Source organism: Polypterus senegalus, chromosome 2 (genome assembly GCF_016835505.1).
Source record: "Polypterus senegalus isolate Bchr_013 chromosome 2, ASM1683550v1, whole genome shotgun sequence".
Lineage (NCBI taxonomy): Eukaryota > Metazoa > Chordata > Cladistia > Polypteriformes > Polypteridae > Polypterus > Polypterus senegalus.
The window spans coordinates 91,514,507-91,586,595 of record NC_053155.1 but is presented as its reverse complement, the minus strand read 5'-3'; positions in this window follow the sequence as shown (position 1 = coordinate 91,586,595).

Sequence of the window (72,089 nt, the reverse complement as noted above, 5' to 3'; positions counted from 1 at the left end):
ATTAATATGCCAGGAGAACCTTTCAAATTTTAAAAATTCAGCATTGAAAGACATTTCATTTTAAAACATTAATCATTCATTGAAAAGTATCCCGCTAGAGATGCTAGGAAATCAGCAATCACTAAACTGAAGAGTAAGGTAATGTTATCAAACTCGGTAAAATCTTTGGAGAGCACAGTTTCTGCCAGTTTTGTGGTGTCTTGGGAGATTATAAAACATGGAAAGCCCCTCACTAATACTGAATACATTAAGGAGTGTTTTATAATTAAAAAAATGAAGGACAGTCAGAGAGAAGAATGTGAAAGTGGCCAACAATATCAGTAGCATAAGCAAATAAAAAAGAAATACAGGAACTAACAAAGCAGAATGAACTTGGATGTGATGTGTGAGCCTCTTTACCTGATAGTAATGGTAACCTGAGGAGATATGTTTTTGGGACAACATATTTTTGTAAACAGATTTTTTCAAGCATGAACTATACTAAAAATAAACTCTGAAGCCGTCTGAACAATGAAAGTTTGCAGTCTTGCTTGACAATCAAAGTGTCTTAGTACAGACCAGACATCAAGAAGCTATCCAAAGATGTACAGACACAAAAATTACATTGAGCTATGATCAAGCAGGCATATTAAATTTATTTTATTGCCGCATATAATATATCGGCAGAGCATTAACATTATACATTTTTTTCAGATAAATACACAATTACATCAATGACAAAATTGCATTTGCAGCACAAACTTGATTAAAGACAGAACATTTTCTTATAGAGTTGATGGAAGACCAAATAATTTTATTTTTTAAATTTTTTTTGGGAGTGCATAAAAAATTTCAAAAAATGCTATTTAAACATTTACAATAGATTAGTACTATGAAAGTTGACTAAATATAGCAAATACTTTTGATGTAAAGTTCATCAAAGATGGCAAAGTTATACTAAAGTCAATGAAAAACTGAAACTAATGTGTTTATTTACAGTTTGTTTTTGGTGTCATATAAAAAATTCCTAAACTGCTAAACTGTTTGGAATAATTTTTGTTTCCAGTAAATGATGTAGCCATAAGAGCTTTCAGTTTCTTAATAGCATTCCAAAAGTGCCTATTCTTCTCATTTGGTTTGCTGGTTCCAGAGTTAAAATCTCTGCATGTCTCACTGATATTGCAACCTGGTTGAAGGAGCACCTTCTCTAGTTTAACCTGGCATAGACAGACCTTCTTGTTATCCCTGCTTGTCCGCCTATTCAGCCTCCCATCTTTGCTCAGCTTGTCACATTATTGTTAACTGTCCTTCACTGACCATGTGGCAATGGCCTCATGGTTTTGCAGGTTCACACTGTACATCATCAACAAGATCAGATTTTATCTGACAGAGTGTACAACACAACTCTTGCAGTGTCTGAAGTACTGCAGTTCTCTGCTGGTAGGAGTACTGCCATGTATCACCAAGCCATTGTAGATGATTCAAAATACAGCAGCATGTCTGGTGTATAACCAGCTATGGCAGCCTCATTTCACTCCTTTTTTCAGATCACTATATTTCTCCCTGTAGCAACATGTATTATGTTCATATATTTGATGCTTGTCTGCAGAGTAGTCAGTGGATCAGCATCTATATACTGTATAGCATAAAGACACTTGTGAGGTCCAAGACTTCTTTTCACCCACTCAGGTCTGCTGATGAATGGCGTCTGGTGATGCCACCTCTGCATAACATCAAATCTAAATCCAGCGTCTTTTATGTTTACGGTAACTCCTACCTGGTGAAACAAGCTGGCCACCTCCACAGCCTCTTCTTGTAAACAGGACACTGGAGTGTTGGGAGGTACAAGGTTTTGGCAGGACAATGGATACCCTTGATGAGGGTATAACAATCATCTAGAGTGTTATCACCCCTTATGGGGTACAAAAAATGGGGATATTTATGATTTAATACTAAAATGCCATAGGTGACAATTTTCTTTGATGCTGTCAATTTTAAAAAGTTTAAAAAATATACTCATACCAAATCAACATAAACATTTTTGAATTGCTGATTAGTGTAAAAAGCAAAATATTACATTAGGTTATTTTGAATTCAATTGGTCAATTTTTGATTATTTTTTAGAACCAGGATTTTGTTTTTCAGTGTTTTTTATTGAAGGGTGGCAAGACTGAATTCCTTTAGGTTGTTGGATTGGGGTCTAGAGCCACTCAGCTATTCTCAATGCAGCCTTTAGGGTAGCCATACTTGTTTTTTGTGTACAGTGTGCAAAGCTGTTTTAAAAACACTGAACATGGTGTCTCTGGTCCATTGTAGATTTTGAGAATAATCTGTATTAATTTACATTCAACTGTTTTTATTTCTTAATGGATTGCAATTTTAATATATTTTTTACATGCTTCATGCTGAGAGTAATTTTCTTCGCTTGTCTATTGTCTAATTGTATAAATAATTGCCACTGTAAATTGCACATACATTATGAGAGGTTTAGAAGTTAATCTGAAACGATGCCATGAAAAGAAAATAATTCAGATGATTAAGTTCCACAGAATCATCAAATGAAAATTGAACAGAATAGATAATGAAAAAGACCAGTAAACAACCGTGAATTTATGACTTGACCTATGGGATATCTGAATCTGCAAAAACATTAAAGGAATTTATACAGTTTCTACGAATATGTCTTCATTAAGATAAAAAAAAACACTATTAATTTGCATCCTATGACATTGAGCAGTATATTAAACATTGAGGAGTGTATTAATCCCTGCTGTTCCTAAATTAATTATGTGTACTAAGTTGTAAAGACACTGTCTGATTCATACGTCTTTTAGAAACTTATTTGAGTTAAAACATACAGTAGGCTAAATTGTGTTTTCAGACTGCAACAGGTTTTAAAACTATGGAGTCCTCCATGCTAGTACTGAATTATCCGCTTACATCTGTGGTTTATTTTATTATATTAGTCCAATAAAAACATAAAGATTTCTGAGTCAAAGCTATACTAAAACACACACAACAATCAGATATAGATGACCTTTAAATCTCATTTTCTCTACCCACTTGATGACAGGTTGTATTTCCAAGAGTGGACACATAAGTTACCCTGCAGCTGTGGTACATACCAATGAGACATACTAAACCTAACCCTAACCGTACCCTAACCCTGCGTCACTGCGGCAGAACTGAAATAATAATAATGGGAAAGGAAAGGAACCACTACACAGTGTAGCTGCCAAGTTTTCTGGTAAAATGCTTGCAGCACTTTTAGAGTGAAGGTATTAAATACCTCTTTACATTAAAGAAACAAAGACTCCATGCTCTGTTTTGAGTCACTGTTTTCTGAAACTGAATTCTTCTCTAAGCATTTCTTTTTCTATTTTAAGCCACTTTGCCACTCGGATTTTAATTTTTTTTGCTGGCTTTGTATTATGTGCCCACTATGCAAAAGATTTTAATACCCATTAAAATCCAGTTTAACTATGCTGAAATGAGATTTCTTTTTTACACCCGACCCACAGAAGTAAGAAAAACACACTTGCAAATGCAGAGAAACAAATCATCCTAAATTTCCAAGGTTCATCGAAATCTCCTGCACACAGCACTTGGTTTTTTCTGAAATTAACAATGTACTTCTATCCCTGGAGCTTTGGTTCATGCTGTATTGTCTATTTTATGGTGTTAAATCTAATTCAGCTGCAGCAATGCTCGAGGGGGCCTCCACGCTAATGGAAATAAATTAAACAGCAGAATGAATGTCATATAGTATGAAGCAATCCAATCCACAGTTGGAAAAGAGGGATGACAAAGCAGTGGCCAATTATACTGTCTAATTACATTCACTGTTATGAAACAGATCTTCTTTATTAAAGTTTTTATTTACCCTGAGACCCAAACCAGTCCACACAAATAATGTATATCAAATAGCACATTGACTGGCCCACTGTGAACTCCTTTCTTTGCCTGCCTTGCACTTTGATGTCCATCTAATGGTATATACAAGCAACACCATGAGGAATTATTGTTGCATTTCATTTTCATTGCAGATGGTTAGTTTGAATTGTCAGCTGTTCCAAAGTAAAACCATGCTATTTTCCCATTTCTTTTGAAATATCACTGACTCTAGCAACTGTTTTTATATGCATGTATTAATTTCATGCACTTTCTTATTAGCGGGACAAAATATATTTGTTCAGTAAGTCAAGCTGTCAAGCTTGTTGCTCTAGGAGTGGACTGAAAAGAGTAATGATGATCAATGAATACAGGAAAATGAAAAGCACTCTTCGGAAAGTCGTATTTGAATAACACATTGAGCAAGATTACAGGAATGAATGTTATCAATCAAAAATCATAGATGTACAAGTGCTTATCCAATAGTGAATTAACAATAGCAGCTTCTGATTTTCAATGGACCTTTTAAGAAAATAGGAGTGTTTAAGGCAAGAAAATCTTATTGCTTGCAATAAATTCTTATTTTCACGTTTGCTCTTTTACATCATTTACTGTAACTTGCCTGATGCTTTACACAGCACTGGCAGCTTTCTGTTGGTGACAAAGCCAGTGGGTAGGAAGAGTTAACATAATCTTCATAGTACATACAAATATTTTATTTTGTCAAACCTTTGGTCCTGCCAATGTCATCAACAATTCGATTCGGACCAAAAAAAATTTATTATTATAAATTATCATTAATGAATCTCTTTATTACAGTATAGGATCAAGAGCTTTCATGGCTGCATCAGGTGTAAGGCAGGAGCCAACAATATAGGCTACATTTTTTTAAATTGAGCTTATCAGTCAGCTTACCCTGAAGAATGTGATAAGAGCATAAGAAATGTTTTGTCATTTTCATCATTTTCAAACGCTTTTGAAAAATGTCTATTTCATATTTGAACAACCTGAATATACTACCAAGATATTAGAATCCTTCTTGGTACTTATCCTTCTTGGACCATATATGTCCAAACAAATTCCATTTGTGCCCCATATTCCTTTTGAAGATCTTAATATAAAGTTACAGCAGTCCTCTGGTTTTCTAATTCCCTTCATAATGTTTAATGCTACAATCATATCTCTTCTTAATAATTTTTAACTGAAATTGAAAACATTCAACCTCCTCACTCCTGCCTTATAGTTCATACTCTGCCCTCCTGGAATCAGTCTAGTATCTTGTCTGAATCCATATGGACTTAGGAAGAAAGCGGTCAGGAGCCTGATCTCTGGAGCGCTGAGCAGGCAGTTTATGTATGTAGCTCCTGCATGTTTAATGTCTGAATAATCTTTATTGACTAAGGTCTGTCTTTAACACAGTTATACCTTTCAGGCTTTTTAACTATTGTGGATTAAACATGAGAGAATCAGTAGATTTATACACTGTTTATTAAGCATAAGGCACCAGCTGTTCTCATGAGAGAAGCCCATGAAAACTTCTCACAGAACATTAAATAACAATAGTAGAATACAGCAAAAGATATATATATAAGGAAGGCTGTATACATGATAAGAAGGCTAAGATAATATACATATAAGATATAATGTACTTATATAAACACTAGGCTCACTCGCCTTTTAAGGCGACCGACTTTTAAGTTGACCACTTCTTAAGGCAATTCAATATGTAGATCAATTTGATATTTTATACAAACTCATTAATTTGGTTATATTGCATTTGAGCGGTATTACTTTAATACTCGTAGTTTCTGTTATTTTTGTGATAAAATTTTTACTTTTTTTCTATACTGAGGTCACCCTTTTGAACCACCCTGATATTTACTACGCGGTGAGGCATTTGTACTCCATCAACATTAATTATTTCCAGAGACATAATTTTCTCTATTTTTCCAGTGCATCACGCACAAAAGCAAGGGAACAATGGGAGCACCAGAACTCTGCTCACATCATGTCGCTTCGTACCACAAGCTGCAAGTAGTAAGTCTGTGATAAACGGAATACCGCTACGTTTTCCACTCACGGGACGGAAGGACAATCCCAACCGCTATTATATAGTAAGAAAGAAGAAGAAGATATCGCACAGTCTGGAGTAGAAAATCATCTTTTACCTGGAAAAACGAAACTACAAATCCCATCGTGCATTGCATTGCAAAATGGACGGGCGTGACAATCATCTTTTAACTGGAAAACGAAACTGAAACTCTGTGCTACTCGCACAGTCTGGAGTAGACAATCATCTTTTAACTGGAAAAACGAAACTACAAATCCCATCGGGCATTGCAAAATGGACGGGGCGTGTGTGAAACTCCGTGCCTGCGTAGCACTCACGGGACGGAAGGACAATCCTGACCGCTTTTATATAGAAGGATAAGTAATATATACTTAAATATAATTATATCTATATAAATGAAATATAAATAATATACATGCATAGATATATATAATATTAGTAAATAAGATACAGGTAAAAAATATTACTGTCTGATAAGCAAGTACAGACTAACCTTACAGAAAGAAAAAAGCAGGAACACTTAACTCTTAAATTGAAACCTATACCATATTACATCTCTTTCTATTTGCAGTTATATATAGATATTTTAAATGTGTATTATACAACACAAATAAAATAATACATTATTCGAAATTATAAACTGACACCAGTAAGTCCATCTTTATGTTAATGGTTTTTAAATTTTATTTCTCACAGAAAGCATATGGTGATGTTGAAACACGACATCTTGAAGCCCATACTATGAGTCTGGGTCCCCTACAGGGTTGTGTCCTATTGCCATTCCTTTATTTGTTTGCACATAAATAGCTGCATCTACCAATAAAATTCTGGGGTACTGCACAAGTTTGTTTATGATGCCTCTCATCAAAAACTATAAGTATCTGTTGAAAAGAAACTGGTCAGATGTGTTAGTAATTTGGAATTAATTGTTCAGAAAACAAAGAAACTAATGATAGTGTTTAAGTCAGGCAAAAAATTACAATAACCTTTATTCATCAATGGCCAGGTTACAGAGGTAAGAAAGAATTTCTAGCTTCTGAACACCACCATTATCCAGCAAGCTAACACTGGAGCTCAACATATCCTTTTATGATTCTTTTTGAGAGATTTAAAGAAGTCAGAGGAAGCAATGACAACTTTCTATGGTTTCATTATTGAAAGATTTTTGACTGTCTCCATCACAATTTTATATAGCAGCTTTACTCCTGAGGACAAGAAATAGTTAGAGAAAGTGTTAAGAAAAGCTTCTAAAATAACTGGTTACTCCTCTGCAAGCCTCAGGTATATAATAGAATGCTGAAAGGCATAATGCACAAGATATTATATACACATGCAGACCTGATAATGTATTAAAATACCAAAATAAATAGTCAAATAAATAGTCATTTGATGCTGACACATATCCAAGATTGTACCAGCCGGAAAGGCTGTATATACACAGTATGTTACCATTTCAGAAGAAAATATTCGTATATGATTTGAGTATGCATTTGCTGTCAAACCAATGTGTTTGTATTTGATCCAGTATGTACTGTACTCCAGCACTGCGTATAAAAAATACAATCTGGGTATGCATGGCATCGGAATAAAATATGGTTTAAGTACGCATGTGCTGCCGGCTCTGCTTCACATTTTGAATCATGTACATTCACAATGGTTTTACAATAGATGCATACTTAAATCGGATGATTTCATGGCATACTGACAGCTTTGCTGCTATATTAAACACTTGACATATTTTTGTGATTACCATCATTTGTTATAAGCGCATAACTGTTGATGAAACAATTGTAAAGACAAACATCAAAATATGCAGCCTTAAGTTACAGCAAGACAAAGTGGATACCAACTGCTTATTGGTGGTACACTTGTGTCAAATGTCAAAACTCCACCCATTATGCTATCTGGAAGCAGATAAGTGAACAGAAAATGTATACTTACGTCAAGAATGTATCCACAAAATAAATGTATTACTTCAGTTCAGTTTTGTTGGCACAAGTATGGCTTAGAAATGTGAAAATCACATTTTTTCTAAAATTGAAACCTTTATTATTTCAAATTGAACATATTTGCTAAGTTTTAAGGCTCTGTTTTGATATTTAAACTGGTGCACCAGTCATAAATACAAGAACAGACATAATATTTAAAACAATGTTTTAAAATACTTCACTTTAGTACACAGTTTCACTGGGAAAATTAGTATATACCATGACTAGCTGTACCCCGTGGCTGCGCCCACATAATAATGAAACAGGACAAACTTTAAAAATCAATAGATGTTGGCACTGTATCTGACTATGTTCAGCTCTGACGGAAGAGCGTTCCCCGCTGATATCTCTCTCAAAAACATCAAACGTTACTCCTTAATAATCTGTAGATGATAATGTCTGTTGAACAAACAGGTTTCGCTAGCTAAGTGGAGGAAACACGTTGCGAGACGTAGACAAACTCGAACAAAGGCTGGCGAGTGAATGAGAAAGGCCCCACACCTTTGCTCTCGGCCCGCAGCCACTCTCTTGGATTTGCATAAATACATCGGTACCGCAAGCGAACTATGGTACTTAGCACGATGAGAGAAGTCACAAAATCAACCGGAAAGTTCAAGCAAAGTATAGAAAACAACCAGATATAAATCCGTTAAGTAATTCTCTCGTGAAAAGCAGACAGACTTGGACCTTGAAATTTTTAAAACTGTTTCTTAGCAAGCACCTATAGGCAAAGGGTAACCTACATTCCAGATTTCAAGTCCTAAGTCCTCATGGTTTGGGAGATTTCGTGATGAGTGTGTCAGTGGTATTTGGCTTTTATATATATAGATTGTAAAGGAACAACTTTGGTTTGAAAAATACAAAAATACAAATTAATTGTGTGGACAGTGCAAAGAAAGGGTTATGGTTGTCCTCGTGTTTGTGTTGATTTTCACCAATTCAATGCAGCTTTGAGCTGTTATAGCAGTAAAAAGTGGAATTCAATTTGTTCCCAATATATTCTGCTAAAGGTATAGAATATGTAGGCATTATAAAGAAGGCTATGGTTAGAAGCTGCCCTGCAATGATCTTAAATGAAATGGCTTAGTATTAAGAGTTTTTTTAAGATTTTTGTTGAACAATAAAAACAGTTACAGCACACATTGTGTTATGCATCCTATGCATCCATTTTTATACTGCTTGGCCTCGGGAAGGCCACTAACACTTTAAGGCATTCAATAGTTTTGGTTTTTTAAAGTTGAAAATAGTATGTGATCAAATGAAAAAAAAACTATTTTGTAAAATAAAGTAACATGAAAGTTTTAAATACTATAATCATTATTGTTTTTAACTAAGTATATCATACTTTTAATAACTGTTGATTATGTTTTTTATACTTAAGAAAATGTTTGTTCTGTGGGTGGCAGATTGATGATAACTGCATGAATCTTAAAGCCCCAAATATTACAGAATTAGCAGGCAGCCCAGTTTGGCCTTTCCATCACTGCTCCCCCGCCACACCATGAGGAAGCTCAGCTGTCTTTTTTGCTCATCAGGGTGCCATACTTATTTCCTACATCACAGTGGGCATCCCACAGAACCAAACCACCTCATCATTTACTGAAGACCAGGAAGCAATGTGAAGACATTTTGATTATTATACCTGCGGTGTCACTGGACACCCACTGAAATATGGACTTTGAAGAAAATAAGAAATATTCTTTTTATTAATGAAGGTGAAAATAGTTTTAAGAAAAAATATACTTTTTTATTAGTATGAAAGAAAACTCATTATCAATATCTGTGCATAATTTTATAAAAGTGACCACAAAGTTTGTTACAGTGAAAAACTTTCAACGGCCTATAATGAACATTTTTAAAGAATTTTATTATGCCCTCAATGTAGTATCTATCTGTCCATCTGTTTATTTAGTCTGTTTTGACTGTGTCACATAAATTGTGCAATTATTTAACTCCCTTTTCTAGTCTTAAATTAGAATGGTACTGCTAATGAAAGGGAAAATTACAGTAGATATAAACATAGAATACTAGCCATGGAAAGGGTTGGCTTTTACCTTACACGTCTGAAGTTTTTTAAATGGAATGAGCATGTTTTGAATGTGGGAAGATGAGTGGCATCACATATTGGAATAAATAAATCAAAGAAAAAAGTAAATCCACAGAGAGATAGATACAAATGTTATTATAACTTCTGTTCTTTTATGGGCCAATTCATATTAGCAAATTTACACATTCCGCCAACTTAAGCTTGTTTCCAACTTTTAGTCCAACCAGGGTTCCAACCCACCATTTTTCAATACAGATATAATATATCTATATTGAATATATTCAATATAGATTACCCTCAAATTTCAATATACATTTTATGAAAGCAAGCCCTAGCAGGCACTTTCACACAATGCAGTGTCAGAGGTTGGGGTGTAGTACGTATGTGAAAATAGCTTTTAGTTATAGAAGCATAAAAGTCCCCATTTACTTGACAGGCTCTCTATTTCATGACTCAAATAAAGGAGCGGTGCAAAAATGTCATGTTGAAAGAAGGCTTTCTGAGTCTTACAAAATGGACTGTTGTCACTAGCCATCCATCAGTTCGCCATAATGGTTTCAGTACATTTTGTAGATAGTTAAGAAGTCCAACAAAGGATTGGGAGCCTTACTCTTAAAATAGACTCGTTGATAAATTTAAGGCACAATATACCAGGCAGCTTCTATAAAGGAACTCTTCACTAGTGGGCACACTTTAGACTTTGCACCTGACCTTAAAACTGATCACATTCAAAGGTTCATAAGACCAGCCCTTTCCAGTGATCTAGAACCTTATTTGTAGAAGCACGGAGACGTTTATCTAAAAATAGACAAGAAAGGGTAGAAAAGCAGTACAAACATATTAATTAAATAATATATGCAATGACAGTTATACTGGTCATGCATTTTGTTAACCTAGCATTGTCTAACATCAGGCAAGCAAATTTAAACTTGTAACCAAATCATTAATATACTGTTAGTGGGATGTGTTAACGGGGCTCATAAAAAGTATTCACTCCCCTTATAAATTTTAACATTTTATTGTTATACATCATTGAATTACACTGGATTTAATTTAGCTTTTTAACTAACCATCCACATAAACTGAGTAACTGTGCGAGGAGAAGTCAAGTGAAAGAGGCCTCCAAGAGACTATGATAACTGTGAAGGGGCTATGTCACAAGCTTGAATAGACTGTAAATACAACAAATGTTGCCAAAAGGTACATGGGAGTCTCCAACGTCAGTTGGAAAATGTTACCGTGGCCATCAGAATAAATGCCACTTTTGACATAAGCACAAATTTCCTATCATGAAACACAGTGGTGACAGCATCATGCTGTGGGGATGCTTCTCTGCTGCAGACCCTGGAAAACTTGTGAGGGTAGAGGGTAAAATGAATGCAGCGAAATAGAGGTAAATACTGAAGTCTGTAAGAAACCTGCATCTTGGGAGAAGTTTTGTTATCCAGCAAGACAAAGACCCCAGACTTAAAGCTAAAACTGCAAAGTAACAGCCTAAAAACAACAATGTTAATATCCTGTATTACGATGTCCATTTTAGGACATCCTCTTCCTTCTAACAAAACTCCATTCTTCCATCCTTCCTACTAACAAAATATTCCTCCTCCCTGAGAGGAAAACCCCATCACAGTAGGAATCCATTTGAGAACTTGCAGATAGACTTGGAAAAGGGTGTTCACTTACAGTCTCCATGCAACTGAACAGAGCTTGAGCAGTATTGTAAAAAAGAATGGGGAAAAAGATATGTAAAGCTGATAGAGAAAGACCTGTCCACACCGATTCAAGGCTAGAATTGTTGGCAAAGGTGTGTTTACTAAATACTGACTTGAAGGGGAGGAAATACCTATGCAATCAATTATTTTGTGTTTTATATTTGTAATTAATTTAGATCATTTCAGTTTTCTCTTTGAAATTTGACATTAAACTTCCTTTTTCTGTTGATCAATGGCAAAAAAAAACCTACATCCACTGTGATTCAACGTTGTGTACTAAGAAAATGTGAAAACTTTAAAGAGTATAGGCATTCCATATGCATTTTTTGGGACTTCCCCCAACGGGACAACACAACGAAGAGCAACCTGAAGCACAATTGCTGTGGGGGCAACCGCGGGCTCGCAACGCAGAAGCGGCTCGCAGTTAAATCAGATCCAAGTCAATTTCAGTTGTGGTATAAGCGCCTGTTGTCGATGGGTGATGCAAGCAACATTATTAATGCAGAGAACAGTATTACTTGGCCACTAACCTGGCCACAACCTTGCCTGATTACTGTATCTGTGTTTAGGAGAATGGTAGATACCGCCTCAATAAATAACCATGCTATTCATGTCTCAAGTGGAATAAAGTTGGTTTTGATAAAGTACTGAGACTCAGCCTTGTGTTTTGTGGTGCAAGACAGGGACTCACACGTCACAATATATACAGTTGTGCTTGAAATTTTGTGAACCCTTTAGAATTTTTTTTATATTTCTGCATAAATATCACCTAAAATATCATCAGATTTTAACTCAGGTCCTAAAAGTAGATAAAGAGAAACCAGTTAAACAAATGAGACAAAAAATGTTATACTTGGTCATTTATTTATTGAGGAAAATGATCGAATATTACATATTTGTGAGTGGCAAAAGTATGTGAATCTCTAGGATTAGCAGTATGTTTGAAGGTGAAATTCGAGTCAGGTGTTTTCAGTCAATGGGATGACAATCAGGTGTGAGTGGGCACCCTTTGTTATTTAAAGAACAGGTATCTATCAAAGTCTGCTCTTCACAACACATGTTTGTGGAAGTATATCATGACATGTACAAAGGAGATTTCTGAGGGCCTCAGAAAAAGAGTTGTTTATGCTCATCAGGCTGGAAAAGGTTACAAAACCATCTCTAAAGAGTTTGGACTCCACCAATCCACAGTCAAACAGATTGTGTACAAATGGAAGAAATTCAAGACCATTGTTACCCTCCCCAGGAGTGTTCGACCAACAAAGATCACTACAAGAGCTTGGCGTGTAATAGTCAGCGAGGTCGCAAAGAACCCCAGAGTAACTTCTAAGCAACTGAAGGCCTCTCTCACATTGGCTAATGTTCATGTTCATGAATCCACCATCAGGAGAACACTCAACAACAATGGTGTGCATGGCAGGGTTGCAAGGAGAAAGCCACTGCTCTCCAAAAAAACATTGCTGCTCGTCTGCAGTTTGCTAAACATCACGTGGACAAACCAGAAGGCTATTGGAAGAATGTTTTGTGGATGGATGAGACCAAAATAGAACTTTTTGGCTTAAATGAAAAACGTTATGTTTGGAGAAAGGAAAACACTGCATTCTAGCATAAGAACCTTATCCCATCTGTGAAACATGGTGGTGGTAGTATCATGGTTTGGGCCTGTTTTGCTGCATCTGGGCCATGACGGCTTGCCTTCATTGATGGAACAATGAATTCTGAATTATATCAGAGAATTCTAAAGGAAAATGTCAGGACATCTGTCCATGAACTGAATCTCAAGAGAAGGTGGGTCATGCAGCATGACAACGACCCTAAGCACACAAGTCGTACTGCCAAAGAATGGTTAAAGAAGAATAAAGTTAATGTTTTGGAATGGCCAAGTCAAAGTCCTGACCTTAATCCAATCGAAATGTTGTGGAAGGACCTGAAGCAAGCAGTTAATGTGAGGAAACCCACCAACATCCCAGAGTTGAAGCTGTTCTGTACGGAGGAATGGGATAAAATCCTCCAAGTCAGTGTGCAGGAATGATCAAAAGTTACCGGAAAAGTTTAGTTGCAGTTATTGCAGGAAAGGAGGATCATACCAGATACTGAAAGCAAAGGTTCACATACTATTGCCACTCACAAATATGTAATATTCGACCGTTTTCCTTAATAAATAAATGACGTATAATATTTTTTTCTCATTTGTTTAACTGGTTTCTCTTTATCTACTTTTTGGACTTGAGTGAAAATCTGATGATGTTTTAGATCATATTTACGCAGAAATATAGAAAATTCTAAAGGGTTCACAAACTTCCAAGCACAATTGTATATTGTGATGAGCAGCCGGAACACCAACTGAATGGAAGGACCAGGGGAGAGAGCATTGGAAAGGCATTACCTCCCCTTGGATGCTAGAGGGCAGCCCTCCTGGGTGGCTGCGGCACTACAGATTCCCGCAGGGCAGCTGGAGTTTTGCAGAACCCTGTTGGGTTCCATGGGGGTTAGGGTTAGGGGAAGTAGCAGAGCCCTATAGTGGACTTCCACCACACCTGGGAGTGATTCCAGATAATACTAATGAGCCACCAGGAGAACTCCCAAGACCTGAAAAAAGTAGACGCCTTGCTTCATTTGAGGAGCCAGAGTCGGGAGGAGGTGGACAAAGCTTGCCTGAGACGAGAGAAGAGAAGAATCTAAAGGACGGAGATTTGTACAGTGGTGCAATGGGCATTGCTCTGGACAGAGAGAAAAGCCTCTTCCCTCCGTAAACAAAAAGTGTGTTGTGTGCTGCACTTGTGCCTCTACCTGTCTGTGTCAGGTCAGAGCAGCTGTGTGCTCCCTGGTTGTTCAATATATATATATATATATACAGTGGAACCTCGGTTTGCGAGCATAATTCATTCCGGAAACGTGCTTGCAATCCAAAGCACTCGTATATCAAAGCGAATTTCCCCATAAGAAATAATGGAAACTCAGATGATTCGTTCCACAACCCAAAACTATTCATATAAAAATGATTAATACAAAATATAAAGTAAAATACATAATACAAATTAACCTGCACTTTTACCTTTAAAAAGAATCATGGCTGGTGTGAGTTTCTAAACTCATTTGGGATTCCACCCAACGGGACGACACGTGGAATAGCGTCCCAAAGCAATCACAGTCTCCCAGCGCTGTAGCAGTTCGCCGTATAATCGCATCCAAAAAGATCGCAGACATGCTATAAGCGCCTGTCGTAAATGGGTCATACAAGGAACATTATAAAGATCCTGCTACAATAAATAACAGCGCTGTTGCTGTTTCAAGCTGAATAAAGCTGATGTTAAAGTACTGAGACTCAGCTTCGTGTTTTGGGGAGCAAGATGGTGACTCGCACTTCACAGCGCACACACACAGTCACAATGCTGTAGTAAACAGTATAGGCTCGTACGGATGTTGACTATATGAGTGAGGCACACAGACTCAGACGGAGAATAGGAGACGATTGCCAGAGAGAGAGAGAGAGACAGGCGAGCGAGATAAGGAGAGTGAGAGAGAGAGACGCGCTGGGTGAGCGAGCGAGCGAGATAAGGAAAGAGAGAGAGAGACGCACTGGGCGAGCGAGCGAGATAAGGAGAGAGAGAGAGACACGCTGGGCGAGCGAGATAAGGAGAGAGAGAGAAGAACCATCAGCTCAGTTGTGATCAGATGCCGCTCAGCAGACAAAGTGTATCCATACTACGCGTATTGCAAGACAGCGCTCGTTTATCAAGTGAAAATTTATTAAAAATTTTTGCTCGTCTTGCAATACACTCGTAAACCAAGTTACTCGTAAACCGTGGTTCCACTGTATTTATACTAATAAAAGGAAAAGCCCTCACTGACTGACTGACTGACTGACTCACTGACTCATCACTAATTCTCCAACTTCCCATGTAGGTAGAAAGCTGAAATTTGGCAGGCGTATTCCTTACAGCTTACTTACAAAAGTTAAGCAGGTTTCATTTCGAAATTCTACACGTAACGGTCATAACGGTCGACAACGTCCGCCATGTTGAACTTTCTTATTTATGGCCCCATCTTCATGAAATTTGGTAGGCGGCTTCCCTACGCTAACCGAAACCGATGTACTTACTTATTTCGATGGTATGACGCCACTGTCGGCCGCCATATTGAACTTTCCAACGTCACCAATATTCCAACTTCCCGTGTAGGTAGAAGGCTGACCCCATCTTCACGAAATTTGGTAGGTGGCTTCCCTGTGCATGCGACGTACAGTTGGCCATGTGAAAAGTATTTGCAGGACTTGTGTTGAAGTGACATTCGGCATCTGTCAAGCGTTGTAAGCACAGAACCGGTTTTAGCGATAAAATCACATCCAGCTTTTGAGAGTTTAAACATTCATAAACATCAAAGTGTCCACTACTGAAATCATCACCTGTGAATCTAAGATGTTTAAGAGGCATTGGCGGTTGTCGAAAGGTGTAAAATATTTGGCCATTTCTGTACACTTGAAAGCGACAACCGAACAATTCAGAGGCAGCCATCAACTCACATGCAGAACCATAGGTGAAGGGCTTAAGCATTTCACTCTTATAGTGCTCCTGTGTAGTATAATTGTCTCCTGTACCGTCATCAGTCCACACCTTGAACCTGTCCCAGTCATTCAATACATAAGACACAATGTTCCTATGGATATCAAGAGTGAGCCTGATATGGCCATGCAATATGTAACAAAGAGAATGGAAAAGGTAGGTGGTATCTCCGGGCATGGAAACCACTCGGTAAGTGATAGTTCTTTGATCGATAGTGATCATCTCGATAGACATGGTAATGGGGGTTGGAATGATAAAGGAAATGGGTACCTGAATAATGTAAAGTAAGTGTAAAATACCTATACAATAACTATAATTGTAATAAACAAACAATAAAACAGCAGAGAAGCCGTGGATTAAACAAAAAGGCTGTAGTTATCAGTAGGGAGATGTGAATCCCGTGGCGAAGCAAGGAAGAGAATGTAGAGACTGGAACGATGGACGGCCTTATATAGGCAGGCAGCCAACAACGTGGGAGGCGTTGAGATGGGGGACCCAACGCCGTCTCACATAGTGACTGAGCTGCAGGCTATGGACGTATATATGTATGTAAGTAGAATTCAGTTAGTGTTGGGAACCCGTGTACCAAATTTCTTGAAGATGGGCCCATAAGTAACAAAGACTGTTGAAAAGTTCAATATGGCGGCCGACAGTGGCATCATACCACCGAAATAAGTACGTACATTGGTTTTGGTTAGTGCAGGGAAGCCGCCTACCAAATTTCGAGAAGATGGGGCGATAAATAAGAAAGTTCATCATGGCGGACGTTTTTAACCATTATGACCATTACGCGTAGAATTTCGAAATGAAACCTGCTTAACTTTTGTAAGTAAGCTGTAAGGAATGAGCCTGCCAAATTTCAGCCTTCTACCTATACGGGAAGTTGGAGAATTAGTGATGTTGGAAAATTCAATATGGCGGCTGACAGTGGCGTCATACCACGAAATAAGTATCGTACATTGGTTTCGGTTAGCTCAGGGAAGCCACCTACCAAATTTCGTGAAGATGGGGCCGTAAATAAGAAAGTTGAACATGGCGGACGTTGTTGACCGTTATGACCGTTACGCGTAGAATTTCGAAATGAAACCTGCTTAATTGTTGTAAGTAAGCTGTAAGGAATGGACCTGCCAAATTTCAGCCTTCTACCTACACGGGAAGTTGGAGAATTAGTGACGTTGGAAAGTTCAATATGGCGGCCGACAGTGGTGTCATACCAACGAAATAAGTACGGACATCGGTTTCCGCTAAAAGTTCAATATGGCGGCCGACAGTGGCATCATACCACTGAAATAAGTACCAAATTTCAGCCTTCTACCTACACGGGAAGTTGGAGAATTAGTGACGTTGGAAAGTTCAATATGGCGGCTGACAGTGGCGTCATACCACCAAAATAAGTATGTACATTGGTTTCGGTTAGCGCAGGGAAGCCGCCTACCAAATTTCATGAAGATGGGGCCATGAATAAGAAAGTTCAATATGGCGGACTTTGTTGATTGTTATGACTGTTACACCTAGAATTTCGAAATGAAACCTGCTTAACCTTTGTAAGTAAGTTGTAAGGAATGGGCCTGCCAAATTTCATCCTTCCACCTACACGGGAAGTTGGAGAATTAGTGACGTTTGGAAAATTCAATATGGTGGCCGACAGTGGTGTCATACCACCGAAATAAGTACGTACATCGGTTTTGGTTAGCGCAGGGAAGCCACCTACCAAATTTCGTGAAGATGGGGCCATAAATAAGAAAGTTCAACATGGCGGACGTTGTCGACCGTTATCGACCATTATGACCGTTACGTGTAGAATTTCGAAATGAAACCTGCTTAACTTTTGTAAGTAAGCTGTAAGGAATACGCCTGCCAAATTTCAGCTTTCTACCTACATGGGAAGTTGGAGAATTAGTGATGAGTCAGTCAGTGACTCAGTCAGTCAGTCAGTGAGGGCTTTGCCTTTTATTATTATTATATATATATATATATATATATATATATATATTGTCACACACGTGCGCATGGGAGGCAGCTAAAGGGCGTAAATGAAGGCAGTTCGGAGGCATGCTGGGATGTGGCAGAGTGCACTGACTCTTTTACTCACTTCCCTGTAGACCATTCCTGGGAGACTCCACCTGGCTCTCTTGACATCACTTCCGGGACCGAACCAATGGAAACAGACCTTACCAGCTCCAGCCCCCCTGATGTCACATCCGGGCCTGATCCAATGAGCGATGAACACATGCCCGATCCTTATGACCACACTTCCTTTCTTCCCCTTTAAAAGCCTGCCCTTTTCCCCTTTTCTCTCAGTCTTGTTTTGGACTCGGTTGTATGCACTTCAGTGCTCTGTATTTCTACAAAACGATTTTGCAGCCAGGAAACCAGATTATACGGGTGGCTGCCCCAAACCTTTATCTGAGTATGTCTCATTCTTGTGACAATATATATATTGTGGTAAGCGGCCCAGACACAGACAGGCAGACATCGTTATAAGTCACCCAACACACACTTTATTTACAACTATTATGTACAGTGCAGCACACAACACCAAAACTCCCCCAAAGTCCAGGCCTATCCAAAATGATGCCTCCTTCTTCAGACTGCCTCTTTTCCTCTCCTCCTGAGCTCCGTCTTTCTCCACTCCCGACTCAAGCCACTAAATGGAGGGAGGCAGCCCCTTTTATAATCACCCGGATTTGCTCCAGGTGCCTCCCGATAATCTTCCACCGGCACTCCCCAGTGTAGCGGAAGTATGTAAGTACACACATACAGTATATATATATATATATATATATATATATATATATACACACACATAGTATATATATATATATCTATATATATTGTAACAAGGCGCTATATAGGCGCCTGACTCAGCACAGACTCACACTGGAGGCAGGTATAAAATTAAATTAACTTTTATTTTTCTTCACCTGTGGGCCACGTCTTTCCCCATGACCCCACAGGCACAACACAGTCCCAAAAGACACAAATAAAGCTCCTAAACACTCACATTTAGCACCGCCACTCCTGACATATGATGCAGTGGCGTCCCGGCCAGCCATTACTATATATATAAAATCTTTAAACCAAGCTGTTAAAAAGATAAGTAGGGTTTGAGTCTGAAAGAAAAGATAACCCATAAAACGATTCCACCAATAGTAAATTAACCATTTAACCAACCAGCTGAACAGCACTAAAGTGAAAATCTTTTTCATTAACATTTTTTTAAAGTTTGTATATACAGTATCTATAAAATGTGAATTTTGTGAATATGTTCATAACACATTTCCCATTTACCTATTGGTTATGTTTATGTTTCAGTTAGACCATTTGACTTTTTTTTGCTTTAAAGGTGTTATGTTTATAAAACATATAGTCTTTACAATAAATACAAATATCACACAGATTCAGTGCTTACAGTTCATGTTGGAAATAGTTGGAAATACTGATACTGTATATAATACAGTAAGTGTGAGCGTCACATGAAATTTTATATAAATTTTCATCCTTTGAAATCTGAGGCATCCACAGAAAAAAAAGCAAACACACAGACATAAAGAATTATAAAGTCATAAATATAACTTTTAAGCTAAACAAAAAAATTACTACCTGAAAATCAAACTCAGCCTCTGGGAGTTTTTTAAGCCCTCCGACCCCAAATTTTTCAATAAAACAATGCACAATGGCTATCTACATTTTCTTACCTTTCATTTAAAAGTGTGAGCATCCCCTTAAACGAATTGTTGTTCCCTTTCCTGAATCACCATGGCAAGCTTATTTACATAATATAGATCTTGCTTTAGTGCAGGGGATTCTGCATAATTGCTGACAGCAAAATCTTTCATTGAGCTGAGGAAAAATCAAGGATAATGACTCAATGGAGGTTTAAGTTATTTGTAAACTTCCATCATACAATGTCAAGTGAGTACCTTTTCACCACACAAGCAAATTCAAATATATTAGACATCCACAAAATACCTTCAAATATACACTAATAATTTACTGAGTAAAGATCAAGTAAATTGTTTTATATCACATATTCAACAATAAAAACAACAATAAATGAAAATGTAAATATATTCATTATAAGATACAAATAATAACATAGTAGTGTTTTTGCCACATATTGCATTTAAGAGAAAATTACTGACTGCTTGGCACAGCATTCAGAATCATTCATTAAAGGAATAATTTAATTTCTATAGGTAACATGTTCTGTGTCTCCTCATAATATACTTTTTATCATCTCAAGTATTTAGCTGGGTAGTTATTAAAGAAGTAAAGTACAGCACATTTCCAGTATTTTATTTTTAATGTATATTTTATTCATCCTGAAGAGACAAAAATGTTCCATATGCCTATCTGGATGGGCCACCTCAAATTGGAACCCAAGTGCTGCCGTGCAACCGGGCGATGCCTTAGCACCACACCAGTTCTGATCCCCAACAGGCCTGACGCCACTGGCTCTCCAACAGTTTTGACTCTTCCCCCATCTCCTTCATAATGTAATCAGCCTTGCAGCTGAGATACTCCAGTATTTTACCAACAAGACAGCAACCAAAAATGTCAACTGTAGTAGGAATAGCATCTGGAATTTTAAATAAATAGATAAGGAAACAATAAACACAATAAATTCATCCTAAAGACATAATTAACATGCTATCAGATATAAAAAAAATATTGAGGTAAGAATAAGAGCAATATGGTGGCACAGTTGTTAGCAATGCTACAAATTCTGTGTCCTGAGCTCAAGTTTTCATGCCTGGTCAGTGCATCAGGCAAGTTTGCAATAGCGATAACAACAATATTAAATTGAGGTTTTTCACCATTCAGTTCAGTTAACTGACAGTTCTAAACTGGTCCTGTATGCTTATAAGTGTTGGGTGAACCCTGCAATGCACAGAAGGTTAAACTGTCGTACCTACCACATCCTCACATTTTACTTTGGTTGTTCTTTGCCCACTTTAATTCCTTCTGTTTCAGTTCATCTTTTTGGTCCAATCACTCCTTGTATCACTGATCATTACCATCTGTTTGTTATGTTTGTTTAATCAGGCGCTGGGCTATACTCCTATACTCCTAGTCAATTACTACTATAAATATGTTACTTTCTCTAAAGTAATACAAAGATTACTCTGCAATATTTGATTTTTTAAAAAATTACTGTTTGGAAATCTCAAAAAAATGCTCTTTTCTAGTGTCACAATAAGGCAAAGTACAAAACTGATCATCTAAATAAAATGTAAAATAACAATCTAAGGTGCCTAAGACCTTTGCATGGTCGTATTGTTTCCTGCCACGTTTAATCCAGACCAGGGCTTCTGGGAGTTGGCTGGGTCCTATCCTAGCTAGCATAGGGCGCAAGGTAGGAAAAAACCGTGGCCAGGGCACCAGTCCATCGTAGAACAAGCCCACAAATACTAATCATACACTAGGGACAATTTAGTGTCATCAGTTCACCTAACTTGCATGCCTTTGGACAGTGGGAGGAAATTGGAACACCCAGAGGAAGCCCATGCAGACACAGGGAGAACTTGCAGACTCCATGCAGGGAGGACCTGTGACACAAACCTAGGTAGCAACGGTACCACTGTGTCACCTCTCGCTTTTGCAAACAAATTAAAAAATCAACAAACAAGTAGCAGAAAAAAGCCCCAATAAAACTGGTGTCAAACAGATCATTAACTGCTCATAATGAAAAATACGTATTTTTTATTTATTATCAGTCAACTCAGCTATAATAATATGACCTCAGACAGCTCATGCAATGTGGCATGGTTCTACATTGGCTCCTCCTGACACTTCACAGATCCAACATCCTGAACTTGAATTCCACACGTGGTCGTTACCTGTATTGAGTTCTTTCTCACAGCCCCCAAAATGTGTGTGTCACAATAGTTTGTCATTTCAAATTGGACCAATGCATTGTATAGTGCTGTCAGGATAGGCTTCAGTCCTCTGTGACCTTGTATTGAATATAGCAGGTCTGACAATGTTGTGTTATTATCCATGCCAAAGAAGACTTCATTCTGCCCAAATAAAGCCATTGCTTAACTTATTTTGGTCCTTATATTGTAGAAATTTGCTCTACAGCCTCAGATAATTCAGGAGACAGCTTCTTGATATGTATTTACAAAAACACTCTTCAAAGAGCACCAATGTCTTGTCTTGCAATCAAAGGACCAAAAGTAGATGTTTTATTTAATGAGGACGTAAGAGCAGCTTATAATAGCTTCCTTCGCTTTGCAATCTGTTTTTGTACTGAACTGTAGTATTTGATTTGTTATTGTCTCACTGCATGATTTAGATCCTTTAATGACACACCCTGTAGACTACTAAATTCAATTTATTTTTTCTAATATTGTGAAAGAATGTTTGTGAAGCGCTCTAAATAGCCCAGAAGATTGCAGTAAGGCTAATCCTTGGGTTAAAAGGAACACATTATGGAAAATGAATTAAATTTATATAGCTTCAAAAACAGCACTACATCTTCCTGAAGAATTATCTGTTATATACAGGACTAATTGCTTCCCTCAAAAAAAGTAAATTAGAAGAAAGGACTGATTTAAAATTGACAAATTGTGATTGAGGAAAACTGAATGATCCAAAATAATCAAGAAACAGGGCAAAATTCATGAAATGCCATGTGGGCATCATAAGGCTGTACTTACTGTACCTGTAACCATGTTTCAATAAGATTTGTATTGGTGGAAAACATCTACAATATATTCAAAGTTCATTCAGTAGTTTAGGCTTCTTATAGAAAAAAATGGCTTTCTGTTAGTTCTTTTCTCAAGAAAAATATGAATAGATATTTAAACGGCAAATTATAAAAACATAAGCCACACAAAACAGAACCAGTGAGAGAGTTATTTAAAACTATTGTGATGTATGGTGTAAGGAAAAATAAGTGAAGCATTTATTTAACTATATATTTTTATTTTTTATATAAGATGAGCACTGTTTAATCATGATAATGATTAATAATGATGATAATGATTAATAATGAGCACTGGAAGTAATGATTAAGACTGGACAAGAACACCATAGATTTGTAAAACGTAATATTTTTATACTTATATGTATAATTTTATGTGATATTTTAGATTCGGATTTTGATCACTTAATTTTACACTCTTCAGCACGTTATATTTTTTTGAAAAGTGAACCTACTGAATTTAGCCACTAATACAGCAAAGCCCTTAGAAGTGCCTTGAGCTTGGGAAAGGCGCTATATAAATAAAATGTATTATTATCCATCCATCCATTATCCAACCCACTATATCCTAACTACAGGATCACAGTATTATTATTATTATTATTATTATTAGAAAATGGCTGCACTAGAGTTAACATCCTGAAATATCATCCCAGAGGATTGGATGGAGGACTAGCAATAAGGGGGGATTGGTTGAAAAAGACAGGAGACAAAGGAGTCAAGAAGCCAAAAGGGGTTGTCCATTAGCATAATGGGCACGAAGAAGCATAACCTAATGTAAAGTGGGCTTAACTGAAGGGTGATCACACAGTAATGGTCAAATACCATTAGCTGTTGTCCATTGGCATTAGCAAGAGTGTCTAAGTATCTTATCAATGCAAAGCTTCGTATAAGAATTTCTCTGTGCCCAGGAATAGCAACTTTCTCTGTGGACTGAAGTCTGATTGGGAACCTGAAGGCTTTGGACTCTGTATGATTTCCTGGTTTGGAATTATATTCTGCGACAGGTACAAGCAGTTTATTATGGTTGTAATATACTTGATATATTGTTTGATACTTTTTGATATATCATTCAGTTGAACTGCACCATTAGTACTAATAAAACATGTGTTTTAAGTACAAAGGACTGAAGTCAGGAAGCACCACTTTATGCAAAGAGTTGTGGGATATGTAGTTGAAGCAGAAACCTTGACAACCTTTAAGAAGAATCTGGTTGAGATACTGGGACAGCTTAGCTATTAGGTAAACAAACACGTTTGAGGGACTTAATGGTCTTCTCTCATTTGTTAAATTTCTTTTGTTTCTTATGAATCTTTAAATAAACTCAGCCTTATAATTTGGTTATTCTCTTTATATCTATACTGTTTAAATAACTATTTGTAGGTTTACCCAGGTTGGTTGGCTGCTCCTTTGAAATGGGGTATGGGAGCAGAGGTTTTTGCAGCCAAGCTCCCTTCTCAGCATCAACCTCCTGAAGTCTTCTTTTGCAACACGTAAAATTATTAGTGACCTTAATAGTAATTGTCCTTAATAGTAATTATAAAATAGAAATCAGAAAAACACGCACACACACACACACTGTGGACATTAAGGATATATAAAAGCATAATGAAATAGGCAGGATAGAAATTTGCCAGGCTAATACGGTGGAGCACTTTAAAAAACTGCTAGAAACTCATTATTTTAACATGGCTTTCTCATAGCTTCATTTTAGTTTAACCCTGATATTATGTATATGCATTTCATTATCATTATCATTCTTGGTGGCTCTGAAATCTGTACTAACCCCTACTTTCTCTGCTGTTCTTTTTCCAGGTGTCTGTAGTGGTGATTAGCACCACCACCTGATCAAAGCACCATGCAGTCGCTATATTGACGGATTGAAGGCCAGTGGTCCACATGACCATCATCATCAAATTCTTCCATGTGAAGCCTGAAAACCAAGAGGATTGATTGAGATCATTTATGTTAGGTAGAATGCCTAGAGGGGGATGGGCGTTCTCGTGGCCTTGGAACTCCTGCAGATTTTGTTTTTTTTTCTCCAACTCTGGAGTTTTTTGTTTTGTTTTTTTCTGTCCTCCCTGACCATATGGCCTTACTTTTATTCTAGGTTAATTAGTATTGCCTAATTTTATTTTTTTATTTTGTCTATCCTGTAAAGCACTTTGACCTACATCTTTTGAAAGAAAATGTGCTATATAAATAAATGTTGTTGTTGTTGTTGGATAAAACTGGAAAATTTTAAGTAAAACAAAGAAACGTCTATTTTCTTTCAAAATATCAAAATATCTGAAATACCTGTAGTCATGCAGAGATGAACACAAATTAAACTCTTAGTTAAAACCAAATGAATACATTCTTACTATATTAGGGACATGGTGAAAGTCCATTTAATAATAATAATAATAATACGTTTTATTTATATAGCGCCTTTCCCATGCTCAAGGCACCTCACAGACTTAGAAGAAACAGCAGGGTATATGTAACATGGGATACAAATGTTTTCCTGAATAGAACAATGAAACAGATGCCTTCTGTATATCTTTCAATCCCCACAGTGCTGCGGTGGAAATAACAGATTCTGAAAACAGATAAGTTGTAGTGAAACAAATCATCAGACTTAAATGCTGACATACAGTGCATCCGGAAAGTATTCACAGCACATCACTTTTTCCACATTTTGTTATGTTATAGCCTTATTCCAAAATGGATTATATTCATTTTTTTCCTCCGAATTCTACACACAACACCCCATAATGACGATGTAAAAAAGTTTACTTGAGGTTTTTGCAAATTTCTTAAAAATAAAAAAACTGAGAAATCACATGTACATAAGTATTCACAGCCTTTGCTCAATACTTTGTCGATGCACCTTTGGTAGCAATTACAGCCTCAAGTCTTTTTGAATATGATGCCACAAGCTTGGCACACGTATCCTTGGCCAATTTCGCCCATTCCTCTTTGCAGCACCTCTCAAGCTCCATCAGGTTGAATGGGAAGCGTCGGTGCACAGCCATTTTAAGATCTCTCCAGAGATGTTCAATCGGATTCAAGTCTGGGCTATTGCTGGGCCACTCAAGGACATTCACAGAGTTGTCCTGAAGCCACTCCTTTGATATCTTGGCTGTGTGCTTATGGTCGTTGTCCTGCTGAAAGATGAACCGTCGCCCCAGTCTGAGGTCAAGAGCGCTCTGGAGCAGGTTTTCATCCAGGATGTCTCTGTACATTGCTGCAGTCATCTTTCCCTTTATCCTGACTAGTCTCCCAGTTCCTGCCACTGAAAAACATCTCCACAGCATGATGCTGCCACCACCATGCTTCACTGTAGGGATGGTATTGGCCTGGTGATGAGCGGTGCCTGGCATTCACACTAAAGAGTTCAATCTTTGTCTCATCAGACCAGAGAATTTTGTTTCTCATGGTCTTGAGAGTCCTTCAGGTGCCTTTTGGCAAACCCCAGGCGATCTGCCATGTGCCTTTTACTAAGGAGTGGCTTCCATCTGGCCACTCTACCATACAGGCGTGATTGGTGGATTGCTGAAGAGATGGTTGTCCTCCTGGAAGGTTCTCCTCTCTCCACAGAGGATCTCTGGAGCTCTGACAGAGTGACCATCGGGTTCTTGGTCACCTCCCTAACTAAGGCCCTTCTCCCCCGATTGCTCAGTTTAGATGGCCAGCCAGCTCTAGGAAGTGTCCTGGTGGTTTCAAACTACTTCCACTTACGGATGATGGAGGCCACTGTGCTCATTGGGACCTACAAAGCAGCAGAAATTTTTCTGTAACCTTCCCCAGATTTGTGCCTCGAGGCAATCCTGTATCAGAGGTCTACAGACAATTCCTTTGACCATGCTTGGTTTGTGCTCTGACATGAACTGTCAATTGTGGGACCTTATATAGACAGGTGTGTACCTTTCCAAATCATGTCCAATCAACTGAATTTACCACAGGTGGACTCATACTTACAGTATGTACATGTGCTTTCTCAATGTTTTTATTTTTAATAAATTTGCAAAAACCTCAAGTAAACTTTTTTCACATTGTCATTATGGGGTGTTGTGTGTAGAATTCTGAGGAAAAAAATTAATTAAATCCATTTTAGGATAAGGCTGTAACATAACAAAATGTGGAAAAAGTGATGCGCTGTGAATACTTTCCATTTTTGTCATAGGCAATACAAGTGTCACATATCCCCCATCATAATGATGTGATACTGTGCCATCCTTTTTTTTTTTTGCCCCCTTTCACGCTTGTGCTCCATGAGAACCCTCAGTGCCAGGATGTGGTCGATGTTAGAAAAAACAGACTGTTCCGGTTGCTGGTAGGTGAGCAATTTATCATGGATCCTATTGAGGACAATACTAGCAAGGAACTTACCCGGAAACGAGAGCTGTATTATCCCCAAGGTTTCAAAACTGTTTTGGGACTCCCCTAATGGAATGACATGCCAAAGAGTATCCTGAAGCGTGATCGCCACATCTGTGGAAGACAGCTCATCCATCGCCTGGGCAACAGCAGGCTCACAGCGCTGCAGCGGCTTGCCGCAAAAGCAAATTCAAGCCAACCATGGTCACACTATAAGCACCATTGTCAATGGGTGATGCAAGGAACATTATAAATGCAGGGAACAGTATTACTTGGCCACTAACCTGGCCACGACCCTGCCTGTTTGCTGTGTCTATGTATAGTAGAGTGGTAGATCCCACTACAATAAATAACCGTGCGGTTCCTGTTTTAAGCTGAATAAAGCTGTTTTTTCTAAAATACTGAGGCTCAGCCTCGTGTTTTGGGGAGCAAGACAAGGACAGGACGTTGGATAGCCTGATATGTGTTTTGCTTTGAAAGCTGAAGAAATCTAGTGTGCTTTTCTGCAGAAAACATTTCATTAATTTCTTCCCTTGATGACAATAGTTGTATATTGAAGTATTTGTTATTCTATATTGATTTTTTTTTTATTGGAGACATGTTGTTCACGTGCCAGTTCTGCCTGACCTTTACTTTGTGTATTCCAAAGGATCCCACAAAGGATTATTTTCTTTTGTTTTTCTATCCTATTTCTTTTGGTCATATCTTAGACATGAATGATTGTTCTTATATTAACTACATTTTGATTCTGTTTTACTAGAGTTTTGTTTTGTTCCATATTTCCAGCTTGGGCAACTCTTAATATGAAGTATAGCACTCATTACATTTAATAGTTTTTTACTCTGTGTTCATTCATGTACAGTATACAGTATGTGGCTTTAAATTTTCCAGCAATTTATAAAAGTGCTCTTCCAAGGACAGTAAACAAGAACAAATTTAATTAAACAAATATAGATTTTAATCAGGTTTCATTAATTTTGCAACTATTGCCATTTATCAGGTTTCTTTTCAAATGACTTATATTTTTGATGTTTATTTGTATTAATGAGTAATACATACTTAAATGTCATTTGAATATTATCAAGGGTTCTTTTACTTGGAAAATCTGTCTAGCAAAAATCTAGTGTAAAATTATTCCATTGTGAATCATTTATTTAATAGCTTGTGAGGAGTTTACATTTTAATTGTCTTTGCACTTGTAAAGTTACATTTTTATCTCATAGTTTTAATCAGGGATAGATATAAAATAACATGAATTTGCTTGCATATAAGAAGCTATCTACTATAAAACATAGCAAAGTTTATTAAAATGTATAATACTGATATGCATATTCTCTATATGTTATGACTGTTAAGGATTTATGAAAACAATTAGTAAACAAGTTTAGCAATTATTTTAATGTAGCTTGGAAACATAAAAAATGTGTTTTTCGTCATTAATTATTAAAATTTACATTAGTTGCAAACTGACAATATATGCAAAGCAGAAGCCTTTTCTATCACACTGAGATGATTTAAATTAAGGCCTCACAAGTTAATTAGCCTTTTACCTCCGATAGCAAACACAACCCTTGCTGTGCAATTACAGGAACTGAATACTATATGCTTAGCATCCCCGGGACCCCATACCCTTGTAGCACATCTCATAAGATGCCAACAAGGAACATGGTCATAGGTCTTGTTTAAAAGCATTAAATGCACAAAAAAGGACCAGAAAATTCCCACCTTGGCTACTCAAACATCCATTCAATGACAAAGAGCTGATCTGCTTCTCCAAGGCCAGGTTGCAATCTGTGTTCTGTCTTATCAATGTGTGTCTGTCTTGTCAGTCTGAGTCTTTGATAAAGGTTTCCTGAAAACGACTGAGGAGTGTAACACCTTGGCAACCGAACACGTCCCATTCCCCTGATTATAAAAAGGGGACCACTATCCTGTTCAGCCAATTTCAAAGCACTATGCTTGCCTTCCACATAAAACTTAGGAGCAGTGTATATTTACTGTATATATATTTTTTCTTTATTCAACATATCCATTGGAAAGAGACAAGTATATTCTAGAGTCAGCTTAAGACTCTCTGGCTAACAAAAGCCTCCTTCATATTTTATAGTCCTTAAATAAAGTCAGCTAAAAAGCAATTAATCTTCTTATGGACTGTGAAAGAGTTACAAAGATGAGAAAAACAACTTATATGTTCAAGCCAACTCCACCTTTGGGAGAGGTTGATTGATCTGCTTTGTTCTTATAATATTGATATATATATGTATATATATGTATATACAGTATATATATTGTGAGCTGGAGGGCTGATCGCACCCCAAATAGAGACAAACGCCCCTGGGAAAACCACAAACCCTGAAACACTGACTACCACCCTCACATTGCTCCTTATCCTTGCACTATAACGCATAATACAAGCCTCGCGCGGTACTCCGCCGACTTATAAAGCCTAGCGCAGCCTGTCAGTTTTGGAATTGATTGTTTGCTTTTATCTCTCTCTGCTCCTAGCGGAACTGTCATCTCTGACTTGTCATGGAGCACGTTTAAGCTCATGTGTTTGCAGTGTTTGAATAAAAATCCTTTTTATTTCTACGATCTCCTGTGTCTCTGTGCAAATCTGTGACCCAAGCGTGACAATATATATATATATATATATATATATATATATATATATGACGGACAGCGGGTCCCATGCCCGGCAGGGGCGCCCTGCTGCTTCTGTTCGGAGAATGACTATGAAACCATGGGCAGTCCAATATCTCCCCGGGGCGCTTGGTGGCAGCCTCCCTGGCCGACGATGATTCCCCAACGCCCGCAGGGCTCCATGGGAGATGGAGTCCTCCACAGCTTGGTTGGGGCCCAGCATGGCCGCTAGGGGGAGCTGCCTGCTTCCCACAGCCTGGCTGGACGAGGTTTCAGCCCCACCCGGAAGGTCAATTAGGACCAGGTGGTTAATCACCTGGAATGCTTCGGGTGGGCTATAAACCCCAGCCACCACCACTCAGAGAGCCAGGGTTGGGAGGAGGAGGAGGACTACGCTTGCGAGGTGGTGGAAGAGAAGGTGGAGAAGTGAGTTTTGTGTGCTTTGTGCTTGTGAGACTGTGTTTGGGCTGTGTGGCACGGGGAAGACGTGTCACACAGCTGAAGAAAAATAAAAGCCTGTGTGTTTTGTACACGTTGCCTCTGCGTGGTCTGTGCCAGGTCGGGCGCTATATAGCGCCTTTACATCTGGCGTGTCGGCAGGATTCGGGCCGTCCATTTGGACGGGACCTGCATAAAAATTGTGTGTAACGGCCCGGCACAACACCTGGGGCACGTGTAGCTCAGCGCAGGAGCGCACACCGCACCGCAGTGCCGAAGCGCTCGAGGCAGAGGCGTGCTCTATTGTGAGTACAGCGCTGAGGCGGCCTTTGGACTGCAGCAGGGCACGCTCCCGGCGAGGCGCGCCACCGAGGCCGAAGCGCGAGGCACGCGCCTGCACGACTTGCCGGCGGACACGCGCAGCACAGCGCTGAGAGAACGCGCTCCGCAGCTGCAAGCAAGCCCGCCAGCGCAGCACAGCACAGCACAGCACAACTGAGGCCGCAAAACCACCTACAGGCACGCGCCATGGGGAAAAGAAAGCCGGGCGGACACAGAAGCCAGCCTCCAGACGCCGGCATGCCGGCCCGCTCCACGGGTCACAACCGGAGGTAGGTGGCGGGCTCAAGAGGAAGGAGCCACGGGAAGGGTTTTCAGCGTTTGCGTCAGCCTACCTCCTGGACCCGAGGGACGAACCACCTGTTGGTGGGCAGATGGCCTCTGTTAGGCGGCGGGCGCAGAGAGCGACGGGGAGAGCGAGGCTGGGCTGTGTCTTCCCTTTGGGCCGGCCAGTCAGCCGGAGGAGGAGAACCCGGAGGAGTTTCCCGATGCGGTGACTCAGCTAGAGGAGCAGGAGCTCCTCTCCGAAACAGGTAAAGGGGAGTGTGTCAGCCGCCGCCGAGGACAGTTCGCAGGCGGGGTGACGGACCTTCTCCCGAGCCTCTCGGACTCCCAAGCGGACCTGCGGAGGGTCCGCAGGGTCTTGTTGGCTCGCGGTCGGTGGGAGGAAACAAGGGGACTTCAAGTCCAGCGCCGACCGAGCGCATTAACTTTTCTTGGGCTGTAGAGGAGTTGAAACATGTTCTCCTTCCTCTGCAGTCCTTAGTTAAGGTTTTTCAGGTCCTGCAGGAGACGAAGGAGGACTTGGACTGGAAGATCGGCGCCCCGATGGCGGCCGTTGTTAAATGGCTGGAGAGACGGGGGGCGTCAACCTCCTGCCTGCAGGACACAGCGGTTCAGGTAGGTGAAGCCTGGGCCGTAGAGGAAAGGGGCGGGCGCAGCGGCTGCGGATATGATCAGTGCTGCTTGCCAGGTCGCCCGCCCACTACACAAGACGCCCGTGTGGACCGATCGGTGGCAGAGGAACGTGTTGGAGAGGCAGCTGGTGGATGTTGGCTGCCAAACAACCCCGTCCCCTCTGCCTGCACCGGTCTCGCTGATCGTCTAAAGGGGTGCAGGCGGCACAGGGTCTCCCTTCTTCCCATAAGGGGACCCAGACCGTCACTGCACCCCAGAGGAAGAGGAGGACCCGGACAAAGAGGTCGGGGACTCCTGACAAGGTGCAGCGTAAGCCCGTCAGTGCGACAGTACGGGAGGGCTACACTGCGGAGGGGCTGAACACCTCACAAGCCCTCCCCGGAGTGGGCAAAGGGGCAGGAGTTTCCTGCCTGCTTCCGTTCCCGCAAGGGTCGAGCTGGAGGGGGTCGGTTGTGTTATTCCTGTGGTCACGCTGGTCATGTCTGGAGGGTTGTCCAAGGAGGGCGTCCGAGTGGCAGGGACGTCGGGGCAGCACCCCCAGACCTGTTCATTATGTTTTTACAGGGCGCAGCCATGAAGCCAAGGATGCCGACTCCCTGTCCTGGAGAGGACCGGCCCTCGCAGGCCGATGAGCCCCACAAGCCTCATCTGAGGGTGGGGAAGTGTGACGGACAGCCGGGTCCCATGCCCGGCAGGGACGCCTGCTGCTTCTGTTCCGGGAGTCGCCATGGGCAGTCAATATCTCCCCGGACGCTTGGTGGCAGCCTCCCTGGCCGACGATGATTCCCCAACCGCCCGCAGGGCTCCATGGGAGATGGAGTCCTCCACAGCTTGGTTGGGGCCCAGCATGGCCGCTAGGGGGAGCTGCCTGCTTCCCACAGCCTGGCTGGACGAGTTTTCAGCCCCACCCGGAAGTTCAATTAGGACCAGGTGGTTAATCACCTGGAATGCTTCCGGTGGGCTATAAAACCCCAGCCACCACCACTCAGAGAGCCAGGGTTGGGAGGAGGAGGACTACGCTTTCGCAGTAGTGGTGGAAGAGAAGGTGGAGAAGTGAGTTTTGTGTGCTTTGTGCTTGTGAAGACTGTGTTTGGGCTGTGTGGCGGGGAAGGCGTGTCACACAGCTGAAGAAAAATAAAAGCCTGTGTGTTTTGTACACGTTGCCTCTGCGTGGTCTGTGCCGGGTCGGGCGCTATATAGCGCCTTTTACAATATATATATATATATATAAATAAATATATATTCCAATTTATTTAAAATACCCTCTGAGAATGACTATGAAACACTACAAAATACAATCATGCATACAACTTACCTTTCACTTTGGGACTGGCCATTTGGCCATATGTCACATTGGCTGTATGTCAGTCACAAAGTGTGCAGTTTATTGCAATTGAGGCTTTGTGGGTCCGAATTAGAGTCAGTGGTGCACATATTTTAACTGCCAGTATGGAGTAATACAAATCCAAAGGGCTTGTTTGGAACTACAGCTATTGGGTTGTCAAAGCAATAGTGGGGCACAGAAGTTGGGACTGGTGTAAGGGGAGTTGGTGCAGGCTGAATGCATTGGCCAGGTGGAGTGGCACCAATCAGAAAAACCTTAAAGGGCCCCCCAAGAGTTAGGAAAACGTATGAGACCCTGTGAAATAATAATGATAATAATGAAAAATGTAATACTGTGGCTGGTGTTGGCAATTTTTGGCATTATTACCCTATTGTTTTCATATGGCTCTTGGCCATAGATAGGAATCAACTTAGCTCAGTTGGCCTTAACTCGCTCAGCCTACTGCATGAGGTCATGGTCTACTAGAGAAAAAGATTCCTGTTCTCCGCAGATCAGAGAAGGAACATTTGTCCCTAGTAATGATGATGTTATGATTTGGGTTTATTTAAAATTTTGATCTCTTTATTATGAACTTTTTTTCCAGACTTTTATTTTCTACTATTGTTTTTTTGTAACCAGAATTCTTTTTCTGATATTCATTTTTTTTGTTTTGAAGTTGGCTTGATTTAGTTATAAAAATATTCATAGTTTTTTCCAATGCAATGTTATTTTTTCACTATGTTCCATCTTCTGGCCCAGAATCTATCAAACTGCATCCTGGTATACATAGGCAGAAGATTTGATTTGGCACTAGAAGCTGAAATATGGTCAAAAACAAGCCAAAATTGAAACCAGAAGGTCAATTAAACCAAATAACAAAGCCAAAACACAAAGCCCAAAATATAGTTGAATAAGTAAAGCATAATGATCTAAACTGGGAAATCTTCAGCAAAGAAACACTCTCAAAAAATCCTTTAGTGGAATCTGTAATCTCAGATTACCAGGTACAACGTGGTGTGTGTTGACCTGATTACATAAAAAGTCACAACCATCGGTCATCCCCTTGGTGGCAACCAGCTCAGCACGGCATACAAAGAATTCACAAAATAACATCATCCTTGAAAAGACAAAATGGCCTCGGAAAAAATGTGAATACTTGGCAACTAAATTAAAACACCTGCAAAACAAACCAATCTATGAAGGGAAATAAATTCAATAAATAAAGACATTCAAATTGAAAATGTACCCAAATCATAACACTTGGGTTCTTGTAACAATGACCAGCAGCAGTGTCAAAAGTACATGAGGGCATGGTATTAGCCAGTGAAAATGAAGTGGGAGCTAAGTCATTGGGCAAAATGTATCAGCTTCACTAGTCAGTCTCTTAATCCATCCTCACATGTGTTTATTATCTTAAGTTAGTAACCCAAGAAATAAGGTATTGTGTAAAACAAACAAACAAAATTTTTGGATTGTGTTTGCTGAACTGGTTCATATCAATTAACTCAGTAATCCAGATGATCTAAAGTTTAGAGCTGTATCTCCTCCATATCAACAGGAGTAAGTGTGGTTTGGGCGTCTAGGTTTTAATGTACTTTGGACTCCAGAGGAAGTGGAGGAAACCAAGGGTACGCTGGGGAAAATAATACCCTGAAGCAGTTGTAGACTGTGGTTGGGTTTGAGAAATCAGTCCTGACTGGCTCAGTCTATTGTTATCTCGATGCACAATAGGAAAATTGAACTGAAAATTAGAGAGGTCATCTCCAAAAAGAAAGTATTTAAGCACACCATAAGCAAATATAATGCAATCATTTCTCAGTATACAATCTTCACTGCACTGTAATACAATTCTCGGTATATTTCTGCATTTTGGTGTTTACTTAATTTTTACTTTTTTTGTTCTTGTTTTACTGTCACAAGTCAGTGAAACAAATCGTATTTGATTATTATTACCTCTCAAATTTACTCGGGACACTTAAATACTATCTGTGCAGGAAATGACAATCATCATCTATAGCTTACAGCTGTAAGAACAGCTTCAAGTTAAGCCCTAATCAATGCTTCAATCCAAATGAACTGGAAATTCCAAACCTCATAAGTGAATAAGGAGGGCAAACTTTGAGTTAATCTTAGACATCAGTGTTTTAAATATATACTGCCAATGATCATTATGAGCAGTACACAATCCCTATGAAATAAATTCCATGAACTGAGAGTATCTACACAATGCCACCAAAAGCTACCTAAAATTCTGTATTGAGACTTGCTTTAAGGATATGAACTGTGATACATTTGACACAGATTCTGAAATAGACTGATGTGGGTGGAAGTTGTGTTCAACACATCACACTGTACTGTCTATTTAATAAGCTTTACTTATATTTACAACTTATATTTTATTATTATAAATGGGTTACATTGATTGTTTTCCTTTTATTATATACCGTATATACTCACGTATAAGTCAGGACTTGAAACCCAAAAAAATCGATCATAAAATCAGACCCTGACAAAAATGCGACACTTAATTTATTTTTATTTTACATCTTCTTGCCTCCTCCAATCTCGCATCAGTTTCTCAGACACATCAAATTTTGTTGCAGTAGAGCAGTTGCCAATTTCTTTCGCTTCTTCAATGACGTTTAATTTAAAACAAGCTTCAAATTTCCTTCTGATCAAACGCTCCATCGTAGATAAGGGATGCTCTTATGATAAAGGTGTATGAGGGTGTGATACAAAAAACACAAAACAGTGCAAAAGTTGCTTTGGAATAGTTTGGGTATTACCATGTGGTCACGTAGGCACAATACATAGAACAACGCAGTGGTTACTCTCTCAGGTGGGTGTTAATATATCATAATCTCTTGGACCAATAGCCTGAGTTTATAAAATACCAGAAATTATACTGTAAAATCAAGACCTGACTTATGCGTGTGACTCCCGTGTAGTGGGAATTGGGGTCACCAGCCTACACTCTAGGTGTCTAGTATGTGGGACAGAATGTGATCAGGATGATGGTGTAAGACAGGGAGACACGGACACAAAAAGGGTTGGGTTTTTTGAAAAATAAAGTGAGGTTTTATTTACAGGTGCAATTAAAGAAAAACAAAAATAATGTCCTGCAGAATTTATATATAAATACACAGTCCAATACCGCAAAGGACACACAAAAACAGTAATTAAATGGAGCCCAAAAATAGTGACTATATACAGTATTTACAGTGCTGGCTGAAAAATAAAAAAGAAAAATGCACACAGACTAGTGAAACTCATATATACACAAAAACCAAAATGAAGCTGTCTTCCTCCACAGTGCTCCAAGTCAGAAAGCTGCTCCTTCAAACAGTGTATAGTACAGGATTCACCATAAAACAAGAATATTCAAAATACAGAAAAAGTGCACCATTAAAAAATAAAAAGTGCACCATTAACCACAACCCAATAAATACCTCCAAAAAAGTTAATCCAGAGATATTTATCAAAATGTATATACAAGAAAAAAATATTTACAATAATCAAGACACAAGCCATAGTGCTTGGTAAATTCAAGACGGACTTCTACCAAGTATCTTTCTGTTTGTAAGATCTTACCAGAAGACCCCCTCTAGACATAGACATATATAGACAGATGCCACATTCACTGTGTTGCCCAGTCGACACGATACGTCAGTGTGTCCTCAAAACATCTTTTCAAACTGGCATACCAATTGTGAATTTTGCACCGTTACTGCCAGTTATCTTTGTTTGTTTGTTAATGATTGCTTTTTGATTTATAATTATCTTATTTTAATTTTACTAATGTTGTTTAATATTATTGTAAGGTGACCTATTAAATACAATGTATTATTATTATTATTATTAATTATTGAGACGAAAACTTGACCAATGTCTGAAAGTCAATATAGTAAGACTGCAACTGGCAGTCTGGTCTTTCTTTAACAGTGAAATGAATATTTTAACTGCCAGTATGGAGTAATACAAACCAAAGGGCTTGTTTGGAACTACAGCTATTGGGTTGTCAAAGCAATAGTGGGGCACAGAAGTTGGGACTGGTGTAAGGAGTTGGTGCAGGCTGAATGCATTGGCCAGGTGGAGTGGCACCAATCAGAAAAACCTTAAAGGGCCCCCCAAGAGTTAGGAAAACGTATGAGACCCTGTGAAATAATAATGATAATAATGAAAAATGTAATACTGTGGCTGGTGTTGGCAATTTTTGGCATTATTACCCTATTGTTTTCATATGGCTCTTGGCCATAGATAGGAATCAACTTAGCTCAGTTGGCCTTAACTCGCTCAGCCTACTGCATGAGGTCATGGTCTACTAGAGAAAAAGATTCCTGTTCTCCGCAGATCAGAGAAGGAACATTTGTCCCTAGTAATGATGATGTTATGATTTGGGTTTATTTAAAATTTTGATCTCTTTATTATGAACTTTTTTTCCAGACTTTTATTTTCTACTATTGTTTTTTTGTAACCAGAATTCTTTTTCTGATATTCATTTTTTTTGTTTTGAAGTTGGCTTGATTTAGTTATAAAAATATTCATAGTTTTTTCCAATGCAATGTTATTTTTTCACTATGTTCCATCTTCTGGCCCAGAATCTATCAAACTGCATCCTGGTATACATAGGCAGAAGATTTGATTTGGCACTAGAAGCTGAAATATGGTCAAAAACAAGCCAAAATTGAAACCAGAAGGTCAATTAAACCAAATAACAAAGCCAAAACACAAAGCCCAAAATATAGTTGAATAAGTAAAGCATAATGATCTAAACTGGGAAATCTTCAGCAAAGAAACACTCTCAAAAAATCCTTTAGTGGAATCTGTAATCTCAGATTACCAGGTACAACGTGGTGTGTGTTGACCTGATTACATAAAAAGTCACAACCATCGGTCATCCCCTTGGTGGCAACCAGCTCAGCACGGCATACAAAGAATTCACAAAATAACATCATCCTTGAAAAGACAAAATGGCCTCGGAAAAAATGTGAATACTTGGCAACTAAATTAAAACACCTGCAAAACAAACCAATCTATGAAGGAAATAAATTCAATAAATAAAGACATTCAAATTAAAATGTACCCAAATCATAACACTTGGGTTCTTGTAACAATGACCAGCAGCAGTGTCAAAAGTACATGAGGGCATGGTATTAGCCAGTGAAAATGAAGTGGGAGCTAAGTCATTGGGCAAAATGTATCAGCTTCACTAGTCAGTCTCTCTTAATCCATCCTCACATGTGTTTATTATCTTAAATTAGTAACCCAAGAAATAAGGTATTGTGTAAAAACAAACAAACAAAATTTTGGAGTGTGTTTGCTGAACTGGTTCATATCAATTAACTCAGTAATCCAGATGATCTAAAGTTTAGAGCTGTATCTCCTCCATATCAACAGGAGTAAGTGTGGTTTGGGCGTCTAGGTTTTAATGTACTTTGGACTCCAGAGGAAGTGGAGGAAACCAAGGGTACGCTGGGAAAATAATACCCTGAAGCAGTTGTAGACTGTGGTTGGGTTTGAGAAATCAGTCCTGACTGGCTCAGTCTATTGTTATCTCGATGCACAATAGGAAAATTGAACTGAAAATTAGAGAGGTCATCTCCAAAAAGAAAGTATTTAAGCACACCATAAGCAAATATAATGCAATCATTTCTCAGTATACAATCTTCACTGCACTGTAATACAATTCTCGGTATATTTCTGCATTTTGGTGTTTACTTAATTTTTACTTTTTTTGTTCTTGTTTTACTGTCACAAGTCAGTGAAACAAATCGTATTTGATTATTATTACCTCTCAAATTTACTCGACACTTAAATACTATCTGTGCAGGAAATGACAATCATCATCTATAGCTTACAGCTGTAAGAACAGCTTCAAGTTAAGCCCTAATCAATGCTTCAATCCAAATGAACTGGAAATTCCAAACCTCATAAGTGAATAAGGAGGGCAAACTTTGAGTTAATCTTAGACATCAGTGTTTTAAATATATACTGCCAATGATCATTATGAGCAGTACACAATCCCTATGAAATAAATTCCATGAACTGAGAGTATCTACACAATGCCACCAAAAGCTACCTAAAATTCTGTATTGAGACTTGCTTTAAGGATATGAACTGTGATACATTTGACACAGATTCTGAAATAGACTGATGTGGGTGGAAGTTGTGTTCAACACATCACACTGTACTGTCTATTTAATAAGCTTTACTTATATTTACAACTTATATTTTATTATTATAAATGGGTTACATTGATTGTTTTCCTTTTATTATATACCGTATATACTCACATATAAGTTGGGACTTGAAACCCAAAAAATCGATCATTAAATCAGACCCTGACAAAAATGCGACACTTAATTTATTTTTATTTTACATCTTCTTGCCTCCTCCAATCTCGCATCAGTTTCTCAGACACATCAAATTTTGTTGCAGTAGAGCAGTTGCCAATTTCTTTCGCTTCTTCAATGACGTTTAATTTAAAACAAGCTTCAAATTTCCTTCTGATCAAACGCTCCATCGTAGATAAGGGATGCTCTTATGATAAAGGTGTATGAGGGTGTGATACAAAAAACACAAAACAGTGCAAAAGTTGCTTTGGAATAGTTTGGGTATTACCATGTGGTCACGTAGGCACAATACATAGAAAAAAAACGCAGTGGTTACTCTCTCAGGTGGGTGTTAATATATCATAATCTCTTGGACCAATAGCCTGAGTTTATAAAATACCAGAAATTATACTGTAAAATCAAGACCTGACTTATGCGCGTGTGACTCCCCGTGTAGTGGGAATTGGGGTCACCAGCCTACACTCTAGGTGTCTAGTATGTGGGACCGAGCGTGACCAGGATGATGGTGTAAGACAGGGAGACACGGACACAAAAAGGGTTGGGTTTTTTGAAAAATAAAGTGAGGTTTTATTTACAGGTGCAATTAAAGAAAAACAAAAATAATGTCCTGCAGAATTTATATATAAATACACAGTCCAATACCGCAAAGGACACACAAAAACAGTAATTAAATGGAGCCCAAAAATAGTGACTATATACAGTATTTACAGTGCTGGCTGAAAAATAAAAAAGAAAAATGCACACAGACTAGTGAAACTCATATATACACAAAAACCAAAATGAAGCTGTCTTCCTCCACAGTGCTCCAAGTCAGAAAGCTGCTCCTTCAAACAGTGTATAGTACAGGATTCACCATAAAACAAGAATATTCAAAATACAGAAAAAGTGCACCATTAAAAAATAAAAAGTGCACCATTAACCACAACCCAATAAATACCTCCAAAAAAGTTAATCCAGAGATATTTATCAAAATGTATATACAAGAAAAAAATATTTACAATAATCAAGACACAAGCCATAGTGCTTGGTAAATTCAAGACGGACTTCTACCAAGTATCTTTCTGTTTGTAAGATCTTACCAGAAGACCCCCTCTAGACATAGACATATATAGACAGATGCCACATTCACTGTGTTGCCCAGTCGACACGATACGTCAGTGTGTCCTCAAAACATCTTTTCAAACTGGCATACCAATTGTGAATTTTGCACCGTTACTGCCAGTTATCTTTGTTTGTTTGTTAATGATTGCTTTTTGATTTATAATTATCTTATTTTAATTTTACTAATGTTGTTTAATATTATTGTAAGGTGACCTATTAAATACAATGTATTATTATTATTATTATTAATTATTGAGACGAAAACTTGACCAATGTCTGAAAGTCAATATAGTAAGACTGCAACTGGCAGTCTGGTCTTTCTTTTAACAGTGAAATGATCCACTCAATGACAAAAATAAACAATTTTATTGTATACAAATTGGCTTAATAATTTCTGAAAACATTTCACTCATTCCTCTCTCAATCTCTCTCTCTCTCACACACACACACACACAATGTGGTTACTTAAATATATACAGGATAGGATCTAAAATCCTTGAAACAGAACTGTCTTACATAACTTTCTTCATGTGTTTCCACTCCTTAATTTGAGAGTATTTAGTCTGGCAATATGATGCAGCCTTAGTTTGTGGAAGACAGACACAACTAAAGACATGAGCATAAAATGATGGTTGTCAATTTCAAACTGTGTTTCCTCAATGTGCTCTTTGTGAAAAAACATATCATCTGAACCAATCTCAGCCCGAACAAACTGATCGATCAAAGATGCACTGACAGCTTGCCCTGATGTCGACTGTCGGATAACACGCTCAGCTACTTTGACCACCTTGACTGAACCCTCAGAAGAAATCATCAAACCTCCTTTATTTTTTAATGTGAGCAAGTGGTAGCTTTGATCATATGATGCCAGTAGACCATCTGTTACCAAACTAGCATGGCACACATCACAGGACAGCTTTTTCAAAATCCCGTCTAAGGGCTACCTCCCACTGCTTCCTGAGGAGGATTTCTTTGGGAAACCTTCAAAGTTTGAGAAATGTTAACAGCTAAAAACAATCTACATAGTTAATGACTAAATACTTTTAGCCAAAACGTTGTTTGGAGGCTCACTTGAGCACATAAATGCATAGCTTTGCTAGCTTAGCCTGCCTTAGCTAAAGTTAAGATTATAAAATGGGATTTTCTAATGGCCAAATATAACCAAAACAATTGTTCAGCCTTATCTATGAAATGTAATCCCCGGGATCTGGTTTGGAGTGTACAGCGGTTTTTACAATCCCAAGCAGCACATGCGTGATGCATCTTTATCCATTACTTCACTCCACAGCAGTGCCACATGCAATATGGCGCCGACGTTGATGTACGATGCTGCTAGTCATGCGGCGTCTAGTAATTCTATATCTATGCCTCTTGAGGCTGTAATTCCTTTTTGTATTTGGTGCCCTCACGCTGACCATTTAAACTTTTCTACGTCATCCCTCTGCAGGCATGCAATGACGTTAACGCATCTACGAAACATGGCGTCTCTTGCCACGCACAATTAATATAAAAGTTTGAGCAGCGGGCATGCGCATAGCTGTGCCAGCTTTTGAAACGGGAACTGCGCTTCTCCCAAAAGTGCAATTAAGCATTTTTTTTTCCTTTTCTTCCCCGAGCTACTACCCAGACAACTGGCCATACTGGATCCCTTTTCTAAACCACGGCAAACAAATACTAAGGCACTTCGCACTTTCTCACTCTTCTGGTGTTATGAGGTTGCGGGAGACACGCACATGAGTTGAAGATAGACAATGCCATCCCAGCCAGTCAATGGCAGAGCCGCCTTTCCAATCTACATGAGACCCACCGTGACGCTCCTCAAAAGGCACTCATATCGTCAGCAAAGACGTCTCTCTGCATTATCTAAAAGAAAAGAAAAAGGCAAGTTTCCTTGCTTTATACTGTTTTGTCCTTTTTTTGCAAAACAAATGCCTCTCTAACATTGCAGAGGACACTAAACTAATTTTATTTAATTGCTGGTAATGCCAGTGAGGCACATTACCACACCGTGGGTGAACTTATCCTCGAGTATATATGTTATTTCTGCTTTATGTTTTCATTATTATGCTTAATCAGTCTGTAAGGAACTTTCTTGAAGAACACAAAGAAAGTTATTTAATGCCAGAGCTTTCCACTAAGGAGCATGAAGCTCGAAGTTCCTAAAAACCACTGACTGGTTTATTACACAATATTATCAGAATTACTACACCCTGGCAGTTAGAGAATCCCAAAACTACTGAACCTCAGATATGCTGAAGCATCAGATCTGCCGACCTGCTCAATCCTGGGACATCTGAATTGTAGCCAGATGTACTGTAACTTTCCACTTTCCAAATTGTGCACACTTTGACAGCATCTGGAGAAGATAATAGCAAGAGCACTAGACATACCTCAGCAAATAGTGGGTTTTCCTGTAAACTGTAATGTAGCTTCTTACAAGCAGTAGCGATCTGTCTATAGGTTAATAAAGGTGGTGCTATAATATCACTGTCAGACAATGCAACTCCTCTTTGAAAACTGGACTTCATCCATTCTGCATATCACATGAATTTAATCAAATCTTTGCTATCACAGTTTATCTTCTGCTGCATGAAGATGTGACAACAGCAGATAAAACAATTTGTAAATACGCACAAATACTGGAAAGCAAATCACCTACAGTATATTATTCATACTTGTCATGGGCAAGTTCACTTTAACTGAAATCAGTATTGCTACACTACCAACAGCACATTGCGATTAATACTATAGGTTACAAAATACTGGACAAATGTTATGGAAACATCTCTGATGTCTATAAGACCAATTACAGAACAGATATAGGTAAGTCTGACCATGACACAGTTTACTTACTACCAAAATACAAGTACAAAATGAAAAATTATCCCTTTTTGCTCCATCGCCTGGTCTAGTGGTCTAACAAGTTAAAATATGAAAAGCTTCAGCAGGTTATGAGACATGCAGCCAACATTACTAAAGCTGACGTGGATGACTTGATAGGTCTGTGCCAGGAGGCAATGATGAAGAAACTGGAAATCTCAGTTTATGACAGATACATGAAGTAATTACCTTCAGTAAATCATGGAGGACAGCCAACCTAAAAACCCACACAAAAACAGCTTATTTTTGAGCATATTGGCTTTTTGTGTTGTTGTTTTTTTGATAGTTACAGTAAATATCTCACATCTTCATAACCTTGTAACTGATGCTATTGGCATTTTTGATCCTGTTTGCTTGCTGGAGAAAACTAACCCGCCCTTAAGATTACTAAATCAAGGAGTCTTTGTAGATCTCAGTCATGCAGCAATTGCCAAAGAAAAACAATGAAAAAAATGTTTTTATTTCATTCTTTTTGTTAGATTAATAATTGAGCATGGACTGATTACTTGGAGATCACACTGAAAGGGAAAGGTTACTTTTGGGCTGAGACTAAATAAGATTGGTATTTAGCAGTTTATTATTGCAGCTGTATATTCACCTTAAAGCCAAAAAAGCTCTTTTTTTCATTTTCAATCTCCTTTATTCTCCAGCATCCTTCACACAGCTAATCACAATATAGAAAGTAACAGTTAAAGTAAACCTAGCTGCAACATTTAGACACAAATAACATTCAAATATTAAACTTGCAAGTTTTAATCACTGCATAAATCATTAAAATTCTCTGGGGAGGTAAGCACTTCCACCCCAGGACAAGAGGGACACTGATGTGAACAATCTATTCTCCTTGTCCCGTAGCGTAGGACAACACCCTGACAAAGCCCCACCCCTTCCAGTCCAGATAATAGAAAAGGTGGCAGACTATTATCTTTTCTTGAAAAACGGATATACTTAGTACGTTTTTAAGCGTTTTCTCAATGCCCAATACCCTCCATTGTAAAGCACCAAAGCTGGCAAGATATTTTTTCAAATTTATAGAAAGTGCTTAACTTTAGAACACAATTTTATGTGGCAAATGCATATGCAATATGTTTGTGAAGCAATAATTTTGTCTTGAAAAATATTAAACCTATCCTTTAACATTAGGAAAGTTGGAAAAAGTGGTTAAAGGTAAATAGTGTATATTTTATGACCATAAATATGTTTTAAACACAAATAAACAGCCAATAACCCAATGAAACAACATGACAAGAAAAATAAAATAACTGAAGACAGTAGAAATATCAAAATGAGATACAAATAACACATAGCAGATTATAAGAAAAAATCATTGAAGTAAAATCCAAATATGAAATAAATATTCCTTCCATCTAGCCATCTATTCATCAATTTTCAAACACATTTATGTTAATTTCCGGACAAAGCCGGCCAGAGTTTTAAAATAGAAATTAAGTTTAAGAATATTTCCAAATATTGCTTTTTGTTGGCAGAAGGAAAAAAAATGTAATCAATTAAGGTGGCAAGGCAGAAAGAGTTCACTTTATCCAAGTGAAATTTAAAAAAATACCCAGGAGGAAAAGAAAATATCGAATAGAAATTCATAATAATTCTGCTTAACAAGGGTATATAGCCAACTGATTTCAACAGACTCATCCTAGCAGCAACTCCAAAGGAAACAAACACTTTGAAAAATATTGACTAGAGAACACTCAACTTGATTTTTTCATATATCTAGATTAATGTGCAATGTACTAAATGGAAGGTTATAAATCAATGCAAATTTATTCACTGGGAATCTAAATACATGAGGATGGTTTATTACCTCTCCTCTACTTCTGTTTACTGCTAATGCAGAAATAATGATGAGTGAAGCAGTGAGCTATTTTGATGATAGAATCCAAGTTGGAGAACAGTTATTAAAGGATGTCAGATTTTTAAACATCAGGCAAAGACAGCTGAGCCAGAAAACAGATTACAAAAAATATAGATAATTTTACTAAGCCAAACTGTAAAAATGTATAGCATGAGAGTGAATGTCAAAAAGCTGTTTAAATGGAAGGCAAATTGAAATAAAACTATTGGTGGACAAATCAAAGTACAATGTTTAAATACAGTAAAATAATGATGTCAGGATTTTTTAAAAAGGTTATAACTGCCATGATTAAAGATGCTAGTAAGCAAAGGAGATTTAGGCCTGTTTCATGCACAAAAACAAATGCAGGGTTACCTGAACTAAACCATCAGCAACTTTCCAACTAGGGCAGTTAAAAGATTATTACTTCAGTCAAACTTAATGTTGAGTGTCTGAAACTTTATGGAATTAGCAATACTAGTTGTATTTACTGTTTAGAATTATATAGGAAATGACAGAGCAGGCTCTTTTGTGAGATCTCCTAGAACTCTGTGATGGCCAGAGTAATCAACTTGGCTGTGGTGTGCTGGGCTGGTAACATCACTTCAAGAGAAGCCCACCAATACAATACAATTTATTTTTGTATATCCCAAAATCACACAAGAAGTGCTGCAATGGGCTTTAACAGGCCCTGCCTCTTCACAACTCCCCAGCCTTGACTCTCTAAGAAGACAAGAAAAAAACTCCCAAAAAAACCCTTCTAGGGAAAAAATGGAAAAAACATTGGAAAAGGTAGTTCAATGAGAGACCCTTTTCCAGGTAGGTTGGGCATGCAGTGGGTGTCAAAAAGAAGGAGGTCAATACAATACAATACATAACACAGAACAGAACAAATCCTCAATACAGTATAAAAATAAAAAATAAAAATTTTAGAAGTACAGTCTACTTTAACAGTAGATGATATCACATAATATGAACCAACAAACTGATTGCAGGTTCAGTTATAGGACACACTCTGGACCCCCTGGAGGCAGTAGAAAGGAGAAAGTTAAAACACAACTGAGTGACATTATGAACAATGCTACACAATCTCTCTCTCTGACACACTAACACTGAGCACATGTCAGCCAGTGAATCATTCAGGAGAAGTGTGTCATGAAATGCTACTGGGGTTCCCTTATAGCGACAGGAATACGTCTGCATTATGCCACACTGGGGCTGTGATAGCCAAGTCAGAGGTTTCCTTTCTTTTTAGTTTTCCTCCTTTTTAGTCATTCTGGTGTATGCTCAGACCATAGTGTGTTTGTATATATATTTATTTATCTATCTATTTATGTATTTAAAGAGCTTCTGCAAAAAGCCAAATCTTCCCCCTATGGACAAATAAACTTCTACTTATATCAATATAATATATTGTGGAAGTAAAGAATACAAGGAACAAAAAAGGGTTTGGGGGTGCCACCCTGTATACTTGGCAACAAGTAGTTTTAACAACAAGAAAAAAAAGTACAAAACAGAACTGAGTAATAGTCTTCAAAATGGCAAAAGTGATGTCAGAATGTCTGGAACTGGAAGTGACATCCTTAGACTCAGGCCGAATAGGATAGAGAGAAATGATCAGTGCAGACTGCTCATCGTGCTGGTCTGACATGTAATTACAACAATTCAAGCCCTTTAGTTGCCTAGTTGTGTGTGACAATATATACCATTATTTATTTGTATATCTAGGTATTATAATGCCTGGAAATGCATCTACGGGTAGTCCCCAGGTTACGGACATCCGACCTACAACTTACGAACGGGGCCACAGCTGCGAAGCATATGCCTCAGTAACTGCTGCTCCGTCATCTTTGGCCTGGGGACGCTGCAAGCTGTGGCTGGATAGAGGCTGAAGGGGGGCGATTTTGCTGCTCGCGCAGTGTAGTGTCCCTCATGCAGCAAGCGGTTTCACTGCCTGCCCACCACACACTACTGCCCCGTTCATTCTGCTGCAAGCGGTGACCCGGTTGTGGCTGAACGGAGGCCATTGAGGGTGAACCTGGCAGCAGTGGGGGGTAGCATTGTAGTGTGCCTCGGATGACTGCTTGTTGAATGGGGGCGGTGCTGGGCGATTCACTACATGCCTTTGGCCGCACCATGTTCGTTCTTGGTGGGCGAGGTGACTGTGAGGTGGGCTGGTAATGAACTGCCCCTTGCCACCCCCATTCATTCTCAATAGCAAATCTGCTTCTACTGTTATGCACATAGCAGGAAGTTGTCTCTTGTCAGTACATCAGACGTGTTGACAACGGGTGCCTTCCTACTGTGATAGCGTGTACAGTGCAGTACAGAAGAGCTCATCTTAATCTTTTGTCTTCAACAATGTCTGTGAAACACAAATCTGATGCAAGTGCTGGTGATACAGTAAAGAAGAGAAAAAACATCACCATGGAAAATAAAGTAGAAATAATAAAAAGGTCAGAGAGAGGTGAAACTCCATTATTCATTGGCAGAGCACTTGGTTACAGTCGGTCAACAATGGCATTTATTAAAATAATGTACCTGTTCCGACTTACATACCAATTCAACTTAAGTACAAACCTACAGCCCCTATCTCGTACGTAACCCGGGGACTGCCTGTATACTTTTACTCTTCAGCCAGCATTTTATCAGTACCTTGCAGGAACAAACCAATGTAAAATGACAAATTTGTTAACAGTATAACTTAAATGCTTTGATTAAAAGTGGACTTGCCTTAGGCTCATTTCATGGGTTCAGTAAGTCAGCAACATCTCTGGCTTGCACTTCAGCAATGTTATGCATGTACAGTAGCTTGTGAAAAAGACAGCTTGATAACAAAAGCAGGGCAGCATCACGTCTCTGTATATGTTAAGAGAAGAAATACTTCAGCAAATCTCAAAGCACTTTGAGGCAGTGAGGCACAGAAAAGAGGATGGCAAAGAAGCATTGTACACTGCTTTTTTATGAAAACATCCTTAGAAATCAATAGATAGTTTTATCTCTAAAACAAGATTGGATTTTACACAGTAAGGACAATTGCTGTTTTTTTTAATAAGCAATATGTGACAAAATGTGACCAGTCAATATCTTTTCTTTTTTTATGTTATGCAGTACCAGTTTCTTTAGATTTGTTGGGTTTTTCTTTCATTTTTGTTGTGTTTTGGCTATTACCTGTTTTTTCCTTTAGTCATTAAATCAATTTCTTTTCTGCCATTGTCTTACCCAGATACTGAATCATGTTATCTGAAGACATTTTCTGAAGACACCAAAATAGATGAGATTGGTATGGAGAGCACCTCGGCGATGAACGAGCGAAAACATATATGGCTGTAGGTCAAGAAACCACCGGATGACCCGTGGATTCGACTCCTTGTGCAGGGCCATGCACTGTAGAGGTGCATGGTCCGTGACAAGGGTGAATTCCCGGCCCAACAGGTAGTACCTAAGCTGAGTAATCGCTCATTTAATCGCCAAAGCCTCCCTTTCCACCGCTGCATACCTGGTCTCCCGGTCCAACAGTTTCCGGCTCAGGAACATGATGTGGTGTTCCACACCATCGACACCTTGGCTCAGCATGGCGCCCAGGCCTGTATCCGAAGCGTTCATCTGGAGGATGAAAGGCAAAGAAAAGTTAGGTGCCATCAAAACAGGTGCGGACTTAGGGGCCTGCTTTAAGTCACCAAATGCAGCGCTTGTCTTCTCAGTCCATACCACAATGTTCGGGATTAATCCGGAGCCCGGCCTCACCAAGTGTCCGCAATACCGCTCGGACATGCTGTAGGTGTTCCCTCCATGTGCTGGAATAGATGACCACGTCATCCAGGTAGGCAGCACTGTATGAGTTATGAGGCTGGAGCACTTTGTCCACCAAATGCTGGAAGGTTGCTGGAGCCCCGTGTAACCCAAATGGAAGGACACGATACTGCCAGTGTCCGCTAGGGGTACTAAACGCGTTTTTTTCCTTCGCGGAGTCCGTTACAGGAACCTGCCAGTACCCTTTTGTCATGTCCAGTGTGGTCAAATATCGAGCCTGTCCAAGCCTCTCGAGGAGGTCGTCCACTCGTGGCATTGGATAGGCATCAAATCGGGAGACTTGATTAAGCCGACGAAAGTCATTGCAGAAGCTCCAACTCCTGTCATGCTTACCGACGAGCACAATGGGGCTGGACCAGGGACAATAACTTTCCTCAATCACACCTAGTTCCAGCATGCACTTGATCTCAAGCTCCACTTTAGCCCTTTTGCCTCATGAAGATGACAACGGGCATTCTCAGACAATAACCCTGGGCTCTGTCACAATGTTGAGCTCAACCAGAGAGGTCCTTCCGGGGATCTCACTGACTACCTCCCGAACGGCCTGGATAACTGTTTCCAGCTCATGCCGTTGTCTGGGACTTAAGTCCGTACCGAAGTTAAGGCTGTGTGTGTGAGCGAACAGTGAGCGGGGCTGGCCGGAGGAGGGATCGGGGTCTCTGTCCTTCCATGGTTTCAGCAGGTTCACATGATAAACCCGCTCCCTTGGCCGACGATTGGGTTGACTCACCAAATAGTCGACCAGTCCCTTCCTCTCCTTAACTTCGTCAGGGCCTTGCCAATGGGCAAGCAACTTAGAGTGGAAGGTAGGCACTAGGACCATGACCCGATCTCCCGGTGTAACTCCCGCAGAGACGTGCCGCGGTTGTAGTAACGGGCCTGTGCTGCTTGAGCCTCTTCCATGTGACTTTTAAGGAGAGGCCGAATCTTTCCAAATCTATCACGTAACTGCGTGATATATTCTAATATGTTTGTAGAGGGAAGAGCCTCTTCTTCCCATCCTTCCTTTAGAATGTCTAATATGCCCCGAGGTTGTCGCCCATACAGTAACTCAAAAGGGAGAACCCGTGGAGGCTTGTGGGACTTCCCGATAGGCAAAAAGGATGAGGGGGAGGAGCTGATCCCAGTTCCTTCCATCCTTGCTGAACACCTTACGCAGCATTTGTTTGAGAGTCTGATTAAACCTCTCCACTAATCCGTCGGTTTGAGGATGATACACCGCGGTCTTGAAATGCTTTATTTTCAGTAACTTGGCAATCTCCTTGAACGTTTCTGAGGTGAAAGGGGTCCACTAGTCCGTCAAGACTTCCTTGGGGATCCCCACGCGCACAAAGACCCCTAGTAATTCCCGTGCAATGGCTTTAGAGGTAGCTGAGCGCAACGGAACAGCTTCGGAATATTTGGTAGCGTAATCCACGAGGACTAAAATAAACTTGTGTCCTCGGGCTGAGGGCTCCAGGGGTCCAACCAAGTCGACCCCGATTCTGTGGAAGGGAACATCAATTAGGGGAATAGGAACGAGAGGAGCACGGTCCCTCCTAGGAATTTGTCACAATTGACACACCGAGCAAGAAGTGCAAAAGCGACGAACCTCCTCATTGATTCCTGGCCAGTAGAAGCGGAGCTTGATCCGCTCCAGAGGTTTCTCGGTGCCCAGATGGCCACCTAGGAGTTGGGTGTGTGCTAGCTCACAGACCTGCCGCCGGAAGGTCCGTGGGATTAGCAGCAGCCTTCTCTCCCGCCCGTCATGCTCAGCTACACGATAAAGAAGGTCATTCTCCAACACAAAGTGAGGACCCTGTGGCATCGGCTGGTTAGTGCGCTGGCCGTTGACTAGGATCACTGCATTTTTTGCAAACTTAAGGTAATCATCATTCCACTGCTCCCTTTTAAAAGAAGCTGGCGTCTCTCTAAATTGAAACCGTAAAAGGGAGAGAGGATCAGAAGCGACCTCAAGGGGCGTGGTTTCCTCCCATTCCGTCTTGGCGCTGGAGGATGACATATCTGTACGCGACGGTCCGGGAGTTGCCACGTCACTCAAAGGGGGCCACTTCGTCTCTCTCAGATTACACGGCGTGGAGACAGCTTGAGACGGTGCATTCCCGTCTGTAACTAGGCCCAAGTTAACCCCAGGAGTGGTATGTGTCTCGCCGCTTTTAATTTTAGACCAGTCCCTCCCTAGTATCACCGAGTGTGGAGGATCGGGAAAGACCGCCACGGTTAATTTCTGAACCGACCCTCCGTAGCTGACGACACAACAGACGGACCTGTACCAGCAGATTTCTCCGTGGACACAGGTTATACTGGTCTTAAATTTTAAGTATTGTCGCGGCAGCACAAATCGGCAGGCAACAATGGTAATGTTGCTGCCGGAATCAAATAAAGCCTTCGTTTTATACCTGTTTACAATCACCATTCCCGTGTGTGGGACCGCTAACGGGTTAGTCAGAGTGCACCAACCCTCTCTCCCCCTCCACCTGCATTCCACCTCGCCTCCAAGTGGGTTGCACGCCCGCAAGTCCGGGGATGCCAGCACAAGCTCTGGGCAGTACGTGTTGGCTAGTTCTTGGGACATACTCCAGGTGAGTTCGACACAAGTACGGTTTTGCTCCCCCTTCGAGTGTGAGGCTGCCCTTTGTGTCTCCAGAAGCTCTATGAGCTCAGCTTTGTTCTTAAACTGCGCACCCCAGACCGGCTGGGTGAAGCCATGGGGTAGCGCTCTCAGAAGCAGATAGCAGGTTACCTGCTCTATTATTTGGTAGGGCTTATTCTCAGTTGGCCGTAACCACTGCCCTACCATTGCCCAGAGTGACCAGGCTTGTCCAACCTCCAATATTTTAATTTTTTCACCTGCCAGTCTGGGGCACCCCTAGGTGGTACTTGGGACTCTGGTTTCACAGGGAGGGGGGCACTCTCCTCTGAGAGAACATAGCAAGCACCTTTTGTCTCCCCCCCTCCGGAGCAGCCCACCTCTGTGAGCACCCCCGGACACTCCCTGGCCTCTTTAGGTTGCCCAGTTAAGTGTGCCGGGAGCGGAGCCGTGCAGGTCTCGCCGAACCACGGGACACCCTCCCCGCCTGAAAACTCGGCCTCGGTACACTCCCAGCTGGGTACATTGCAGGTCCTGTCCCCTTCTCCTCCGGGACTTCTCCATCCTGCCAACTACGCCAGTGTCACAAAAGCCACGATGAGACAAAGCAAGGTTTGGGGCAGCAACCCGTATAATTTGTTTTCCTGGCTGCAAAGTGTTAAATAGTGAAAGTGAAAATATAAAATATCGAAATACAGGGAACTGCGAATAGCATTGTTTTGTGGTTATTTTGATTGTATATTTTTTATTTATCTGGTGAGAAGATTGCAAAAGTGGATGCCCTCTCTCATCAGTTTGATTAAAATGAAAAAAATACCTGTGGCAGTAGAGCTGCTTGATTCTAATGAAAAGGTTTGCAAAAATGATCTCCATATACTGTATTTTGAGTCTTCAGGAAATTAATATATTTTTTCCCATTTCTTTAAATTAATCTTGTTTTTACTTATTTGCTTCATCCCTTTTTGATAAGTCCAAACCAGTATCTGGTCTGTATTCCCTTCTCTGTAAAGCTTCCCTCAAAACTTGACCAATAATGTTGAATTGGCTAACAGCCCTTTCCCCATCCTCTGTGTTATGCTAGCAAACTATCTTTCTAAATATCAAAAGTGCTCTAAAAATCCTAATCAGCAACAAACACATTTTAAATTTGTTCATAAACTGTACCCTCCAGAGACATTATCTAATGGGACTAGAATTAGATCTGATATGTCACCTTTGTCTTCTTAAAGTCCCTGGCACTTTTCTCCACATGTTCTGAGAATATCCTCTGGCTCTACAATTCTTTCTTTCCCCATTCCTTTGTCCCCTCAAGTTCTTCTCTTCCTAGACCTTTCTTCTCTTTCCTCACTTTCCCTTTCTCTCTCCCAGAGAGGCTTTTAATGATTGCAACCATTGCAGCTAAACTGCTGTTAGCCCCTCAGTGGAAATCTCCAGCTCTTGACAAGAAATCTTCATTTTACAATCACATCAGTCTTGAACTTTACTCATCTTGATCTACAACTATTCCAGCTCTACTATCCTAAGCTGGCTTCAAGCTGTGCAGTTAATAAAAAGCTGGTTGGGTGTTGCACCATGAGGCAGTTTTGCCTGTCATTCCTTTCCTCATTTTAATTTCTTTTTTTATTTTGCTTACTTTGCCTTCTGCTCCTCCATGGTCCATTTCTCTTATTGTGTTTCTGTTTAAATAGCCATCTCAAATGGGGTGTTCTGAGGTTGGGCAGAGAGGAGAGTTGTTTTCTTTGTGTTTGTTCTGATGTAGCCCAAAATCAGTTATTATTATTGGTTTTCTTTTACCTCATTCGATTTTCATTTTATCAATAAAAATTTGATCACAAAAAATTATTTTTGCTTTTAGAACTTTTATTAGTGTCAATTTTTTAAAAGAACCTTGATTATAGTACTGTAAGGTACATTTCATATTAGAGGCTTTGGATATTGAACTTAAATGTTAAGATTAAAGAAATATTTATTGAAAGAAAATATAAGTCTGTGAAGAAATATATTAACATTCCAATGCTGGCATACATACCTGATTTCAACCTAAAATAAGTCAGAATCTACTGTGTCATTCCTCGACTGTTTCCCATTGATCTGAATACTCAGGTTACAAGGTCAGCACTGGTTGGATACCTGAAGAAGTAGCATCCAGCTAAATGTTTGATTTCAGCACGATCCAAATTTCCTGCAAATAGCTTTTTGGTCTTGAAGGGCTGCCTATCAATTACAGTGCTAGTTACTGTATATCATGGCAGTGAAGAGAAGACGTATACAGATAGATGCATTCCCTGGAAATCAAGATAAAACATTCTTGTTAAACACAGAGACAGTCTGAAGATGAGACATATTCTATATCATGTAATTTTGTGGAACAGTAGCATACATCAACCAACTTGTGATACATAACTTTAGAGATTGTACCAACCAATTCTTGTTGAGGTGACTGTAATAAAGCACTTTTACACAGAGAGGCATTCTGGATTTTTTCACTGAACTCCAGTTACTCTGTAGGTATGAACAGGCTAAATGAACTGAAATGTTTTTTATAAATCGTCTCCTAACTGTTGGCTAATGAGTCTGATTTTTATCATTTATGATTTTTGATTGAAGTGGCGGCAGTATATGTATGGTTGGTAGGTGTTCAGCATCTTCAATTACAATTTCAAAATTAACCTCCTTTGTTTTGTTTTCACCCTAGATTACAGTACAGCTTTGAATTGTGACTTCTGAATGTGAGCTAGGTTGGAATGAATAGGTATTTTCATTCATAACAAGTTAAAATAATATATAATAATAATAATAATATACATAATAATTATCTTATCTTCTTCATTCTAGTAGTACATACAAGTATGCAGTTAAACTTGTGCTCCATCATAGCCAACAACTACCTGTATACTATAAATGATAAGAATAATCAATCTATATTTTCTTTCATTTTGAATAGCCCTGTATTATATATTAAGAAATATTTGCATACACTGTTTATTGGTCTATGGAAATGTTTCTGTTTGTACTTTATAAAATGAATGTTTAACTGTAATTATAGAAGGAAATGTAATCATTTTAAATGGATATTATGCTTTATCATGGATTTTTATTACTGCATAAAAGTTTCCTGATAATTGCTGACTGTTATGTCCTGTGTTGTTTTTATTTATTACTTTAGTTAATCTTATGCAGTATACTGTATATAATTGGGATTATACCTTTTGATTTGTTTTTAGTAAATGACTGATTTTTTTGCAATATATATTTTTTGTATTGTGTGTAAAAACTAGTTTAATATAATTTCCAACTAACATAATTTAGATTTTATTATCATTTTTTCTAATTATTATTAATTCAGATTATTGCAAACTGCAGAAGCCCCAAATTTCCCGCCACATCCCAAAGATGTCTGTATTAGTTCTTTTGGTGATTCAACATTGTTCTGAGATAAATGAGTTTAGGTGGGTTTGAGTGTGGCAGACTGCCACATTGTCTATTACAAGTATCTGTTTGCATCTTGCAGTGTTGTGCTGCCGGGACATACTATGGCCACACATGTCTCTTAATTGGAATAAAATGAGTTAGTAAATAGAATGAAAGCAGAAAATGATTTTAATATCAAAATACATTTCATGTAATAAAATAAAGTAATTGTAGGAGGTCAATGCAGCTGTTTAATGCAGAAGTTATCAGCTCTGTACTCTTTGTTCTTTATAAAAGGAAGAAATTCCAGGAGAAAAACTGCAAGTGTATTGCAGCATGAAGCAATAAAAAATGAGAATGACTGCTTGCAGAGAAGAATGAATGGTATTTGCACCAAAGGGCTACTGACCAGTAGAGCTAAACACAACTATTAGAAGAGTGCAATTGAAGTTGTCATCTTTCATCGCAGTCTCTCTGCTGCCTTGTTAGGTGAAGTTTATAAGCTTATCTGACAGAGCTAGTACAAGAACATTCTCTCAGTCACATGTGCAAGTTTATAGTTTTCACTATATAGCGCAAGATGACATAAACTCTCATGCAGCCTGTAGGACGTTTTACATTTTGCTCTATTTTGTTAGGCTGGCATTATCCAAACATTCATTTTCTATACTCTGTTATCCAATTCAGGGTTTAATGGTGTGGAGACTCTCCAAACAGCACTGGACCCAATGCATGAACCATGCTGTCACTTAGAGTGACCCAGAAAATGTCCTTTAAACTGGCACAGAGACAAATAACATCATCTGTGTCTCTTTGGAAAGAGAATAACTGGAGAAAACAAACAGTCTGGGATGGAACTCAGTTGCGAGGCAACAGTAGTATCCACTGCATTGTCCAAAAGTACAGACAAAGATTTTATTGCATTATTTGACAGTAAAAACTATTTCAGCAATTCTATGATCTGCTTCTTGCAACTGAAAGAGGGAACCGTGGCGGACGTTAGCCAACTTGCTGACCAACCATATATATATAAAACACATAATACATGTCAGAAAGGCCAGACTAGGGACATTGTTGAATTTATTTTAGAGTGCTTAATAATATCTGTTGTGTCATTCTGTACCATGTAAATATCTTCATTCAATATAAACATTACATTTCTGATTCGAAAATAAATCTCCATCAGAGTGGCGATCATGAAAAAGCAGTAGTTGCATGGAAAAGTACTTTGGATTTACACTGTGAACACCTGCAGACCAAACAGACTTCATGAGATCAATGATCTCACTTGTATGTTTCCCCGTCATTGTTAGGCTCATGTTCAAATTCAAATTTATTTTCACATGTACACAGCACAAAGACACACTTACTTGCATATATCCTAATAATAGCAATAGTAATACAATACCAACAAAAGACACACAATATAACAAAAAATAGCACATATGTTAGGAAACATATATAGCATACACAATTAAATACAATATACAGAGCAGATACCGGAACACGTGGTACTTCTTATTGTGAACGATTATATGTCTTTTCTGGTTTTGTAGGCTCACAGTTTCACCAATGCATCATTACTTCATTTAATTCTTGTCTTTTTCTGTTGATAACAAAATATTCTACAATAATTTCTTTTTTTGCTGAATTTTAGATTTTTTCATCATACAGAATTAGTTTAGGCAGCTTGGTGGCGCAGTGGGTAGCGCTGCTGCCTCGCAGTTAGGAGACCCGGGTCCTACCTGCGTGGAGTTTGCATGTTCTCCCTGTGCCTGTGTTGGTTTCCTCCGGGTGCTCTGGTTTCCTCCCACAGTCCAAAGACATGCAGGTTAGGTGCATTGGCGATTCTAAATTGTCCCTAGTATGTGCTTGGTGTGTTGGTGTGCTTGGTGTATTGGTGTGCTTGCTCTGCCTGGGGTTTGCTTCCTGCCTTGCACACTGTATTGGCTCCAGCAGACCCCGGTGACCCTGTAGTTAGGATATAGCGGGTTGGATGGAATTAACTTATTATATACAGTAAAATGTATTTCAGCTTAGTTTGGATGTTGAGGTAAACTAATATCATTTTCCTATCCCACAGTCTTGTTTCTGGTTTTTGACATTATGGCATTTTCATTTTGCTCCCATGGTTAGTGAGTGTATTCTATTTCTTGTATTATCAGATTGAAGTCCATCAGAGTGGCATTTTCCCTTTAGTAATACATGCTTTTATCCTCCGTATCAACATGTATATATGTATTTACTCATCTTTACTCATCTTTGGGATTCAGCAGACTTTTGCAGTTTCTGTCATTTTTTAAATTAGTTCTCCAGGTCCTGATGAAGCACTAATGTTTGAAATGCACGCACTGATCCTAGACTTGGCAGGTTATACACTACTTCTCCTTAATTCACAGAAATGCCCTACTTATTGCATTTGCTCATGGACTTTGCCAATCATTTAGAATAGACTTCTACTAGATTATGGCTCTATTCTTTTTTTCCACTCTTTGGTACAAATTTGTAAAATGTGTGCAGACCTAAGGGTTGATAATATTTTGGACTTATGTACTTCAGCATTTATTTTGAAAAATGTTTTTTCAGTTTTTGGGTGTTTCTATTCAGAGCCCTCTTTGTTTTTGTAAAACTGACATACTTTATTGTTTATTAAATTTTGTTTGTATTGCAGTTACTTATATGGCACATATACTTTATTTTCTCTTTTCTCTATATTTTACCATCTGACCAATTAAACACAGGCATTCAATATCAATAGTTATCCATGCTACAAATTTTAGAACATTAGCCCATTTTCCTTTCTTCCTTAAATTCCTAGACTTAAAAATGTAGAAATAATGTGTTATCATTGATAGTAGATGAATATCAAAAGACCACAAAATACTTCATTCTGGTAGTATATGAATTAAAGAAAATGTACTTAATTAATTAATCTCTATTAAATTGAATTAGTATCCACATGAATGCAATAATTAGAAAGACCAACAGAATAATTGTGATGAGAACAAGCCATTCAGACCAACAAGCATGCCCATTATATTTACCTCGATTCTCCAAAATAACATCAAATCAAGATCTGAAGGTCCCTAAAGTTTTTCTCTTTGCCACACTACTTGGTAATTTATTCCATTGATTTTTGAGTGAAAAACATTCTAACATTTGTGTTAAATCTTCCCTTAACAAGTCTCCAACTGTGTCCCTGTATTCTATTGGAAGAATGCTGTGATCCATGGTCTGTGGTGAATGGTGAATTTTTAACTGAAAAATAAGGTCTCAGCAGGATGCAGGCACTGTGCAAATTAATTTCATACTTAAAAAAAAACTTCAATCATATTACATCTTACCTTAACTTCTGTTTGCCTAAACTTTCTCCTCATAAGCCTAGTTGCTATTCTCTTCTCTTTCCCTACTGTTGCTGCTCTCTTTTTTGTAATATGGAGACCTAAATAGCACACAGTACTTTACATGAGTTCTCACCAGTAAGCTATGTAGCTTAAGCATAACCTCGGTTAACTTGTAAAACAAACACTCATCACTCATAACTGTAAAGGATAGCCACGGGCAGACATAACACCAGAATGTCCAAACACACACATGCTTTATTTACACTATTTACACAATATTTACAATTTTTCCTTCAGCCGCCTCCAATCGTCTCTTGCAAGCTCTGTCCTTTTCCACCCGATTCCGGCTTCCTGAATGAAGTGCCCTGGATGTGCTTCAGGTACATGATGATGAACTTCCGACAGCACTCCCCAGTGTGGCAAAAGTGCTGCCCTTGCACCATCCCTAGTCCAGCAGCACTTCCTGGTGTGGCAGAAGCACTGTCCTCTAGGGCACTAGGACCATGCAGGCACCCAGGGAAGAGTAGTGCCGCTCTCCTGGTCCATCCTTCCTCCAGATGTCCCGGTGGGGCAGGATCCCTGGTTGTCTGCCACAGTAACATAATGTCCTGTAGCCCTTCCCAACACTTCTGTACACTGCCTTGATATAGAGTCTACCATTACGCCAAGGTTGTAATCACAAGATGTACTTTAAAATAATAAATGTGTATTCAAATCAAACATTTGTAGTTCCTGTGTGTAATACCTTACATTAAATTTTAATTATCAAGGGATAAAAGCAAAAAACAGATATAAACCTGTACACTCTTAAAATAATAAAAAAAGGTGGAAAACTTATAAAAAATAAGAAAAATAACACTTTTAGAACTAAATTTGAATGCAACTAATTATTTTTAAAGCAATAATAACAAGAACACATGAAGGGAACCAGTAATGGGCTGAACATAGTGAAATATTAGCCAACGCACTTTAAATAGTTTGCAAAGTAAGAATCTTAGATTAATAACCTCTATTTCTACAAAGTAATAAATAAAGGTAAATAGATTCAAAACTATCCTAAAGAGATTAAAATATCTCAAAATGAGATTAATACTCTTCTCTGAAGGGAGAAAATGAAACAAAATAAAAAAAGATCCAAAACTGAATACTAGAAGGAGCAGACCCAGCTCCATGAAGAAGAGGCACAGTCAGAGGGAAACGGACTCAGCCTGAACTGCAGCATTTCTGTGTAATTGAGGAACCCACCTTCCACACTCTGTTAAAGATGTAAAGGAGGGTGGATAGTTAATAAATACTAAAATAAAAGGAAGCTAATAAGCAACAATGAACAAAACTTAAGCCTGAAACAAAAGGGAAAAAGCAGATGAACAAATTAAGTGAAAATCACAAAGCAACAGACAAGGACTGTGGTTCTCTGAAACCCTGACAGAACACATTGCATATGGTCCCTTTGAAGTGAGAAAATATAAACAGTCATTTATTTTTTGAGCCCCGTTTTCCCATCATCAGATCATTTGAACCCAGAACTTATCATGGCTGCATCACTCATAAAAAACAAAGCAAATGTTACAGAGATGATAATCAATTAGAGGGTATACTAATGAACATGGTCACTGTATTTCATGGTGGCCACATATTAATCTAGCATAAAAAGCGGAATGTAAAATCAAAACTGATACTTACAGTCCAGGTCAAGAAAAATGACTTATGAAGACCTAACAGTGATGCAACATATGACAGCTGGCATGAACTATGCACATTGTCGCGTGTGGCAGACGGCTGGGGCTCCTGTCTAGCCAGAATGCCTAGAGGATAGAAGGTCGAAGAGAGAGACAGTACATCCCCCGGGACATGAGAGGGCAGCCCCCCTGGTTTGCATCCGGGCCTCAGGATTGGAGCTTAGAAGCTCAACCCTGCAAGGATGATTCCGAAGCCATGGACTGCAGCACTTCTGCCACACCAGGAAGTGCTGCCAGAACAGGAACAGGTACACCTGGAGTGCTTCTGGGTGTCCATGAAGCACTCCTGCCACACCAGGAGTGCAGGAAGGTCATCAACAAGCAGCTGTAGCACAAAAGGGGCCGCCTCACTCCATTTGAGGAGCCGGAGTCGGGAGGCAGAGGACAGAGCTTGTGAGCGGTGGTAGGGTGAGGGTGGCAGAAGAGAAGGAAAAGAGAAGAAAATAAAAGAAAGGACTGAGTAATTGTGACTGTTTGGGTGCACTGTGCTGTGTGCTAAGAGGGAGATAAAAACAGCATGTATTTTGGACTTCTCTGTGTCCTGGTGTCTGTCTGTGGTCCGGGCTGAACTTCACACATGCCAAAAGAAAACTAATTCAGGTGGTGTACAAATTTCGCATTCAGAAGTTTTTACTCCAGGAAAACACTGAAGCAGAAAGAATGGAAAAATAGGTTATGCAAGTCCCCCAGTAAAAGCTTTTACACTGTATGTGGTCCCTTGCTGTGTGTTATGTTATAGAGGTTATGTATGTGGGTGTTTCTTATACTTTTAAAAGCGACTTGAGACCAATGGTTGAAGTGGAAAAACAACTTCACACAGTTATATGTACTGTTTATATATGTTATATATCATTATAGTGATTAATCAGGTAGTGGTTCCATGTTGGAGCTCTAAAGTTCTTTCTGGTCAAATGTTCAGAGAATTTGAAGTTTAAATGTGAGTAAAGGCAACAGCTCAACAGGCAGAAAGAAAGGCACAGAAGAAGTTAAAGAAGGCGAGACAGAGGAGGGTATGGTGCAGTAAGGAAGTGTAAAGTGAGCCAACTTCCCCACTTAACAGACAGAAGATTTAGGCAGTGTAAAAAGCATGGTGAAACATTGGGGTTTTTCTTTCCTTGTACATTTTTAAAATAATGTGATACTTGTCTCTCCCCAATGTGGCTTATTTATATAATAAAGACTCTGTTCTTTTATAACTTTGTCCTTCTTGGCAGTTATTCTGGTTTCGTTTTTCACCTTAAAAGTGGCCCTACCATTCAACTAAGATTTGGTGGATTAATGGAAAAAAAAAGTACAACTATTTTTGTTTCATAAATATGGCAAGCTTTACAACTTTCACAAAATCATCTACATACTGCATGAGTAAACTAAAAGAGAAACCTGAAAAAAGTTTTAGGAAATATATTATTTAGCTTACTTTATAGGACACTATTTTGTGTTATTGGTAAGGTGATGACTGTAAAATTACAACGAAGAACTGAACTGAGTCTCCAAATAGAAACAGGTAAAAATTTCTACTTCTATTTATGTGATTTTTTTTTAGAAGTTTGAGATCCATACAAAAATGCATGTTGTCTCTTCAGTCTCAGTTTGGTTTGTATGTTTAAAACCATTCATGGTAAAATCATCACGAACACTAATGATACACAACTTCAGATTGCTGGACAGGCCTTCATGAGAAAGACAGCTGTGTTGTCTGAGAATGTGATTTGTGCCAAAGTAGAGACAGAAATCCAATCCTGATTTAAAGATGGAAGCACTCTGTTATGTACACTGTCCCAGACTGTCAGTGAATAAAAGTGATCACTTGCTGGAAAGACACTTACAAATAAACTCATCTGACTTGCTACCATCTCCTGCTGACCTCTGGGTCCACAACTTTCATCCATGATTGGCCAAAAATGTCTGCCTTTTAATTGTACTCTGTACTTTTTTGCTGAACCTTACCTACACACACACTTCTGTAGACTGTGACCTTATTTGCATTGAACCTCATTTTGGATGTAGTTTTAGAAACACCAATTGATTGTTAAATTTAATCTTGTAATTTTTGTTGTGAGAAAGTGAGGAAGACTACAGCACATCTCTGTTGCTCCTTTCCTATAGCTAATCAGCACCTTAACACATATTCACAGGTAACTCCTCTTGTCATGCCCTAGTTGGACTGTCAATACTGATGCTCTGTGCAAGAAAGGACAGAGCCGACTATACTTTCTTAGAAGCCTGGCGTCCTTCAACATCTGCAATTAGATGCTGCATATGTTCTATCAGACGGTTGTGGCGAGCAGCCTCTTCTACGCAGTGGTGTGCTGGGGAGGCAGTATAAAGAAGAAGGACGCCTCACGCCTGGACAAACTGGTGAGGAAGGCAGGCTCTATTGTAGGCAAGGAGCTGGACAGTTTGACATCTGTGGCAGAGCGATAGGCGCTGAGCAGACTCCTGTCAATCTTGGAAAATCCACTGCATCCACTGAACAGTGTCATCTCCAGACAGAGGAGCAGCTTCAGTGACAGACTGCTGTCATTGTCCTGCTCCACTGACAGACTGCGGAGATCATTCCTCCCCTACACTATGCTACTGTTCAATTCCACCCGTTGGGTGGTTGGTTAAATGTTAACATTATACAAAGTTACTGTCTGTTATACCTGCATTTTTATCACTCTTTAATTTAATATTGTTTTTTATCAGTATGCTGCTGCTGGAGTATGTGAATTTCCCCATGGGATTAATAAAGTATCTATCTATCTATCTATCTATCTATCTATTGTGATGGATGGCCGGCCATTTATCCCGCCAATACCCCCAAGCCAGGTGGAGCCCTCCTTGCAGCGTGGAGGTCCCCAGAAGACCAGCAGGGCATCATGGACATTGGAGTTTTTATGCAAAGCCCTGCTGGATGCCGTGGGGGCCACAGGAGGGAGCTGCAGGGAGGGCCGAGGGCTTCTTCGTGCCCTGTGACCCGGAGGTTCGTCACAGGAAAAGCGACGTACTTCCGGGTTGAAGAAAAGGACTATTTACCCTGACCCGGAAGGAATAAGGACTTGTGGACTATTGGGCAGAAACACTTCCGGGTCAGGAGGTATAAAAGGACTGTGGGAACTCACAGACAATGAGCTGAGCTGGGTGGAAGGGTGGCAATGCGTCTGGGAGCTGGAGGATTGGTTTATTGTTATTATTGTAATTATATGAGTATTGTGGAGAAGAGTGTGCTTTGTGAACTGTGGCAAGAAAATAAAGTCAACATTTGGACTTTTACCTGGTGTCTGGAGTCGTGGACAGGGGTTCAAGGGAGCGAGAGCGCCCCCTATTGTTCACACTATCTATATATCTATCTATCTATCTATCTATCTAGTTTTTACTATGCTGGGCTAATGATCTTACTGGGCATCTGAATTGTTTCACCTTTGTTCCCCTGTTCTAATCACAGCACAGTATTGTCACTAGCTATTTTTGGAGTTTATGTTATTCAGTTTTTCATACCGTAGCCCCAATGCCAAGACCAGTTCTTTTATGGTTGACATGACCGAATTGCTGGAGGCTTTAAAGATGATATAACAATATCTATACAAATAACTTTGCCATTCTGCATACAAAACTGGTCTGGAAAATGGTGTAACAAAGATAGTCAAGAGACATCAAAGGTTTGGGGCAGCCACCTGTATAATATGTCTTGGCTGCAAATGGGTATTTTTTTAAAATTGTTTTCAGGTTGAAATTCAAAACAGAGCTGACTTTAGTTTGAGAACATGGCAGCTTTAAAGGCCGTGACAAGAAGTGACATCATTGAGACCGAAAGTGGCAACATCAATAGCACTGGCACCTAGTAGAATTTCCCGTGGATAGTCCACTGAGGATGGAGAGAGAAAGTTAGTGCACCTCACCATCCCCAGTTCTGGCCTGGTACTACTATCATTTAGGTCCTCTAGGTGCCTTCCAATCGTACATGTGTGACAATGGTAAATGGAATGCTGAGATTTTTGTAACTCTATTACAAAAATTTAAATTGTGTATTTCAATTAGAGGCAGATATAAAAATACTTTCACATTACCATATCACATTTTTATTTTTCATCTCTTCAACCTGGACAAGGTTTGGTGGTAAAAGATTGCGTTGGTCTGATCAGATTTTTCCATTTCCTACTCCTTCTAGGGAGATAAACCAAGGACAGCTAAGGGATGTAATCCATCAGAGTTCCTGTCCTGATTATGTCCCAGGGTCTCTTTTCAGAGAACTGTGTCTCATACCTCCAACGCATTAATTATTTAATTAATAGATGTTCATTATACATCGATCGTCTCCACTTAATTTGAAGCACCACTGGTCTATTCCAGTCTTCAAGATTCAAGACTTTTTATTGGTCAAATGCAAATAGTTCATTGCAATGCATACTTGTTCAGCCTTTCTTTTTTCATGGATAATATGCAAAATAAACAGTCAACAATAGTGCAAAAAGGGACAGTGCAAACAGTGCAGTGCAAAACAAATCTAACATTAGTACATGATAATAGTGCATGTAAAAAACAGTAAGCAATAACGATAATAATATAGTAATATTGTAAACAATAATAGTGAGTGTTAGTCCAGTAAAAAACAATTATACTGTTAACTGCTGGTACCAAAGGTAGTCCATGTTAACTGTTAAAAGAAAATAATGTTCCTGATTCTGGATGTCAATGTTTTGACACTAGGAAACCTCCTACCAGACTATGGGGGGAAAAGGTATTGGGTGGGGTGATATGTGTCCTGCAGCGATTAAGGTAGCTGTCGTGAAAAGAATGTAGTTCAGCCTTTATGATCTCTTGAGTGGACCTCAAAACACTTTTTATGACTCTCCTGACTGAGTTTTGGTTCTACTGCCCCTATAGGTCCTTATCGTTCCCCACCCTGTTGTTCAAAGTATATGTATATAAGTTTGCTTGATAATCCATGGAGGAAAACCCCACCCCTTGGAATTTGTGTATGTACTGTATTTTATACCTCATTGCGAAGAGTAAGAATGAAACCTGACTGCATGATGAGTACCCAAGGAAGCAACTTGCTAAGCATGTATTCTTTGAGCTTTGCTGAGCATTCTTTTGCATAAAGTGGCAGCTCCATTTCTCTGTGCAATTACAGTCACAGCCTGCTCAGTGACGTTGTTGTGCTGTGACATTTATTTGTGTCAACTGCAAGCCCCATTTCACTGCACCAAGGTAGAAAAAGGACATGGTGGTTAAGAATAGAACCCTTGTCACTATATTTTTAACAAGAAGTAGAAACAAATAAAAAAATGTGTCCGCCAATTTTTTTTTTCTGTAACATCACCAAGTTTTAATTAAATAAGTCAAAGCATATTTAATATTTAAAGTATTGTAATCACCCAAAGATTCAATGTCAAGATTTTGATAAAGCTCGATGTTGTTTTAGACTTCCCTGAGTAAGAAAATACTGTTTTTGGAATTATGTATGTGTGTCTGTCTGTGTGTGTGTAAACACGATAACTTGAGTACGCTTTCACTTAGGTCAAACAAATTTTGCATGTAAGTATTAGGCACAAAATGTAGATTTTTGGGCTATTTCTGTGGTACTTTACCTTTTATTGATGCAGCTACAGTGTCTGTATTATTGAGCTTTTGTGTTGTGGGGGAGACGTTCTACACTAATATATTTTTGTATTTTTTTCTTTTTTACTATTAGTCAAGGCATATTTAATATTTAAAATATTGTAATCGCCCAAAGATTTGATGGAAAGATTTTGATGAATCTTGACGTTTTAGACCTCCCTGAGTAAGAAAATACTGTTTTTGGAATTATGTATGTGTGTCTGTCTGTGTGTGTGTGTGTAAACATGATAACTTGAGTACGCTTTCACTTAGGTCAAACAAATTTTGCATACAAGTATTAGGTACAAAATGTAGATTTTTGGGCTATTTCCGTGGTACTTTACTTTTCATTAATGCAGATGCAGTTTCCGATTTATTCAGCTTTTCTGTTGTGGGGAAGACGTTCTACCCTAAAATATTTTTGTATTTTTTTTTTCTTTTTTACTATTAACCTATAGCCCTAGATCAGGGGTGGGCAAAGTCAGTCCTGGAGAGCCGCAGTGGCTGCAGGTTTTTGATCCTATCCAGTTGCTTAATTAGATAACAATCCTTGCTAATAATTAAATTTCATGGCTTGTTAGTGCTTTAACGCTGCCATGTCAGGTCAATCTCATGTCCTAGATTTTTTTTTTCTTTCTAAGGATATCATCCAAATGATTTATGTTTGAGTAGTTCTCAATCCTTCACTTTTTTCTCTTCACTTTCCTTCTAAGTATTTAATTAAACCAAACAGCGCATGATAAATACACACAGGTATAAATGGTAACAAGCTAAATGGAGAACTGCTGCTTTCCTTTGTCATTTGCATCTTATTGCTAATAAGTAGCAATTAAAAACCAAGAATACAGCTGTTTAAGACTAAAATAAGCATTAAGCGTTCACAATTTAATGAGCAAGACAATTAAAAATGAAGCAGAAGTGTTACTTAAGCAATTAGTGTTCCTTATTAGGCCATTGGGTTGGAACAAAAACCTGCAGCCACTGTGGCCCTCCAGGAATGACTTTGCCCACCCCTACCATAGATGCACCATGTTGCCAAATCTCAGCTTTTTAACTGAACAGGAAATAGTGTTTTTGGGTGAATGAGTGAGTCAACTTTGCATTTTATATATATTGTGGGGTACAACCCGGACACAGACAGGCAGACATGATGTTTTATCACCACACACGTTTATTTACACTTTATGTACAAGTACAAGTGCACAAAACCCAGTGCCGCAGCACCAATCACCCCTCAAGTCCAGGCCTTCTCACAACGCCTTCAGTTCTCTGGTCCGCCTCCACTCCACTCCACTCCTCTCCTCTCCTCTCCTCTCCTTCTCAACTCCTCTCCTCTTCTCCAAGCTCTGTCCTCTTCCACCCAACTCTAGCCATCGAATGGAGGGAGGCGGCTCCTTAGATCCACACCCGGACGAGTGCCAGATGCTTCCCGACACTCCTCCGCTGACACTACCATGTGTGGCAGAAGTGCCGGCAGCGCACCCGGAAGCACTCCGGGTGTCCCCACTCCTCTTCCCCCCAGCACTTCCGGGTGTGGCAGAAGTGCTGAGGTCCAGGGCTCTGAAGGCAGCGGGGCACTCCCTGGTGGCGACCACATTCCCCTACAGGGTTGAGCTTCCAAGCTCCCTACCCGTGGTCCCCAAAGCACCAATAGCGGTCGCCAAAACACATGGTTTGGGGAAAGCGCAAGCCCTCCTCCAGTCCACCTGGGTGTCCTGGCCGGGTCGCCTCCCCAGCCGTCTCTGACAGTACTCATTCGCCAGCGAAGACCCGTCAGATGGAGCGGCACATCCCGCGAGGGCAGGTCCCCAAAGAAGCGGGTCCTACTGCGTGTCCGGGGTCCATTCCTGCAACTCACAGAAAAACGGGCATAGCCGCTGCCTGGACACCACCACCAGGGGTCCTCCCGTGCCACGCACAGGCAGCGCTCCCCCCTCCAATCAACAACCCACGACTTGCCTCTTTGGCGCCCCTTTGTGGGTTTCATGCCCCTCTTGATGATGCCGCTCAAACTCCATAGCCTCAGGCGACTCCGGGGCACCCCTCTGTCTCTGCAGAGGGCGACCATGCACTGGACGTGAGCGGCCTGCCTCACGTCCTCCCTTATCGGAGGAACCGGCATTCTTCCCTCGGTTCTTCCTTTTACTCTGGGATGCCGTGATGGTCTGGGTCTGCCCATGGCAAAAGCACAGCCCCTGATTCGTCTGTGTCCCTGTAGAACAACGCAAGGCTGAGGCTGGCTCGGGGCGGAAGGCGCTAGGACCTGGGGCACAAAGCCCAAGTCCTGCCAGCCCCTCTCTGTCTCTCCCCTCGCGATACGCACAGCACTCAGCGCCGCGCCTGCTGTTGGAGATCCCTCTACTTGTTCTGTACACACAGTTCACGGGCCTTTTTGGTGGGACCTCCTTTATTTTTTACGGGGATGGCTTCACTTACCTTCCCCGCCACGTCCATCCGGCTGAAGACTCCAGTGGCACGCCGATCAGCCCACTGTTGCAGTGTCTTCACGGATGCGACCACTTTCACCTCCAGCTCCTTCAATCCTTTACGGAGGATGCGTATCACCTGTAATAGTGACTTTGTGAGCTGGAGGCACTCCTCCAGCTCGCGCAGAGCTACCGGCAAGCACAAAGGGTCAGTCGATGGTTGCCTTACCTGACAGTCAGGCACATCCACCGGCTGCCCTCCGAGGGGCCTTTCCTCCGGCCCAATCAGGTCCTTCCTCGACATGAGACAGACATTCCTTGGTCCCACCTCCATCCAATCGTTAGCGGGCACACAAGACACACCGTGCCTGTCACAGGAAGGGACTTCCGGTTCGTGGCCATTTTGGCTCCTTTCCTCCTGGTGCGGCGGCATACTGACTCTTTCAGTTGCAGCATCTCCTTCTCGGCAGCTCCTGCAGCTGCTGCCTCTGCGCAAATGAACGCCTGCGGATCGGCATGCCGTTGCCACTGACGTGGATCTGGGCAGCCCCTGCCTACAAGACAAAACGTAAGTCTGAACCTGCAGGGCCGACCGTTGTTGGGCAGGGCACTCACCTCCCGGATCCTGCCTCTCCAAGGCACCTGCCTCGGCGCGGCCTTATTCGCTGTGATGCCGCCCTGGATGTCCTCAGCGACAGCGTGCCTTCTGGAGACCGCTGCAGTCCAGCAATGTCCATTGTTATTTTCCCGCACCAGGGGGATATGGCCCTTTTGTGGACTAGTGGCGGTCCGTGGGGTTAATCGCTCTCACGGGGTTGTGCATGCACTGCTCCCGTGGCACGTGCTGTTCTGGACTGCCCATAAAGTTATTTTTAAGGGGTCCCCGCCTTGTAGCAGGCAGAGAGTTCCATCTGGGATGGCATTGTGAGGTACAGCACGGAAACAGACAAGCAGACATGATGTTTTATCACCACACATGTTTATTTACACTTTATGTACAAGTATAAGTGCACAAAACCCAGTGCTGCAGCACCAATCACCCCTCAAGTCCAGGCTTTCTCACAACGCCTTCAGTTCTCCGGTCTGCCTCCACTCCTCTCCTCCGAGCTCTGTCCTCTTCCACCTGACTCCAGCCATTGAATGGAGGGAGGCGGCCCCTTATATCCACACCCGGATGAGCTCCAGGTGCTCCCCGACACTCCTCCGCTGACACTCCCCTGTGTGGCGGAAGTGCCAGCTGCACACCCGGAAGCACTCCGGGTGTCCCTGCTCCTCTTCCCCCTAGCACTTCTGGGTCTGGTGGAAGTGCTGAGGTTGAGGGCTCCGAAGGCAGTGGGACGCCCCCTAGCGACGACCACAGGCCCCTACAGGGTTGAGCTTCCAAGCTCCCTACCCGTGGTCTCCAAAGCAACCAGGGCGGTTGACCCCACATGGTCTGGGGAAGGCACAAGCCCTCCTCTGGTCCTCCTGGGCGTCCCGGCCGGGTCGCCTCCCCAGCCCTCTCTGACAATGTATTTAAATAATATAATTTTATATGTTTTATTATGAGATTTTGTAATGTTTTAGGAGCTTATCAAAGCTAAAAGCAGACAAAGAAAACAAACATAAAGCTATATGAATTGTCAATTTCATTTCCTTCTACTTGTAACTAGAATTCAATTTTTTCATTGTAACCAAAGCTCATAGATGAAGATGGGGATGTAATTTCACAAATTAATTGAATGCTTTGTTCAAGGACTTAGTTTCCATTTTACCACCACATTCTGCTATAGTGCTGGCAGTATTTCTGCATCTGGGCCAGTTCATTGGTTTCATGATCATGTTTACCCTCCTGAAGGAATTTTTTGAAAATACGCAGCAACTAAGAAATAATGAATAATTAGCATTACCTGCTTAAAATAAAAGTGTAACAAATACAGTTTGACTTTCAAGGGGCAACACCAACTTTACTTGTTAAATTTTGGCTCAATTTAACAGTGAGAGCTGAAAACGAATGGTCCAGAGTGTGCTGCTACAGGCCAACAGCTGTTCAGAATTTCCTGGAATTTTCAAGGACGCAGTAGTCTGATAAAATCAGAAATTGTAGTGTAAATTGGGCTATGCTTCAACAATAGGCACTACCATTTTTTCTGATTACTGTGATCCACAAGAATTAAGCTCCTACACAGTGCAACAGATAACAAGTGTCTGTTAGTGACATTGTTGCTGACATAAAGGGAAAGAATTAATCAGTCAGCTACACTTGCCATTACTTGAACAGAGAAAGAATCAATAATCCTCTCATCCAACACTAACCTCTCTGTAGCTTTTCTTTAAAATCCACAGACCACACTCTAAATTAAGTATGTCAATGTTGGTAGAAAGGCATAACCAGACAAGTGTTTAAAGCCCCATGTACCTTATTACCTGAACCTTGACAATATTTTATTAACACTACTGGAAAATCATATATACGCAAAGAAAGACAGGTCCATTTCAAAAATTGATACATATGTCTTAGTAACCATGGTTGCCACCTGAACTTATAATACACATAAGGGAATGAAGAAAGCTTAAAATATAATGTATAAAGTATTTTCAGTGGGTAGTTCACTAATGATGATCAGATGACCATAAAATATATGAAAGAGTGTTACAAATCCAATGGATTGTCTTGATGGAAAAGAACTTGGAGACATAACAGCAACTTTTTCATCGGATTTCTATCATGCCACCACAAAATTTTAGGAAAATTAACCACTGCAAATAAATGTCAGGGTTCTCTTTATCTCACTGTGGATGCGGAAAAAATACTGTATATAAATTTAATTTTGGAGTTGACAATGCTTTAAAAAAAATGCTGCTGGCCCTGAATGACAATTGACAGTAACCATCTATCCTGAAACGTTGACAGCTAATTGGCCTTTTTTTCGATGCCATAGCTAATGCAATGCTAGATCTTACCTGCAGGCTGAGTGTATTGCCAAGTGGTGCTTCTGGAGAGGCCACTGTCAATTTTTTCCTCCTGACTTTTCCTTACTGTCACAAATTGTTGCATGTATTCTTTCAAGAGGCCGGTGGTATGCACCATAACAGTTTCAGTGTGATTGCTGTGGAAGCTGTGCTGCATTTGCACTACTTGATCTAAAATTGCTGCTAATTAGACAAGAATAAAATAAAGGCTTTTTATCTGTCACTATGGTAGCATGTTATTTGTGTTTTTGTGCTGCCTTTTTTCCTTTACTGAAGCTTTACTTAAGACTGTCTAGCTTTACTCGGTGGCATATGCTCTTGTCAGTTGTGTTCATAACATTCTTATTTCAACAGATGTCTTCTTCTTTGCTGTATGTCGCTGTTGTTAGGATGGCCAATTTTCCAGTCAAGGACATTCCTGAAGAGTTTATTTTTTACTTCATATGTTTTACTTCAAACTTGATAACGTTAAGATAGGCACAAGCCCCAGCAACCCTTACTAAGATTAAGTGGATTCTGTAAAATACAGGTTAATTTCTTCTGTTTTGTGTTTTAATCATTTTCTTACAACTTACTTTCAATTTTAGTGTAATACTCTTTTTCTGAATACAGCCTCAGAGGGCAACATCTCAGCATTGCATTGCTTGAACTTCTCTGAAGAGCTGCTGCTTTTTGCAAGTGCTCAGTTCACTGTTTGGAAGATGAGTGTGTTAAATCTTTCACCTGCCTGTAAATGTTCAAGCTTCTTTTTAGATTGTTCTGTCATGCTCCATCTTGAACCGTGCCCTTTCTGCTGTCTTTGATCACACTTTCCACATTCGTACTGTAGTTGGCCGTGACCTGTATGTTCAGTAGTCATGTCTCCCACAATTTCTGAGCAGTCTTTTGATGCAAAGTGGTGTGATTACAGCATTTATTCAGGCTGTGAACAATGCCTCAGGGCTCCGTCATTGATTTTCTTGTGCTCCTTGAGTGTTTGAGGTTTTTGAATTCTTTTGTTTCCACTTTTCTTCTTGTATACTACTGATATATTTTTTTATGTTTCCTATTTTTTTTGTTTTAACA